At 49.0% G+C, this 60360-nt stretch overlaps 2 protein-coding genes and 1 long non-coding RNA gene across 4 annotated transcripts; 1 reads left to right on the top strand and 2 right to left on the bottom strand.

Moving 5' to 3' along the window:
* Positions 1–265: 265 nt before the first annotated feature.
* Positions 266–10639, bottom strand: TMEM11 (transmembrane protein 11). Its single transcript, XM_044981221.1, has 2 exons — positions 10328–10639; positions 266–1173 (listed from the first exon to the last, which is right to left on the bottom strand). Exons 1-2 carry the CDS (start codon positions 10393–10395, stop codon positions 657–659), a joined length of 585 nt encoding a protein of 194 aa, XP_044837156.1. The 5' UTR covers positions 10396–10639; the 3' UTR covers positions 266–656.
* Positions 10640–10755: 116 nt separating this feature from the next.
* LOC123344744 lies at positions 10756–13209 on the top strand. The gene is made up of 3 exons (XR_006572648.1): positions 10756–10967; positions 12347–12421; positions 12911–13209. It is a non-coding gene; the product is annotated as an uncharacterized LOC123344744 (long non-coding RNA).
* A 5048-nt stretch (positions 13210–18257) lies between these two features.
* On the bottom strand, positions 18258–51129 carry NATD1 (N-acetyltransferase domain containing 1). Of its 2 annotated transcripts, XM_044980826.1 has the most exons (3): positions 50780–51129; positions 27959–28077; positions 18258–20415 (listed from the first exon to the last, which is right to left on the bottom strand). In XM_044980826.1, the coding sequence occupies exons 1-3, from the start codon at positions 50874–50876 to the stop codon at positions 20299–20301; spliced, it is 333 nt and encodes a 110-aa protein (XP_044836761.1). In that variant the 5' UTR covers positions 50877–51129; the 3' UTR covers positions 18258–20298. The 2 variants fall into 2 exon arrangements, with proteins under 2 accessions (XP_044836761.1, XP_044836758.1); XM_044980823.1 differs by lacking the exons at positions 27959–28077; positions 50780–51129 and adding an exon at positions 20542–21686.
* Positions 51130–60360: the final 9231 nt, after the last annotated feature.

Here is a 60360-nt window from a genome sequence, read left to right as displayed (position 1 = left end):
GCATCAGTGCTCAAGATAGATCATCATAAACACCGTCACAACTGGCACCCTTCACCAAGAAGCAACTGGTGATGCACAGGAAGTCAAATACCCCATTGCTCACCAAAGCCATCCCTTCATCAGACTGCAAGGTCACATGGGCACTGCTGCTGTGTATATAAGTAGTGTGAATTGCCATGGCTTCCATGGCAAAATGTTAGGTCCCCTCCCCACTTGATCCAAACTCCTAAAAGGAGCCACTTTAGTAGGAAAGAGCGCAAAAGCATTTGAAATTCTCATCTTTTAATGGTCAATGATAACTTTGGGCTGGTTCTGTGTATACAATTAAACAATATACTTAAAGGTTTTCCCTCCCCAAAAAAACAAAACAAAAAACCTTTCACACCCCCTTTATATAGTTTTCTTCCATCAACGTTCCACTGCTGGATTTGGCTCCCACAGCCTAGCATACAGCTCTCAAGCCACTGCAGATCCACATCTTAAGAGTAATGAAGAACTGAAAAACTTTGGTGCACCAGTGATGTGTTATTTTAAAAATAACAACTCTATTAAACCAAATGCCTTCCCAGTCTCCACTGCTTCTCAGAGGGAAAAAAATGTTACTGTGGGAGTCTTAATACACTTGTCTTTGTGGGTTTCTCTTTTCCCTACTGAAGTCATACAACGTAGAGTTCATAGATCTTCTTTACACAGTACACCAGGGCAGCGAGTGCTATCGTGTTATGCAGTCTCTTTCTGTGCAGGTCATCCTTTCTCACCAGCACCACAGGAGTGGAGGAAGTGAGCGTATGCAGGGGCAGGCGGGAAAGTTTATAGGCATCATACTCCACTTGGTACTTGCAGCAGGGGTCAAACTGCCAGGAGATACCGTAGAGGGTGCAGCAGGCCATGCTCAGCACGCCAGCAGGCAGGGAGATGTAATGGGAATAATCTACTGGAAGTGCCAGAGGGGTGAAGAGACAAGCAGTGCCTGCTAGGACGGCGGTCTTGTGCAGGCAGTTCCCAACGGTGATCCAGCGAGCGGTCTCGTCACCGATGCGAGTGGGCTCTATCACTATATATTTGTACTGTGCTTCCAGGGCCTGCTCCAGCTCGTACTCAAACTGGTCCTGAGCATTCTCCCCATTGTAGATTTCATGCACAATGTAACACTCCGTGGAGGACAAGATGATCCTGTTAAGGAAACACAGAATTAAGCTACAGAGCACAGAGACAACCCTTCCTCTACATTAACCCAGTTAGCTTGGAGTATGAGAGATTGACAACTGAAACCAGGTCAGCACCTTATGGTCACCTGATCGCTGCTTTTCCCTCAACAAAGTAGTATTTTTTCTAATCAAAACTCTCTTGAACAATCCGCTGCTCTCAAATGAAACTTAGAAAAGCTCTTTCATTTTGGCTTAACTATGCATTTTACATACAAGTGAACTTTACTTTCCTCACGCTGGGGAATTAAGAACTTTTCAAGAAAACAAGATCTTGCAATTGGTTGAATCCTCCTGAAACAGATTCCCCACTTGACTTCTGCCATCAGTGACATCACAGTCAGCTGCTGCGGAGATGGTGTCAATCAGCATTTAATCTGTAATGAAAGAGGTGCTGGGGCTCAAGCAATTTTTTTTTATATTCATAACTGATGCAGCAAGCCCAGAGGTGCTGGGGCTATGAACTGCCAAGCCTAGATCTCGGGGATCAGCCCTGGCAAAAATTAAGCACTGGTGTCAATGTCACAAAGAGGAGACTGTGTCCGATGATGGAATGAGCCACCAACAGAACAAAAAACAAACAAACAAATGGATATGAATACAAGTTGTCCCCTCAACGAAGGTGTTGCAAATTTTCAATGAGACATGCGTTTTGGCCACCCTCTTTCCTGGCACAGATCAGAACCACCTATGCTAATCCCCACATTTCCAGATCCCACACCTCAACCATGTTAGTTCTACAACCAAGAGCTATGCAACCTATATTCCAGCTTGCTATAAGACTGGCTAATTTGTGGGATCCAGCCTGTGGCGATAAGAAACGACACAAACGTGTAGCTACAGCAAGAGGTGACAGCGGAGCAGCAATCAGAATTTGTTAGCACATTTGGTTCCTTCCTCTCACCACACTGGAAGGCAACAGGGGAAAGAGGCGGGTTTTACTGCAACATTGGTTAAATGCTAAGAAACCGCTGCTCGCATTACCCTGGAGCAGTCTCCCTACTCCTGCCACCGGACTGTACTAGGGAAGTTCTGTACACAGACTGCATGTATCATGCAAGATCTTTGCATGCCTTTGGTAAAACAGCTGTTGGTAGTTTCCAGCTTCCTGCCCATCAGCAGCATCTTGTCCTTTATCTTGTTACTCCAAAGTCCACAGATATGTTTGCTTATCTGTGCAGTAGCCTCACATCTCTTCTGCGCCCTCAATGAGAAAGGAGAACAAAGCAAATGGCGTTGTCTGTTACACTGGGTGGGCTTTGCTTCATTAAAAGAAACTGATTTTAATATGTTCTCTTAGAGCCCCCCCGTGTCCCGAGCACATGGGCTCCCAAGGATATAGTGATTTGGCAAATTCCTGTAGCACAGCAAGAGCAACCAGTACACAACTTTGCCCGACTCGCAGCAGACATCGTTCCTGATAGCACTTGGGCTCACTTGGTATTAGTGATTTGGCAATGGAGAATTCTGCAATGGAGACTGAAACTAACCCTTCTTTCTTGCTCCATTAGTATAAAGATACTAGTGTGTTGGCACTGGAAATGGCAAAGGAAGAGAAGATGCATGTTTGCAAGCTGCTGTAGTGCCAGACATTACCCTTTAAATTCAGTTTTAGTCACACTGTGAAGGGTATTGTGCAGCAGCCACCTGTAATCAAGAATATTGTTAAATTACAGGCTGTTGCCTGAAGTAGCTTGTTTACAGTGAATGGTGACAACAATACCAAGCAGCAGGAGCTAAGACTTACCAGCCTCCTTCTTCAGGACCGAAGAGCTGTTTCTATAAGAGTCTGGTTGGCAAGCAAGGTTTTCCTTGTAAGCCAGCCATTGGGCATTCTCTGGTTACATTACATTTGCCTTGAGTGTGTCTGCATGTAGAATAAGAGATTCTGCCAGTGCTGCCTAGGACAAGGACTGGTTTGCAACCTCCTATGAGATTCTATTTATTTGGTGAAGGAAACAAAACATTTCACTGTGAAGCTTAAGATTTCTTTTCCCCAAAAAAAGTACGTTCTCTAGCAGATTAACCCCTTCAGTTTGTCCACTGCTCAACCTTGGAGGTGCAAGCTTTTAAAGGAAAGCATTTTTGCTAATTTAAAGGGATCGTGTCTAGTAAAAGTACAATATTTGTTATAAAACATATTGAAATATGTATTTGTTTTACATTTCAGAGAGACGTATCTAAAGTTTAAACGCCAAACAGAATTGAGTTAGCATGACAGCACCAGGAAAAGAACTCGAGCAACCTAGTTTCACTGCGCAAATAGAGTCAAATGTAGTCATGGCATACAGGGTGAAGTTAAATCTTTTCACCAATGGTTTCCCCCTCGAGGAAGTACTGAAGATGTCTTAAGTGCTAGTGTAGGACAGTAGAATTTCAGATCCAGTTCAGATTGCATCAGGGATGGGATGGGGTATTTACCAGAGGTAGTTTTTACCTGGCAAAAATCATGTTTTTTATCACCCCAGAAAAAACGAGTTATTCACAGTTTAAGGCATTTTCTATTCTGAAAACTGTTTAGTTAATGCACACCAAATTACACTTAGTTTTAGTTACATATTCAAATTGTGGTTACACAAGGGAGTGGATTAATCAATTAGTTTAGGTTTGTACAAATGAAGTAAAACTACCGTGGGGGTAATACTAATATATTTAATTAGAATACTGAACAGTGGAACGCCTATGCATTTTGGTTTGGTATGTTCTCAAGCCAGTTATGCATGTCATGGCTCATTTCTGTTTTCAATACTCTATAAACAAAAGTCAAAACCATTTGATTATAGGAGAATGACAATGCAGTTGGTAGGCTTGAAGCGTTAAGCAGTCAGAGGCACACAGACTTGCAGACTACTAGGTCCTTCTGGCCATGCAGCATTCTGTAGCAGAAGACCGCCTTTGATGTAGTGGATAGATGCACCCATTCCCCAGTTCTGAATGGATGTATCCAAAGCTTGACAAGGATTCGTTCTATGCTTGCTGAACTAGCCGGACATGGATGCAATTATTTTTCCCGGTTTAAACCATATGTACACCTGTATTTACCAGCACCCTGTCCTAAACTAATTTTTTTCTGGGAAATTGCTAACCCTGGAAGGCACACTTGAGACCCAGGCTTTGTGAAACAACAGCAAGTGGTTTCACCCAGTTGGTGCTAATACTTAATTAGTTCAATCCAGCTTCAAGAGGAACTGATGCTGAAGCCATTTTCAGCAATGGTTCAGCTTCCTAGCTAAAAACAAGGCTCAAGTGTCTTACATCAGAAATGCCATGTCAACCAAGTGAAGTTATGGGAAACGTTTAGGTTGAGAGAAGAATCCTACCCACTGTTAAACTTCCTATAATTTTGTGGGTTGCTCAAATTAGGTCTGGCAATTTAAGAGGAACGGGCCCATTCTCAGATTGAAACACACCAACTCAGCTCAGACCCCAACACTCTCAGGCTTCAAGTGATTTCTTCCCTCTAGAATCCTTCTGGTCCTTGAAGGATCTTTGAATATCCCTCCTGTCCCCTGCCTTCCTTTCCCCACACTTTATATACTCTCATAGACCCACTTGGTCAATAGCCTTCCAGTCAAGGAAAATAGGACAGGAACACATTAAACATTAACCATGGACTGAAATTACTATCGGAAAATAAGTTTATACAAGCCTTCCTCTCTCTTCAGAAACTTTATCCATTCTTGGGCTCTAGGCTTTTAGGTGTGAAATCAAAACACGATGCATAGGAGCAAAAATAAGCTCAATAAAACTGTTCAATATAAAAGTCACGAAGCAAAACAGAATGGGACGTGCACCCTCGAAAGCATCTGGCTCTAGGCGGTATGCTCTTGTGGCTCCAAGCACAGCAGCTGCTGATCCCTTGACCAAATAATCCCTGTTAGAGCAATTTATTCTTCCATCAGACAGTGCCCAAGATGCAACTGTTCATCTTGGCAATGGATTAGATAATCCCCCCAAAAAAGGAGGGGGAGGAGATGAGCTACTCAAACAATAGCAGGTGTCAGGAGACAGTGAAGTGAGCAAAAATTACATATGAGGTAAATGCAAGATAAATATTATTCTAAAGTTCAGGCATGTGGGAAGTTAAATTGGGTGTGCGTCATTCCCACATGCGAGGCTGGCTGCAACAGGTGGAAAGCCTGGGGAAAACCATCGTACACAAAAGAAGAAAAATCCATAGTGTGTGTAGTGTCCCCCCATAGGAGAGAACTCTGGAGAACTCTGTCTACAAGACTTACCAGAACTTGTTGACATGCAAAACAAGAAAGGGGTTCTTGCCCTCAGAGACCTCAAGTACAAAGACTAACAAAACTAATTTTCCATGACATAGGGCCTTTCATTTGAACAATACAGCACATACTGGAGCCTGTGCAGTATGCTTTTTGGAACTCGCCACCAACCCTGGAAAAAAACACGGCCAGGGTTTAAGCATGGTCAGTGCTGTGCTTGTATGGACCTAGGTGGGAGCATTGATAACTCAGTTATTCTCGATTCTCCTTAAAAGTGCGATAAGTAACCAATGTCAGAGGAGATCCATGTTCAGAAAGCATGTAATGATGCCTCACAGCCAAAGGCTGGATGTGCTAGTTATGCTTAAAAGCAGGTGTTAAACTAGGCAACGTTAAATGATTTTCTAGTGGAAAGCATCTCCACTCCTGATAAGAAGTATCCACAAATCGTGCACAGTTAACGATTCCTTTGTTGCATTTATTGTTCAAGTTTCTGAACCCCTTTTATATGTGATGTGTAAGTCCCAGGTTAGCTTTTTGAAAGGTGATACAATTGTTCATGGACAACTGAATGGTGGAACCACAGGTATTCTAAGAAAGGTTTCTTGACTGTAGGTAAACAGTACTAGGCAGAAATTCATGAGAACTGCAAATGCAAAGAGACCTGTTTGAGTGGTGATTGAAAAAGATGGGCTTCCTCTCGTGTGATAATGCTTGTGATTTGCAAAACTTGCATCACATGCAACATGCACAAAAGAAATGAGTACGCCAGTGCAACTAAGGACTGAAGACTGGTGTGCGGATGAATTCCAATAGAGCCACATCACAGAAGGCCAAAAGCATACAGTGTCTGACATCCTTAGAGTCCCAACCAAACCTGAATAAGTCAGTACTGTGTGGACAGGCCAGACTCAAAATCATCAATGCACTAACCTTTTATTTCTAGATCTGGGTTCAAGTCTTGTTACTTTCAAGATGAAAAATGAGTTGTGGTCTCACTTTAATCCCTAGTGGAAAAATTCCACATCACAAAACCATCATACAATTTGACAAGCTTGTCCATTTCAGCTCAGGAAAGGTCCAGGACTGCAATGACAGGGGTACTCCACATGAGAATTGAGGTCCGATGACAAGCTTTCCCCACAGCACCGTCCCACATTCTAGCATTCTTGACCCATTACTATCAGTATCTTAGTACAGAGACAATGTGTTCAACCACAACCTTCGGAGAACAATAATCAATATGGTCAGAACAAAGAGGACAAGAAACAACAGCACACAGGCAAAGCAAATTTCCACTCAAGAGATGCAACTTAAATGCAATAAGATTATAGCCAAATAAGGAATTCTACATAGTTCTCTTTGGAAAGAGGATTGCGGGGAGAGAGGGGAGAACAGATCAGGGAAAATGAGCCTGAGACCCTGAGAGCTGCACCAGTGATAGAAGAAGACAGCACCCACCACCGAAAACATTGCAATACCATTAAAGAGACCACACTGAGCAGGAGAAGCGCCACTTTTAGTTTAACAAAAGAATTAGCTAGACTAATGGAAGCAGATCAATCACTGCTCCAAGCAAGCGGATTACTGGAAATCCAAGCGGTACAGGTAGTGAAAGGAAAGACCTTTAAGACAGCCCAGAAGCCAGTAAATACAGTTGGGATGAAATCAAAGCTGCATTATTGCATTGTTCTTTCTGAGCTGTATAAGTTTGTTAGACTGTTTCCCCAGGGAACAAGTGGCATTCTGTTTTGTGCTCTAGTGGTCATCGTGCAGAATTTTAGACAAGAACTCCAAGTGCACGCAGTAGCTGTTCTCCATTATAATTGCTCTGGGCTACAGATTAGCAATTCCCTTTAGATACTCTGCATAAAGAGTCCCTTTGGAATGAGGGAGGGAAAGCAGTATTCAGTGGGTTCTCTTTAGTTTGTTTTTCAGTATTTTGTTTAACCTTTAACCACCATCATAAAACCAGCCCAGAATCGACAGCTAATATACTGTTAGATCCTTAGCCATATGCCCCACGAATAAAGTATAATCTGGTAGTGACCAAAGAGACCTTCCAGGTATCAATCAGATCTTTTATGGAGGGATATGGTCTTTCTAGTTACAGCTGCCAGTCATTTTGTTACATTTGACTAACTTTCCTAACACTGGACAGTATTTTATTCACTAGCTATTCCCTTGAGATTACCCCTCAACAGACACTCCTTTTAGACTAGCTGGCTGACAGCTAAAAACTGAGCTAGAGAAATACCTTAAAACAGCTCTTTGATGAGAAAACTAGACCGGTGTGCTCAGTCAATAAGAATCTGTCTTATTCACGAACATAAGAAAACTATTTGCTAAATATAACATATACACGTTGTCATCTGATGATAACTGAGCCATCACCATTGCCCTGCACACAAGCCGTGTTCCCAACACCACACAAGATAGGTAGGTGTGACTTGGGAAAAGACACCAGCCAAGACTGCAGTGGATATCTCCAATTGCACAAGTGGGAGAATATCATCATTTGGCTAAGAAGATTTACACTAAAAGCAGGTCATCTTACCATACAAAGTTATTTGGAAGGGGAATTGTCTGACACATAACAAAAGTAGCCCGTTGCCAGGTTTGTGTTGGGAGGGAGTGTGTAGTAGTGGTTAGAGGTACTCTAGTCACAGATTGTCTTGCTGTGTCATCTCTGTGCCTATTTTCATGCCCAACCCCTCTCCCACTCATTTGTAAAAGTTAGGATCATATTTAAACCTCAGAACAGGTCAGTGAGGCAAGTAACTTGTTTGTGTTTGTGAAGCACAACACCACCACCACCCCACCTAGGGCCGTCAGAGTCTTTAAATTGGGCCATAGAACAGAGGACAATTTTGCTACTCCATAAAAAGAGCGCTGCTTTCAAAGGCTGTTGGTTACACTAGCTAGCAGCGGGGTGGGAAGAAGGAAGGAGATGCCAACGGAAGGGACAACAGGATTGAGCCAGAAGTTTTAAGAAAGTAAAGAATTATGCATACAATTTTTAAGGAAGTGCAACAAGATTTCTCTCTTTCCTTTCTTTAAAGTTAGGCTTCCAAAACTTCTACAGCTACTCCGCAGAGAGTTCCACCGTATCCCAGTTGCTCATCCATCCTGACAGAGGCTGAAACACAGCTGGTGACCAAACATGCATTTTAGAAAGCTCTTTGTGAGCGCAGACACTACAAAAAGCCAACAGCAGCAACTGCCACCAGAGCAGCCAGGCCAAGTATACACTCTTCCCTTCCCCTAAAATTACTCCACAGCCTCCAAATCCAGGGAGCAAAACAGCAAAATCCTAAGGACACAAGCCACTCAACCAGCATTAAGCACTCTCCAAAGGGAGGTCACTCTGAAGGTCTTCTGTTGCCTCCACCGCTTTTCAACACAGATTTTTAAGGAGCGTCCCAGTCTCCAGAATGCTCCTACCAATGAGCACGTCCATGAGGCATCGTTTGGCCTAAGGGTTAAAGCTGCCTTTGGTAACGTGCAGATTTGCAGTGACCTTCCCCCTGATGCTGCCTCTCTCTCCCTTTCCCTCCTCGCCCCCAGCCAAGGCACTCCAGCTGGAGCCAGCTGCAGACTGCAACGACGCTCTGCAGCTGGACTCTGCCCTGGATTTACCCACAGGCTTGGGACTATCACAGCTCTGTCCTTAGCTCACTCTGGTAGATGGTGGCTTTGATTCCTCCCATCACTGCCCTGTTCTCCTCTTTCCTCCCCCTCCCCCACAACAGGCCTCCCCATTTCCCCCCCTGGCCTGTTCTTCCCCTCTCCTCCCTCCCGAGCCCCCTGACCTGCACCCCCTCACTCCAGCGGCCTCCCTTCTCCCCTCCCCACCGGTCTCCCCCTTCCTCCATGACCTGCATCCCCTCACTGTCCCCTTCTCCCCATCCCCCACTGGTTTCTCCCTTCCTCCACGACCTGCACCCCCTCACTCCAGCGGCCTCCCTTCTCCCCTCCCCACCGGTCTCCCCCTTCCTCCATGACCTGCATCCCCTCACTGTCCCCTTCTCCCCATCCCCCACTGGTTTCTCCCTTCCTCCACGACCTGCACCCCCTCACTCCAGCAGCCTCCCTTCTCCCCTCCCCCCTTCCCACCCCCCCCACTGGTCTCCCCCTTCCTCCATGACCTGCATCCCCTCACTGTCCCCTTCTCCCCACCCCCCACTGGTCTCCCCCTTCCTCCATGACCTGCACCCCCTCACTGTCCCCTTCTCCCCCCCCCCCACTGGTCTCCCCCTTCCTCCATGACCTGCATCCCCTCACTGTCCCCTTCTCCCCACCCCCCACTGGTCTCCCCCGTCCTCCATGACCTGCACCCCCTCACTCCAGCTGCCTCCCTTCTCCCCTCCCCCCTTCCCACCACCCCCACTGGTCTCCCCCTTCCTCCATGACCTGCATCCCCTCACTGTCCCCTTCTCCCCATCCCCCACTGGTCTCCCCCTTCCTCCATGACCTGCACCCCCTCACTCCAGCGGCCTCCCTTCTCCCCTCCCCCCTTCCCACCCCCCCCACTGGTCTCCCCCTTCCTCCATGACCTGCATCCCCTCACTGTCCCCTTCTCCCCATCCCCCACTGGTCTCCCCCTTCCTCCATGACCCGCCCCCCCTCACTCCACCGGCCTCCCCCTCACTGTCCCCTTCTCCCCCCCAAACTGGTGGTCTCTCCCCCATGACCTGCACCCCCTCACTCCACCGCCCCCCCCATCAATGTCTCCCCCCCGTCCGTCCCGCTCACGGCGGGGAGGGGGCCCAGCCCAGCCCAAGCAGGACCCCGGGTCCACGCCCCATCGCCCCTGCTCAGGCCCCTTTGGGGCCCAGTCTGGCGGCGCCCCAGGGTCCCGCCCTGCCCGCTGCCCGCTCGGCCAGGCCTCACCTCTCCCTACCGCCGCTGCCACTGCTGCTGCTGCCGGGGCCAGCGCGCCTCCTTCCCCACGCCGCCATCTTGGAGACTCTCGGCTCGAGTCGCAAATGTCTCTCCGCCAAGAGGGCCCGGGCCCGCGCCCGAGCCTGCCGGGAAATGGAGTCCAGGTCGCGGGGCCGGAGACACTGAGGGAGCGCGGCCGCCGCCCGAGCGGCCTACAACCCCCACCATGCTCTGCGCCGCGCTGCGGCCCATGGGACATGTAGTCCTGCGCGCGGCAAGGCGGGGACGCTTCCCAGTTTGGGACGAGCCGGGTGGCGCTAGAGAGGCCCAGACCCTGCGCTCAACCCCATGCCCAGCTTGTCGTCTCAGGGAAACACCCAGGGGAGTGGTTGGGGAAACGGACTACAACTCCCACAAAGCACCGGGGCGGCCACGTGGGGCCGGATATGTGCTCTCAGAGCTGGGGGCAGGGGCAGGGAGCCCCTATAAAAGCCCCCTCCCCCGCTTCTATAGTCTCTGGGGGAGACTGTCCTGGCCTCAAATAGGCCTGACCCCGCCCAGCCCTAATGGCGGGGTTGAGCTTTGGGTGGACTAGTGGGGACAGGCTGACCTGGCAGAGGGGCTGAACAAAGACAGTCCTGGGGAAGAGGTGGGCTCCTGTGCTGCTAGCTATTTAAAAATAAATACTAACCCAAGCCCTATTGATCCCCGCTGACTGACTGAGAATGGGTAGGGATGCTCCTGACCACAGCTCTAGCATGGTACCCTCCATGTCCCGCTAGGAAGGAGCAGGAGCGGACAGCAGTGTGATGCATGCTGTAGATTACGAACCCCCAAGTAACCTGTAAATCGCGCAGGTGCTAGATTTCTTTAGCTCCAGCAAGCCTGGGCTTCTACTACTGAGCTAAAGAGCTATCTCCTTCAGCCATAGGACTGTGGTATTGGGTTTATGTCAGCTGTAGGCTGGTAACCAAGAAGGGGTGACACATCACTCTCAGTTGGGCAGGTCTGAGATTCCATACAGCACAGGCAGGTCTATCCTGGGAAGAGTGAGTTTAAACCCACCCAAAACTAAAGACCTGCCCCATCAAGTGAGGAGGAGTAGCCACAGAGCCGAGGAAACAACTAATTCTGGGGGACAATGAATGACAAAACAGTGAGAGGCATGAAGGCCAAAGGTTCAAAGCAAAGGCTGCAGAGAGGAACACTGAGCAGAGAACTCTGAACACCATTCACTGCCTCATGCAGGAGCACCAAGAGTCAGTGGATGCCATCCGAGGAACAGTGCAGTAGAGGCAGGATTGACACTACACTGCTGGGAACCAGGCTTTGCTGGAATTCTCAGGGCTCCAGTTCAGTGCTGCAGCTGTGAAAACGGCACTGAAAAGAGTAACAGAGCAACAGAGAGCTGTAGGCTGTAGAAAATACAGTTCCTCAGCTCAACACCCTCCATTGTGCCATCACTTAAACCCAGGGCATAAATTATTTTCCTGATTTTTTTAAAGAAATTCCTTTTTATGTCTATTTTTGTGGATCAAATAACAAGGAAAACTTTAGGGAGGGGAGAGGTGACAGCACCCAAGATGCGAGTCTTGGGGTTTTCACTTGCAGGCAGGCATGGTTGATACATGCAGATGGATTACAGTGTGAGGGAGAAGGATGGAGGGCAAGCAGGGAGCTGGGGCACTGGCAGGGAGGACAAGTGGGTGACGAGCTAGCTGTATTGTGTATGGATACCATTGAGATGATATTTGTGCCTGAACTAAAGATTCATCCCATCTTTTGGCATGAGCATGGAATCTCTGGGAATAAGCCTATCCTTACAAAAGGAAGTGGACTAGCACATTTCCATCTCCAGTTTCTTATGATCCCAAAGTATTTTTTCAGATTTAACAAGCTGACATATAAACTTGGCAAAAGGATGACCTCACCCACCCACTGAAATGCAGCCTCCCACAGGGTGAAACGGGAGAACCACCACCACATAACAGATTAGGAGACTACAGGGGTGATTTTTTTTTTGTTTAGGTTGCCAGCTGTAAATTACCTGAGATGGAATTTGGCCAGGACGCACCTACAGAAAAACTCACCTCAGACCTTCCAGTAAGTGCTTAGCGCAGATCACATGGACAGAAACAGAATAGAACAAGAGGCCAACTGTAATAGAAAGTAGGTGGAAGAAGTACCAGTGCTTGGCCATACCCTGCCTACTTTCCATCACGGGCCAGTACCATTCAGGAAGTGGGTAGTGCTGGTGTGGAAGGGGGTGGGGCCAGAGCAATTAGGGGATGGGTTAGATTCAGCACATCCTCTCAGCAGTGAGAGCTATCCATCCATCCCCTGGCGTAAGCACTAAGGAGAGGGCAGTATTAGGAACAGCACCCATCCTCCCTGGGGTATAGGCCCCCTGCCCTCTGAGAACAGCAGCCTTGTAGGTTTAGCAAGCTGCAGTTTGCAGGGGGTGAATCTAGTCCACTGTGCTAAAAAGAAGAGGATTTTTTCTGTCATTGATGCTTCCCAGTCTCACGTTACAGCAACACAAAAGTAACATTAAAGAAGATTTTCCAATAAAACAACGTCCTTTTCCCCCAGCTGCAGCTGAGTTCACATCATCTGCAGATAGGGCGGCCAATCCCAGCTAAAGACGTTCCGTGGGGCGATACCTGCCGTGCCCTGTCCTCGCACTCAGCCAGCAGCGGCCCCTTCCCCTCAGCAGCAGGAGCAGCAAAACTCTTCCTGGTCCCTGGGGTCCCTTCAGAGATGGCCCAGCATTTCTCCAGTCCATTTACAGATGGCTCAAATGGATTTGCTCTCTGCTTCTCGGATATTACACCTCCTCTTCTTGGATCAGACAGTGCTCCCCAGGACATGCGGCCTTGGAGGGGCCTGGGCCCATTAACTTTTAAAATTCCTTTCTCCTGCTGTTTCAGTCTATCTGCAGGAAGAATCCATCACCCAACTGCACCTAACTCCTACAAAACGTGCAGTGAGACCTTTAGAGACTACAAGAGGACAGGGCATTGGCTTTGGTACATGTGTGAAGTGATTGAAAGTGCATTTCAGAATATTGTAAAGATGTCTGTATATCTCCCTGCTAGAAAAATACCAGTGGTTATCAATAATGGCACTGATGAGCAACATAATGTAAATAAAGATAATGCAACAACTCCTTAGTCACCTACAACTTTAAAGGCGTTGGCACATAGGGCTTAGTTGTGACATACATAGGATAAGTTCTGATTCCTTCCAGCCGAGGGCAGTGGTGCATATACACTCTAGCCATGTCATTACAAACAACATATGTTTAGAACATGCCTATAGCACTGCAGAAGTCCATTCACTACAGACCAGGGGTTCTCAAACTGGGGGTCACAAGGTTATTACATGGAGGGGGGCACGAGCTGTCAGCCTCCACCCCAAACCCTGCTTTGCCTCTAGCGTTTATAATGGTGTTAAATATATTAAAAAGTGTTTAATTGATAAGGAGGGGTCGCACTCCGAGGCTTGCTCTGTGAAAGGGGTCACCAGTACAAACGTTTGAGAACCACTGCTATAGACTGTGCTGTCAAACAGCAACATTACCCTCTGTGTGATGTACAGTCAGTGGAAATAAGACTTTCTGGAATGTGGAATGTAAATAGAAAGAGTGTAACTAGCAACATTCCAGCTTTTGTGTTATAAACCAAAAACGACAAATACGCAGCTCAAGAGGTGCATCGACCAAAACCTCCAGTGCGGGCGTTTGAAATCCAAGCCTGGAACCAGACCTGAGTTTTGCAAATGACCACCGGTTTTACAATGGATATAATCAAAACCCTACAACCAAGCACAACCCCGCTCCCCCAGCCTGGGGCGGTGGAGATCTGGCTTCAGATTCTGTGGCTTGCACCCGGCTCTTTTTGAAGCAATATCATAAAAACAACTTCTGTTCAGGGGGCCGGGAGACCAAGTACTTGAGCTGTGCTCCCAGGGCTTGTGAAGGCATTAGGTCCCTTGATGGAATTTCCTTGTTTCAAGGTGGAGCCTGCTTGTTATCCTTGCTGTGTACAAAATCTGCAGGGAGTAAATCTTTTTCTCCAAGCTATTGAAATATTATTCGTGCATTCTAACCCCTGAACACAAGAACGCAGACCCCCAGGTCAAGGGACAGGCTTACGACTTACCAGGCCCTTGTAGGAAACCCAGATGGAGAAAATTGGTCTTGGTGTCCTTCTTTGTTATGGTCCTGCTGCTGGATGGCAGAGGGGTCAGGCTGTGACTCCGGAAGCACTCAGCTTGAAGCAGTCATTATGGCCCAGTTCCTCAAAGATATTTAGAAGCCTCTTTTCCATTGAAATCAATGGGAGTTGGGCTCCTAAATACCTTTCAGATTCTAGGCTTGGGTGCGTACAGCCAGCCTTACCTATGACCTCGAAATAATATTCCACAGCTTCAGTCCACAACTCCTTGAAACTGGATGGGTTCTTTGCAAAGGGGAGCCTCTCCCTCCCCATTAGTTGGGCTTGGGTCCCTGTCCGCAGGGAGGGTGGTTTGCCAAAGAGCTTGGGTAGCCCTTGTTAGGGGAAAGGAAAAGACAAGAGCAGTCACAGAGCATCTGGGAATATACCGCACCATGCTCAGGTCAGCAGCTCAGCACCGGGACCAAGCCTCACCTCGTATAAGGAAGTGTCTTTCTGAATAAGAATCCAGCTATGTACTTAGATGCCATACTTTCTGAGTACCCACCCCTTTGTGGATTTATCTTCCCAACCGCCCCTGTTGGATAGGGAACTAGCATCCCTATTTTGCAGATAGGGAAATGGAGGCACAAACAGTGACCAGCCCAAAGTCACACTAGGATTTGGTGGCAGTGTCAGGAATTGAACCCAGATTTTCCAAGTCCCAGTATCATGCCTTAATTGCAAAAATAGCCGACCCTTTCCCCAAAGCAGGAGCAGCCCCCATCAATGCAGATTGGTTAAGCCACACCTTTTATTGTATTGTATTCCATGCAATATGTTCACGTTTAATAGTATGACATATAGGGAGGGAGAATGTTAGACACAAATGAAAGCTGAAAGGTCATTTGTGTCAGGTCCTGAGTAGGAAAGGCACATAGTTACCACTGAATTCAACAGGAAAAAGAAAAAAAAAACCCTAGACAGAGGGAAACACAACACTGGAGGCCATACGAGAAAGAGGGAGATTCAAACTGGTTGACACGGAAGTCAGTTTGACAATGTCCTATATATTCCTTAGGCCTTTAGTTCAAGTGAGTTTTGATATCTCAACACACCCCTGAAATCTCTTTCCCATTCTTGTTCGAAGAGCGTCTAGGAGTCCGAGATCCCCCACGTTCAATCAGCACCGTTGAGTATCACAAGGTGTTGAGGGGACTCCTTCCCACAGGGATGAGCTAGGAAAGGATGGGTGATGGAAGCGGTGTAGGGAGAGTCTTCCATCACCAGGAACCTGCAGGTCACATCCAGCTGCCAGTGATGGGTTATTGTAGCATGGAGGACTGCAGCAGCACCAATGACTTGCCTTGGCTAGTAAGTATTGCTATTCCCAAACATCAAATAATACCGGAAATGAAAGGTGGTGGATGGATACAGCAGTAGAACTGTGAGCACAAACACTATCAAATGTCTCCATGGTATCAGGAACAGAAATGGTGACAGCACCTCAGAGTGAAGCAGCAGCAAGTCCCTGTACTGCGCTTGTTTTAAGGCAGGGGTGGCCAATCTTGATCTGATCTAGGAGGGCCAAGGTTCCCATGGAAATAGCACAATAGCGTAACATGTGAAATGATAACACCATAGTCCTCCAGTGGGCATTCCAGTACGAGGCATAACTTTGCATGTCTGGAAGCTGTACACCCAAGAGAAGTTAATACCAAAAGTGGGATGAGGTTCTCAGTAATGGGCTTGGCCCAGCACTTTGCTTCTACAAGGCAGCCATGCGGGCAATTCTCAAGCAACTCTGCTGGACCACTGTTACAATAGTGTCTTCTCATCTCGAGCAACAGGAGAAGGAGATGGTGATGAGCAGGGCAATTCTACCATTCTTCAGTTTTGGTGCAGCCAGATCTGTCCCTGTGCCCATCTTCACTAGGCCTTATCTGTTCTTTGCCAAACATAACTCTAGTGTGTAGCACCTTAGTTTCCTCTTGAGCACTGGGCCTTTAACTCTATACCCATGCTGCTTTTCAGATTCCCCCTACGATTTCCTAGAAGCAACAGTCAAGCCCCAGTGCATCCGAAGCATGGAGAAGTTCAGGGCAGTCTCTCTAACAATATACTACCACAAACAGCATGAATCTGAGGCATTTCTGTCACTTTCATTGGCCTTGTTAGACAGGACAAAGGTCCATTCACTTGGGAAGCTTGTGTTGTGACAGGTTTGACGATGTTGCAGGTGGGAGAAGGGGTATGAAGCTTAGAGCGACAAGGAAGGATTATATCGGAGCTTTGTCAGCTAAACCATGCCAGTTAGATTTCAGCCTGTCATTTTAAGATGAGTGAAGGAACTGCTGGTGACAGCCCAGATGTCTGAAGTCCTAGGTCTATAGAACAGATACAGTCTAGTTTGTAGCAAGGCAGACTAACTGCAAAGTAGCCCACGCTGAGCTTTAACCTTGGCCTGGAGTCTAAGGAGGTTAGTTCAGTCTTCATGCTGATTCAGTCACTGGATGCTCTGCTGAGACTGCCACCGAAGAGACCAGCTGAGCAGCAAGCGATGAGGACACCTGTTCTGTACCGCTGAGCCAAAGTCTAGTGAAGTCAACAAGTGTCTATCCATTGACTGCAGTGGGCTCGAGCTTAGGTTCCAGGAACAGAACTGGAATCCTCTCTACACCCAACTCGTTCCACTTAGACCCCTGAGCAGTGATCAGATCGTAACTTTCAGACACTACCAAAGGAGGGTGGATTTGAATATGGCCCAGCAGTGAAAGACTTACTATCTTACTATCAATTGCCTGAGACACCCACCCCCTGGGCGTTCTGTCACGCAGAGAACAGCATCGAGACCCCTCCTGAGTGCCGTTCTCTGGAGTCTATCTAGTGTTCTGAAAGACATTTAATGAGCCCTGGCTATATTTTGGGCCTCTCAGTGCCATGATGCTGAGTGACAATGGGACAACGCCTTGTCACTAGGGGAGGATATGACAACGCTGAGCCATGGCACACAGATGCACAGTCACCAACCACTGATACAGCAGCAGGCTGTGAGGATCCAAGCCGTGCATAGCCATAGTTCAGTATCTGAACTGGGTTATTTCTTCCCCACATGCCAAATAGAAACAGGTGGGGCCCCGGCTGTGGCAGAACAGCCTGGGAGCAGCAGTGAGGGGCTGGTTAGCAGGAACTCTTGATCTGCTTCCTCACTGCCTCGCATGCCTGTGCACGGGACAAAACAGACCTCCCTTGCTTCCAAGGTACGGCATTTCATAACTTGTGAGGGAGGGAATAATAGCATTTCAGAGACGCTCTGCTGACTGGTCTGTCGTTGCAGCAGAAGCCAGCATCAGAAGGGTTAATTTAAAAATATATCAGCGGGGTAGCCGTGTTAGTCTGGATCTGTAAAAGCAGCAAAGAGTCTTGTGGCACCTTATAGACTAACAGACGTTTGGGAGCATGAGCTTTCGTGGGTGAATACCCACTTCGTCGGATGCATGTAGTGGAAATTTCCAGGGGCAGGTATATATAAGCAAGCAAGAAGCAGGCTAGAGATAACGAGGTTAGTTCTAGTTCTACAAAACCAGTTTCTCCTCTCTTGGTTTTCACACCTCTACTGGTAGAACAGGGCCTCATCCTCCCTGACTGAACTAACCTCGTTATCTCTAGCCTGCTTCTTGCTTGCTTATATATACCTGCCCCTGGAAATTTCCACTACATGCATCCGACGAAGTGGGTATTCACCCACGAAAACTCATGCTCCCAAACATCTGTTAGTCTATAAGGTGCCACAAGACTCTTTGCTGCTTTTAAAAATATAGTAACTGAAAAAAATAGCAACTCGAATGAATGCCGGAAGACATATATAATGTCCAACAAAAGCAAATCAGATCACATAGGCCAGGCTCCCATTAGGAGGTTAGGACTACGGCCTTCAAGATCTGGCCCAGAGATAATAATAGGGTCAACTCCAAAGTGGTGTTGCAATTTCTGTTGGAGTCAACGGGTGTTGGCAATACTCAGCACCTCTCAGGATTTAGCCTAATATAAATACAGGAGCTCCTTGCAGTTCCCGTTAGTTCACTGCAGCCCTTCTAAATCAGCAGGATGAGCTAACTGAGGGTGCTGGGGGAGAGTCAGCTACAAGTTTCACCCATGCAAACCCCGTGACTTTCCTGACGTTGCTCCGAGTGACCTGGAGCAGAGCACGGCCCTCCACATCCCGAGCACCGAGAGGTTCCTGAAGGATAACCCCCCACCCCCAAAGTCTAAATGATCAGTGTGAGAGACTGGGATGGAGCAGAACACGTCCCTCGCTCCCCGCCTGGCATGTCAGCCCTCCGCTGCTGCACGAAAAGGAGAGGACAAAAGTCTGACACCTCCCCCTTGGGCGGGCAGCTCTTGGATGCAGCCGCCAGGGTGCCTGGGTTCCTAGCAGTAGGGGCTAGCGGACAATGCTGGGCAGGGGAGCGGCAAGGGAAGTGACCAGTGAGTGATCCCTGTGCAAACCCCAGGCCTATGCTATTGACTGAGCGGTGGTGGCAGCAACATCTCTCGACTCACGCGCTGCATCTGCATCCCTGACCCCCACCCTGAAGGGACATTCTGCTCCTGGCCCCAGCCTCCCGCAGGGATTGGACGCATCCCCTTCTCCCTCCCCTGGGCTTGGCCTGAACACCTCAAGGATCATATCCTGCTTGGCTCAGCGTGTACGTTTGTGCGCTTGGCTGGGATGGTGGCGCCTGCTTAGCTCATCCACGGGACCCCTGCGTTCCCCTTGCTGACGGCGCCTCTGTCCCTCCCTTGTCACTCACCGCCCCTTGGAATCCGAAAGAGGCAGCGAAGCAAAGCCCGCGGTGGTGGCAGGCATTCCTAGGGCTGTCTGTTACTGCTCCAACCCCGGCAGGGAAACGGCGGTTCACGGCGGAGTTGAGTCAGCAAAATGAGAGACCGGCTCAAAACGCTCCTGTCCCTGACGGGGTAGCAAAGTTTATAACCTCCCTTCCCTTGCCCACCCCTCAAGCCACTGGGCTACTGAAAGGAGGTCTGGGCTGAGCCACTGCTCTTGAGCACCCCTCCGCGCTGCTGCCCGTCCCTGACAGGGGCTGACGACAGACCATCTCACATAGGTGCCCTTTCTGGGACAGAAGGCATCCAGGCCCCAACGTCTCTGGAACATGCAGAGACAGTCCCCTAAGACCCAGTCGTCCACCCTCTGGGACTTGATGCTAATGCTCCTTGCTTTGCCCGAAGGGAGCTGACCGGCCGGACCTCGATCCTCTCCAGCTCCAGCCCACACAGCAAATGGCACCGACTTGTCAGGCTTTATCATCGGACTCTTCCATCCCCTTCGTGACGAAAGGTGGGTAAGACCCTGCCCCTCTCCACAATCCCCCTTCAGCTCAGGACGGGTTGATCTGCAGCAGCCCCGCATGTTGCCGGAGAAGAGGTGGAGCCCAATGGCTACCCCAAGCTGACATCCGCCCGCCAGCTTCTTGCTTTCGACGAGCCGCAGGGGTGAGGACGTTGCTGAAGGAGGCCGACAGAAGCCATCGCCTTCCACCCCGTGGCGCAGTGACAGGGGAGGCTGCTGTCAACAGAACCCTGAGCCAGCCCAGCTGTGGAAGGGCCCAGCTGCTGTGCATTACCAGGGCCCCGGTGCTATTTGGGAGGGTCACATCCCCCACGTCCGCACTTACAAAAAATCAGGATTTTGAGAGCGCGTGGGACTTCCTGAGACCGCGCAGAAGTGAAGGCCGCATCGGACAGTCAGGGGCAGGGCGTGCTGCTGCCAGAGCAGTCCGGGCTCCGCAGCCTCCTGCGTTAAGGCTGCAAGTGTTCCAGGTACTGCGGCAGGGGGTTCTCCTTGACGTATTTCTGAATGTACCAGCACGTCAGGTGAGCTCGCAGGTCCTCTTCGACCACAAAGTCCAGGGCTGCCTAGAAGGACAAGAGAGGACAGATGAGTTTACAAACGCCACACTCCCCTGGGCGTAAGCTACGACAGGATCCCGGCTTACACCCGACTGGCTGTGGGGGGAGCGGCCCGAGCACCAGGGAAGTTACCTCAGGACTCCTTGAGAGCTGGGGCCCTTCGGGCTGGTGCCATGAATGGAAACCCGCCTTGATCTGGCCATCTCTCAATCCTGGGCCCACCGAGCCCTTCCAGTGACAGCCCCCAGTGCCAGGCAGTAGGCCACATGCTCCCCTCTGGGGTGAGGGGCAGGGGGAGCAACCTGGGGCAGAAAAGATGAACTCTGACCCCAGGAACCGCCCCTCGGGGCAAGGGGTGGGGTGCAGCAGAGATGGGGCTTTGGAGGTGGAGCAGCCATAATATACGCTGCCTTGGGACTGTGTGGAAATCAGCCGAACCAGCAGCCACTCCCTCCTGCGCCGGCCACTCCTTGCATAGGGGGGCCCAGGAAGCCGCTGCCCGGAACGCACGGCCATTGGCGGACAGCCTGGCACTTGCGTGATGCTGCAAATGCCCCTTACGAGGGACGTTTCGCGGGTAACTCACAGAGTTCCCCCCCCCTACACACACGTTTGGGGTCGGGGGCGCCCGTGGCGGGAACAAACAGCCCATTGACTCTCACTGAGCCTGCTGCCTCAGCAGCTGTGCTGCTAGGTGCCTGTACGAAGTTGGCCTGTGTTTCTCACTGCCCCAGCCTTCTCCCCCTTTCCCACACATGAAGCGCCGCTGGTGGGGAAAGACGGGGCGGTGCTGGAGCCCCTCAGCATTCGAGTCCCCTCCAGGGTAGCAGTGAAGTTGCTCTTGCAGCAGATGCTGCGGCGGCAGATAGACCCTCCGCTGCACGTACGGGAGAAACAAAACGAATGTGGTTTTAGCCGAGAATGGGTCAGGAATGGGCAAAACTCCTTCACAGAGCTAGGAACCCGCCTGCTGCTGCTTCCCATCAGGCGGGGAAAGTCCCTGCCCGTTTCAAAGGTAGCAGCATCCCTTTCCCTCTTCCATGGCCTCCTGCAGACAAAGGAAGCTGCTAGTTGTCCTCATCTCCCCTCTGTGTGATGCAGAGGGGCGGGAGGCAGCGGGATTACTGCTCTCGAAAGGAAAGCAGCAGCTCGGGAACAGCTCGGTGGCTGTGCCTGCAGTCACAGGAGGGGACCAGCAGAAAAGCAGTAGGGACCTAAGCTCACTGGTATAAACTGGTGCTGCTTGCCACAGCGTGTGCGGACAGGGGAGAGCTTTTCCCCCTGCTTCCCCTTCGAATGAGAAATAGAAGACTAAGCACTTTAAAAATGTGTCAGCCTGTTCCCTGCTCATTAACTAATTAATGGCCGAGCACCTGAGCGAAAGGGGCAGGAGATGCTAATCTGCAGCCACTGGACTGATTCTAGGATGGGAGGAAACGCATTGAATGCTGCATCTCAGCCCCGTGCAGGAGGGTCTCCAAGGACCTGTCAAGGAAATTCCCCAGAAGCAGCAAGCTAGCTGTCAACTCTGTGCCTGGACATGCAGTTTAACAGAGCTGGTCCCACGTGCTGGGTTCAAAGCTACCCACCCCCCATGCTCCCTCCATCGAAGAGAGAAATCCCCATCCACTGCCCCGTTGCCCCTGCCATGAAGCGGTGCTGGAGTGAGCGAGCGAAATCCCACAGGGCCAGGGCAGCCGACAGCCCCTCAGGTGTTCCCCTAATCCTCTCTGTACTGAGTTGTGGGCATGTGGGGGGAGGGGAGAGAAAGTTGGCAGTTGCTCCGCCCCCCATTTTATTTTTGGACATAGATTCCCAGATGCTGTGATTAAACGTGTCCAGCTGGAGTAGAAAGGGCACAAGTTCCGAGGTAGAGAGGAAAAAGGGCTTCATCTGACCCAGGCAGCGGGATCACCCCCCCATACACCCAGAGCCGAGCACTGGCAGCTGTAAGAGACATGTGTGAACTGCAGCATAAAGAAGGATTTACCCTCCCTAACGAGCAACCTCTGCAGGAGTGGCGTGGATACTGCAGGGGGCCGGATTCTGTTCTTGTGCCTCTATAACTCTATTGGCTCCAAGGGCACGACTCCTGCTTTACGGGAGATCAGGATCAGGCCCTTTGCAAGGATATTGGGCTTTCATCTGCAACACACTTTACAGGCATTTACGTAATTCACCCCGACATCGTCCTGTGTATCATTAGGCCTGTTTTACGAGGGGAAACCGAGGCACAGAAGTAAAGGGCCTCGCTCAAGGCCACTCACCCAATCAGGTCAAAGCCAGAATTAGGGCTCAGGATAGGAGTTATGGCTCCTGAAGGTCAAAGGGAGTAATTTGTATGCCGCAGCGGGAGAATGGAGCCCTCCGTTCCTGGCTGCTAGTCCCATACTCATACCATCCCTCCCTGGTCCGCTCTCCGGGGCCGATCTGAGCTGCTGGGATAGAAACAGGGTATTTTTATTTTCAGATGGAAAGAGGAGGCGGTTGGATTAGTAGCTGGCTGTGATGGTAGTTGCCCAGCAAGCCAGAAATAGGAACCTCTGAGTGCAGATTTCCATACCTACAGCCAGTGCCCGAGAAGGGGAGAGGATGAGAATTCTGCTGGCTGGTCACAGCGTTATCAGTCACTCATCACAGAAACCAGCTGCCCAGAGCACCCTGTGCCTGAAATGGAGCATGTGGAGTGAACTGTCTCCTAGCCAACAGGACAAGAGCTAAGTCCCTGCTTCCATTACATGGCTGTGATTCTACAGGGACCCTCTTCCCGGCCTGGCTAGGGGACAGTCAGGCCAAGCTGTCAGATGCCAGGAACAAAACAGGGCTTCCAACAGTGCCAAGGAGGATAAAATTCCCAACGGGGCATATCTCTCTGCTGATGGAGCAGTGGTGCAGTGTCACTTAAGAAGCTCGTGTGGGGGTGTTTCTGGGGCAGCCTGCTTATCTCTGAAGATACACCTCACCTCGTTCCCTGAGCTTGGAAAACCCGCTGGGGAGCCACGTGAACATAAAACCGGCCATACTGGCCATCTAGCCCAGTAATCTGGCTTCTGACAGTGTCCAATGCCAGGGGCTTCTGAGGGAATCAACAGAACAGGCAGTCGTCAAGTGATCCATCCCCTGTCGCCCATTCCCAGCTTCTGGCAAACAGAGGCCAGGGACAAGTGCCTCGGTAAAACACTTCCTGGGTACTAGACACATCATGGACGTGCTGCTCAGAGACGCCAAACTAGAGCTCCTCGGCCTTTGCAATTTGAGAGGCCTCCCAAAAGCCAAAGAGACACTCACTTGCTTGGCGCCAGCTCCACCTCCATCCAAGGTGGGGAGCCACACGCTCCAGGAGCCATGCAGCAGGTGGGAGCGGTACAGCTTTGCGGGAGAAACAACAGTAAATCGCTCAGGACAATCACGAGCTGGCTGAGCATCCCAGTCATTCAGCAGCAGGCAGGGGACGAGCCAGGGGCACGTACAGAAGGGAGTACGGGGAATGCAGCAGGGTGGGTGTGAACGGCCAAGCACGGCAGGAAGGGAAAGTGGGCACAGCAGGAATTAGGAAGATACGCAGCAGGCCACCTTCCCCGCCACACAGAGCCAGAGCCTTGCAAACAGGTTTGCCTCATGGAGGAGGAGTGGATGGGTCAGGGGAAGCAGGGAGCAGGCCCCGGAATCAGGCTAACGCGCCCTGCTCGCAGAGGGGAGTATGCTCTAGGACTTGGAAGAGCAGGTGGAAGCAGTGAGGGACCCACCCCAAAGGGAAGGTTGGTGGTAACACAGTCTGTAGCCAGGATGATCCTGGGTTTGTAACGGGGCTGGTTGGTACCCACCAGGGACAGAGCCCAGCAGTGAAATCTAGAAGGGCCCAATGTTTCTTGCTCACTCTGGAGCTAACAGAGAACGTACCCCCACCCTGCTTCCATCGAACGCTGGTGGCCACGCTGCGGGAGACGTGCCATTTGTCTGTAGTTGTGCCTTTAAACACCAAGTGCTAGTTGGGGCAGGGACAGACTTTTACGTCAGTGCTTCATCATATAGATTACGGCAGTACCGAAAGCAACTCGTTATTAGGGCCAATGCGATAAAAAGGAACCACTTAACCCTGCCCTGCACTGCAGGCTGAAAGGCCTGGTAGGAAAGGCCAGGCGCAGAACCTCTAGGGATTATGTTCCTAACTGGGATGCTGCAGTATTGGTGCCTGGCCTGGAAGAAAGGGGGTTCAACGCCTGGAGGCCTGGTTGGAGCAGAGCTAGTGGGACTCCTTGAGCAATGCTGGTGACGTGGATCGTTACTCCTGCAGCAGGCAATCCAGATAAAAGACAAGTCACCGGTGGCCTTGGCAGGAGAATCGATGTAGCAATAAGGAGTGGGAAAGCAGCAGCTGCTGGGTGGGGGAGAACGTAGGGAGTGATTGAGTAAGGCCTCAAGAAACCAGCACAGAAGAAGGCAGGCTGGGGTGCAGGGAATTTAATATCCAGGGAATTTAGGTTGAGGGCAGAGCATTCCTGAAATAGCTGAAGATGAGGAGTTTAGCAGAGAATGTCCATCAAGCTGCTTGAAGCCGTCAAAGGAGAAAGTAAATCATGAGCATAAATCCAGAATGGGTGGAGGCAGGAGTGTGTAACACCAACAGACCCCGGGCGTCGATGGTCGGGATTGAACCTGGGATCTCAGTGCATGAGCCTCTACTGCACGAGCTAAAAAGCCAGTTGGCTGTTAGCTAAGGCTGTAGAGCAGACACATTAATCTCTTTCTCTCTAAGTGGTCTCGGTCCCACTAGCTGGGACAGAACACCACACCCAGAAGGTGTGTGGGTTACAAGAGGATGGGGGTGAGAGGATTTCTAATAGAGAGGCAGGGCCGTGCTACTGAATTTGCAGCCCTGCTTGTAACAGAGGAGCTGGTAACCCCTTGACAGCAGGAGGAGGAAAAAAATAGGAGAAAATGGTAAGAGATCATTCCCAAGGTCACTGTTGTGAGAGAACATGCTCTGGGTTCCCCAGCCTAGAACACGGAGCATGAACCGACTGGGCAAATGCACACAGACAGTCTGGAGGAAGAGGGAGGAGAATGTGACATGGGGGAGTAGGCTTGGAGGTGCACTTGCAGATCACACACAAATCAAATCGGCTTGGGCATCAGCCAAGGAGGAAGCGAGGAACACCAGCTGGGATTTGTGCCGGGGGAACCCAGGGCGTGGAGGCAGCCGGGCAGAATGTCCCTGGCATTGCAGCCTGGAGAGAATGGGGCAGACAGGAGGACGCTCTGCAGAGCAGCAATCACAGTCCCATTCAAATCAGACATTGAGGGGGAAGAGCCACCGTCACAAAGCTTTTCTTCTGATAAGGACGGGGTGACAGGCTCTGGGCTCCTCCAACCCCCAGCAATTCTGGAAAGCCCCCCCCTCCAAATCCCACAAGAACACCAGATCCCCTCAAAGCTATCATCTCCTCAGCTTGCTGCCGACACAAAGCTCCCCGTCCTTCTTCCCACGACACACACAGGCAAGAGGCAAAACGCTTGCCAGCCACTGTTGAAGAGTCTGTGATGACACGGGAAGGACACCAATGAGAACGGAACATGCCCTCTGCTACATTATTGCATCAGGCAGCAGGAGGAGCAGCTGACCCACTAGCACGGCTTCTAGAACCTCCATCCCTCAGCAGGCCCACAAGAAAGGAGTTTATCATCGAAAATCCATTCATTCCCCAGCGCGTCCCATCCTCCATGGGACCCTTCGAGTGCAAGCTTGTTGGGGCAGCGGCTGACTGATTTGATTGTGTTTTTTCCTTCTTGGTACCATGAAGGAGAATCAGTGAACTGAACGAAAGCCAAGCTGCGGGGCAAGGAGGAGAGGTTAACGTGAGGGTCACAGCACCTGTAATTTGGGGTGGTTTGGTTCTGCTCCCACAAAAAGGTCACTTGGACAAACGGTGTCGTTCCAAAGCTTTGCTGACATGCTATAAAACAAGGCGCGTGGGGAAGATCCAGCGATCAGACACAGAACGCTTTGGATCCGTCGCGCTGCCGAGTGGCTCATGAGCATGACAGAACAATGAAGCAAAGAGACTCAAGGAAGGAAGAGCCTGAACCAACGCTGCAAAGAGAAGGGGGGGATAAAAGCTTGCGTGTGAGAGAGAGACCCCCATCCCCGCAGCAGATTCGCCAAAACGCTGCAGCGTGCAAACAAAGAAGGTCTTGAGGAGTCTACACTAAGGGAAGGAACATAAATCAAGGGAAGTTATTCTCTCACCAGAGAAGGCAGGAGCCAGAGCACGTTTGCACTGCGGAACACAGCTCTGGTCTCCATACTACCGGAAAGAGATGGAAAGATCACAGCAGGGAGCAATCAAAGCGATGCATGCATCACGGCACGTGGGTTATGAAGCAATGAGGCCGATTCAGCCTACGGAGCAGGAAAAGGAAAAGGAACATTTCCTGCCGAGAAAGAGGATCCAGCGAGAGGACGAGGGACGGAGCAACGCGAAGAAGCCATTTCAGAGAGTGACGCATTCGGGAACAGCAGAAACGCACTAGCCCAGAAGCAGAAATTCCTTCATAGCATGGGGTGGTTGAAATTGCAAACGGCCAAAAGTCAGCAGCCGCGTTAAGCGCGGAGGCAGCTGGGCAACCTGCCGGGAAAGGAGAGCGGAAGGAACATGGCCGTTCATCAGGATTTATTAGAGCAGGCCCTAATTGGCCATATGGTCTCCCCTGGCTCTGAGTATTGCTGCATCTCTCCACACCTCCCCTTGCTCCTTCTGCAGCTTCCTTTCAGTGAGTGTTTCTGGACATTGGTGCAAATCACCCCCAATCGAGATGGTCTCTCCCCTTTCTCTGGTGTTCCTGCGTGCCACCCTTCTGGAAGGCACATGGGGCCAATCCCTGGAGTCACAGGCCTGTGCTGGAACAGACCCTGGCAAAAAGCCTTTTTTTTTTTCTTTTGCAAAATTTCATTAAAATGCATGTTCACAGATTCATTTTGTGCCTCAGGAATGTCAATTTTCGCAACTTTTTTTTGCAAAAGGTTCTGTTTTGCATCCAAACCTCCAAGATGGAGGGGATTTTTGGGGAGGGAGGGGTAGAGAGCTGAGAGGGGGCATGTTCCTCCCCGCCCCAAGATTTGGAAAAATGCCAAGGTTTTTGCTCTAAACTGGTCATGTTTCACAGTTTGTGTCAAATGGGTCACTTGCGTGAGTTCTAAACACTCTGCTGAAGCATCCCGCTGCTCTTAGCCATTTTAGAGAGGCAGCGTGGTGCAGGGGTTAGGACACTGGATCTGGCTTCTTGTCCTGGCTCTGCCACCGACCTGCTGCCTGACCTTTGGTAGCTCACTTCACATCTCTATGCCTCTGCTTCTTCTCCCACCCTTTGTCCATTGTGTCCCTTTAGCCTGTAAAGCCTCTGGGGCAGGGTCTGCTGCTCACTCTGCGTACATACAGCACCTAGCGCAACAGGGCCTCGATCTCAGTTGGGGCGTCAATGCTATTGTGAGATAAGTAATATTAGTCCATAAAGGAAGGCAAAATGTTGCTAGAGGCTGGTCGAGTCGTACCTTAGCCAGGTGCTTGGCTATTCCTCTTCCTCGGTAGGCGTCTGGTACCTCCGTGTGCTGCAAGTCCACTATCTTCTTCCCCACGTACTCGTAGAGCAGCACTGCCCTGTCGTGGCAACCTACGGAACGCAAGGCAGGAGTTTAGCTACGGAAATGCCTTGGGGGGAGAGAACCCTGTGCTTGGGGTGAATGCAGCTCACAATGATGCTAAGCTAGCACAGGTATCTATCATAACTCCTGGCATCTAAGGATCAACTCTGCTGAAGGAGCTTGCAACATCTCTTTATTGGAACAGAAGGAGGCCACCACAGTCTAGCGCACTGGAACGCATTGGCTCAGATTTTCCTCCTACTTATACTCCGATTCCCCATGTCATGTAAATGAGGTGTAACGGAGGGCAGGATCTGGCCTATTGGGATAGCTGTGAGGTTTCCCCACCACACACCCCCCAGGCCTTGAATTACTATATTATGATGAAATGATTTGTAATATGTACAAATCTTGTGCCGACTAGAGGTTGTGGGGGAGGGGGAAAAAGGAAACAAACAGATCTTTCCTCTCTAATATATTATTTTTTTCCCCCGTGGCATATAAAGTCTGCTAGCATTTTCTGACATGGCAGCCAGAACTGGCATTTCAAACACTTTAGATGTAGTAGAGAAGATAAAAATTCTTCTGTGAATGAAAACACACACACACACACACACACACACAAAAATTAGGATAAATTATGTTTCCATCTCTAATCATCATCAAATGTGGCACACAAACATGCATAACATATTACAACACTGTTAGTTTCTCTTCGTAATTCAAATACAGGGGAAAAGGTCTCAGTACGTGGAAAGTGGTGTGTGATACGTTTCAAAGATCCTGAAATTTGACCATTATTAGAAGAGAAATCATTTGAATTCTGCATTTCCACAGGGCTGGTTATGCTTAAAGTTTCTCAAAGGGATTTGTGCCAAGGATTTAGATCAGCCTTGCCGAATGGTTGTGAATGTTCACCAGTCCAGACACAGAGGGCTCTGCACCTGGGACAGTCATTGCACTGGCCTAAGAAATCCGTATAACACACTACGAGATCAGAATGGTAAAAGTTCACACCCATGTTGTGTGAGCGTGATTACAAGCTGGGCTGGACAATGCAGGATCTGGCCCAGGTACTCACTCATTCTTACTACGATAAAGAAAGGTTAGTGATTGATATTTTGTGCAACTGTCCAAAAAAAACCAACAACAACCCACCACACTCACAAAAAAACCCACCACATCAAATGTGTAGAATTTTGCACACCCAACTTAGATACTGGGGTGTGCAGGGGGCATGTAAAAGCAGCTACCATTATTTTCTCAGCAACAGCTCACGCTCAGCAATTTGATAGTAATTTAGACAGAACTGATAGATTTTGACATCGGCGCGTAAGAAAGTTTCTGAAACCCACAAACAGAGCTGATGGATCACAAAATACTGTCTCCCTCACCAGCCAGTTGCAGTTGGCTGTTCTGCATGAAGTCACACTTGTGAGTACGTGGCCAGCCACCGGTTACTGGTGAAAGCGTTTACCATACCCCAAGCTTTGCATGTTTTTGTACAAATGAAAATTCAGTCACAAAAAATCACACCAGAGCGACTGTTGTTTACCCCATGTCATTTGCAAGTTTAGAAAGTTTTAACCATGCCATTAGAGAGTCACAATACCATGTGAGCCGAGTGACCAATCACACGCCATAAATAGCTGAAGCAAAGAGCTTGCAAACAACAGATAGATGGAAAATTCCTGGCTATTTAGGAAGACAGGACTGGAGTCACTGAGTCCAGTCTCCTGCTATCACAGGCAATCCAGTCTTATCAACCCATTCATAAACTTATCAAGCTCCATCTTAAAACTCGTTAGGTTCCTGGCCCCCACCACTCCTGCTGCCAGGCTGTTCTAGGACCTCACTCTGATGGTTAGAAAATTTCTTCTAATTTCCAGCCTAAATTTATTCATAGCCAGTTTAACCCCAATTGTTCTTGTACCAACTTTGTCCTTTAACTCAAATAGCTCTAATCCCTCCCTGGTGTTTACCCACTGGTATTTTCACAGAGAGCAATCGTATCCCTGCTCAGCTGGCATTTTGCTAGGCTAAATAAGCCAACCTTTTCCAGTTTCTTGCCAAACCTTTACACTTGAGGAAATCGGGCTTGGGAAGTGGACTGAAAGGCAACTAAGTTTAAAGAGAATCCTGCACCTGGTCCTCCACTGCCCTGCATCTTCTGAGGTGCAAAGTGGGAAACAAAAGCCTACGAAATCAGAGTATATATGTATCTCATAGAACTGGAAGGGACCCTGAAGGGTCATTGAGTCCAGCCCCCTGCCTTCATTCACTAGCAGGACCAAGTACTGATTTTGCCCCAGATCCCTAAGTGGCCCCCCTCAAGGACTGAACTCACAACAAGTGGTTTAGCAGGCCAATGCTCAAACCACTCACACTCGTTCTGCACTGGTGGAATGACCCACATGGAGAATCAGGCCCATTGTTCACAGTAAATAATTCAACCAGCTCTATCTGCAAAACAGGGATGGGAATTATACCCAGTTCTCCCACATTGGAGGAAATAAACTGTCATGCATTTGGAGCTGCCCTGTGATCATTTATGGACACTGGGATGTTTACGGTATGATGAGATTGGTTTAGTTTAATACGGGGGCTGTCAGGAAAAACAAACAGGAAAGAATGTCTGGAGAAATGCTGCTTGTCTGCACTCAGTTGAGTAAGAGATAACGTCAGGACAGAATAAGGTCCATGAACCCAAGCAAGCAAAGGAGCTACAGCAGGGTTAGAAGAGGGACCCTCTCTCAGGAGAAGACTGTAGCTGTTTTAGGGGAAGCAGCTGGAGACAGAAGGACCCCGCGCTGGCAGTGTCTGGAGAAACTGCGCCTGCCTGGGTAAGCCTTTAGGTAAGATAGACATACACATAGATTGTTCGCTGTTTGAAAATTCTTTTCCTCTAAAATGCTTTGTTTCTACTGTTAAGATAAACAATATTTTGGTGCCATCTGATCACTGTGTTCACTGCCGGTCATAGACTCCCGAAGGGAAGAACAGCAGGCGTCCAAACGCAGTCGGACCTACTGGGTAAGAACGGTACCATAGCCAAGGGCCAGTCTAGGAGTGGAGAACTGCAGAAACTCACCCAGGAGAGCAGAGCTGAGAAGCCTAGAAAGGGGAGAGAGGTGAGCTAGCCCTGTAACAGTGACACAAACCCATCCTCCGAAGCAGGAACTATTACAACTATAAGCACCTAGAGAAACCTATCTTCCCCCAGGAGATCGACAGCCTTAATCTCAGGGAATTAGAGCAAGTTCCACCACCCTCTTGTGGTTTCCACATTGCTCTGAGCACAGGAAGCAAAGAGTTCAGTGGAAGCGGGATCTATTACAGATAGTGCCCTACCAAATTCATGGTCCATTTTGGTCAATTTCATGGTCAGAGGATTTAAAAATTCATAAATTTCATGATTTCAGCTATTTAAATCTGAAATTTCACAGTGTTGTAATTGTAGGGGTCCTGACCCAAAATGGAGTTGTGTATGGGGGGGGGGGGTTCGCGAGGTTATTGTAGGGGGGGTTATGGTACTGCTGCCCTTACTTCTGTGCTGGCTGGCGGCGGCGCTGCCTTCAGAGCTGGGCAGCTAGAAAGCGGCGGTGGCTGCTGGCTGGGAGCCCAGCTCTGAAGGCAGAGCCGCCGCCAGCAGCAGCACAGAAGTAAGGATGACAAGGGATGGGATGGCCACCCTTACTTCTGCGCTGCTACCTTCAGAGCTGGGCGTCTGGCCAACAGCCGCCGCTCTCCAGCCACGCAGCTCTGAAGGCAGCGCAGAAGTAAAGGTGGCAATATTACGACCCCCTAAAATAACCTTGTGACCCCCCTCCAACTCCCTTTTGGGTCAGGACCCCCAATTTGAGAATGTTGGTCTCCCCTGTGAAATCTGTATAGTATACGGTTAAAGCACACAAAACGCCAGGTTTCACCGGCGGAGACCAGATTTCACAGTCCATGACGTGTTTTTCGTGGCCGTGAATTTGGTAGGGCCCTAATTATAGCAGTCACCAGTAGCGCCAGCTATAATTAAAGGCTTTAAACAGTTTGTTATAACTGCTCTTTTCACACGCTCCTAATTTTCCACCACACTCGTCGTTGGGGTTGAAAATGTCCATGGTCTCCGGCTGATTTTTTGGAAAAAGTTTAAGCAAATCCTTTCAGCTGTTTTTACTGAGCTATGGCAGAGTGGGGGAAAAAAGTTACTTTTCTCATTCTATAAAAACATATTACGTATATGTGCATGCATGCGCGCATACACACACAGAATACTGCAGCAAAAGATGTCTTAAAATATGAAACCATGCCCTGCACAGCATCTTGATTGAATATTTTTACTTGTTATCACAGTAGCAACTAGACACTCCAGCCGAGATTGGTGCCCCATTTTGCTAGGGGCTGTACACACACCTAACAAGGGACAGTCCTACCCTTGAAGGATTTCTAATCTGAATACACAGAGAAAGAACCTATTATCCCCATTTTAGAGATGAGGAACTGAGGCTCAGATTAGCAAACCATCCTTATTCAGCTAAGTATGCGAACACATGTTTAACTTTAAGCACATGGGCGAATCAGACCATAAGGGGTTTGCAGAGCCAGCAATCGAACCAAGATGCCCAAGTTTCAGTCCAGCTCCTTAAATGCAAGGCCATCTTTCTTCTCAGGAAGTGTTAGGGCTTTTACTCGCACTTTTTAAGTGAACGTTTCATCAGTTGTCTGACTTGTTGAAAATTATGCCCCAAGTATGTAGTAGAAAATAAAGTTGTTTCCTGGCGTGCAGGTAGACATAGGTGTACTCTGCATGGGTACATGGCCAGTTCAGTGTGCAAAGGGCCTGGTCCTGCTTGGAAGGTCCATGAAGAGCCCCACTGAAGTGCATAGGCGGTGCAGGCGTCCACCTGTGCATGCAGTTGCTTTATTGTTTAAAGCAATTTACAAATTGGGGAAAGTCACGGGAACTTGGTCCCTCCAACAGCAGAACAGCTTTGGAGCAAGGGCTGTACAAGCTTCCCTGGCAGTGGCAGGATTCAGAAGCTTTGGTACCTGAATAGCTGGATTGTTCACATTTTTCCTTTTCTTGCTTTCTCATCCTTTTTAGAGAGGGAGAAAATTAAATGCAAAGGACTGTGTGAGGGATGCACAGTTAATTGTTACATAAAATCAGGAAATTAAGAAATTAAGGTTCCAAGAGCAAGGTCACAAGTGGCCCACAGAGGAAATAGTTAATCTTGTGTTTTGTTTTGAATTGGTGGATAAAGATGCCTGGATGTTTGGGGTTTTTTTGGTCAGAGTAAAAGCTTTTGTCATGCTTTTTCCTCCCCTTCATGTGATCGATTTAGAATCTTCCAAAGTAGATATAATTTTATGGTGATTGAAGAGCTAACAAAATTACTGTGGAAAAAATAGTACATGATCATGTAATTAAAGACTGTGTCATAATGCACTTGCAGAACAGGAGGGGGCTGAGTTACGGTTGCACAGAATTATTCTGGCTTTGCCCAACTTCTGAGTGCATGACTTTGCAACCTTAACATTCTTTTACCTGTTTCTCTGTGTGTGTAATTTCCTAGGGAAAAACGCAAACTGAAAATACACATTGCTTCATGCGGCATCATATTGACAGCCACATGGATCATCAGCAGGTTTGCAAGCTTTAGCTCCACTGCACAGACCTCTACCACTTGAGCTAATGGAGTCACTTATAGCAGTAGTAGGTTGTCATCCTCTATGTGGACCAGCACTAGAAGAGAATGAGACACACACTTTACCCCAGTGGGTTTCACAGGTGTTTGCTGACAGCAGAGGAATGGCGAGACTCTACAGTCTTGAGCTCCATTCCAAGCTCTGGAAGTGGACACAGACCCTTTTTTCTCCCACTTCTTCCAAAGCTTCATCCTTTCTCTCCATCCTGTACCTGGCTCAATCATGTCTCTTCATCCCAGTCCTGGCTTCCTTGCCCAGATATTTTTAGTCTCCCCCTCAAAGTCCCATTCTCTCCCCTACTTCCAGTCTTCTTGCCCATCCAGTCCCAATTCCTCCCTCCTGGCTCTCTGTGAGAGCCATCTCTCCCCTTCTAGTCACGGTTATATTCCCCTGCCTTCCCAGTTTCCTCCTCTCCACTTCCAATCTCAGTCTCCTCAAACCCCACCCCAGTCCAGGGCTTTTATCCCCCATGAATTCGAATCAGGCAGCTTCGTCCTCCATGCTGGCTGGGTGCCAGCTGCGGGGGGTGTAGGGAGGACTGGAGGTGTCATTGAGAACACAGTATGATGTCCTGGGTCTCGAACCAGGTTTGGGAGTCCCCAGACAGCTGCCATCACCACATCCTGGCCTCCACCCAAGGTCTACTGAAACCTGGTGGGCTGAGAAGCTGCTAGGACTATAGCCCCAGCCAAGGCACCACCCCTGGGAGCTCTGATTGGAGGACTGCTCGGCTCCACCGATTGGTCTAACTACACTATTTAAGCCAGGAGGAAGTTCGTCAGAGCAACAAAGTGGTTTCCGGTTGTGGCTGTGTTGGACCCTGCTCGTGTCTGCCTCCTGCACGCACCCAACCCTGTTCCTGATTCCTGCTCTGCTCCTGCCTTGCCCCCGTTCCCGCCATGCTCCTGCTCCATGCTGGGTCCTTGCCTCTCCTCCTGCCCTTACACCTCGTCTCCAAGCCTCAGTGACCAGTCCTGGCTCCAACTCTGACTTCTGACCTTGACTTCGGCTTAGCCCTCGGCTCTGGCATTTGGCATCTGACCTCGGCTCTGCCCCTCAGCGTTGATTTGTGGTTCCGACTCTGGCTTGACCCCTGGCTCTGGTGACTGGCAGTTGATTCTGGTGCTGACCCGTGGCTTCGTTCCCCAACCTGGACACTTGCTTCGCCCACTAGACCTGACTCCAGCTCTGACCACTAGGCCAGACCCCCTCCATCCTAGTCCATAACACACAGGAGAGAGAGAGAGAGAGAGAGAGAGACTCTCTACTCTTAATTATGGTTGCCAGCCCCATCCGTGCCCGCTGCAGCCCTGCGGAGAAGCATGTTCAGTCGCTCCGATGGGAGGGCACATGCACAGTTCTGTCAGCACTAGGAACTATAAGAGGCTCGAGCACACTCACTGAGGACGGAATCTTCGTGAACGTAGGCATTAAACTCTAACAAGGCTCTACCGGGCATGTGTAAATCAAAGTTTTCCAAAGGCTGATATCTTGGCCAGATTTGAGCAGATTTTCTTGGGGATGGCACGAGGCACATCCTTGACCACCCTGCTACCAAATTTCAAGGCACTTCTCAATGGCTTGGAGGCATTAGAGCTTTTCAAAGCAAAGACTGCCAGGAATTTTTTTGGATGGCAAAGCAATATATTTCCCCCGAGCCTCGTTCTTGGAAAAGGCAAAGCCATTTTGGCTGGTTTATTTTTTTAAAATTCTTCCAGAGGCAGAAACCCAACATGGAAAGTTTCAGCCCAAATGGTTAAAATTTGGCAAAGTTATAAGCAACTGACAACAGTCTTATAATGAGAAGAGTCAAGCAACCTTAACAATAGGCATTACTACCAGCCCAGCTTGTAATGTCATATTTTCTTGAGTCAGCAGAACATCTCAAGCTCCATTAAAGTCAATGGAATTTAAGCACATGCTTCAGTGCTTTGTTTAATCAAGGTCCAAACGCTTATAGTAGATTAATATGGTACTGCATAAGACCCTGATCCAGCACTGGGTATCCCCAGCAGCTGTATGGTTTGTCCTTCGCAGTGTCCCGTTGAAATCAGCGGGCTTATGACCCTTTGCAGCATCACCACCCGTGTCATTAAACATATAACATAAAGATACTGAATAGGAACGTACAATACAATCCCATTCATGTGGCTTTGGGGGCCTTCTCTTTTATCGGTCTTGGCTTTTTGTGTGTGCGCGCGATTTCCGCTTTGCAACCTAACATTGCACCAACCCCGCTTCTTGCACGTAGCACAGGGATGTGGGTAGATGCATGAATTGGTTATTATTATTGCCATGTGTTCACTGTGTGACTGAATCTGACGCAGCCACAGGCCAGAACATGAACTGCATTTTTCAGATGGAAAGAAACATAGAAGAGATGATTTTTCCATGTTCATTCCACCCACAGCAATAAGCACTTGCATCTTGCCAGTCTGCCATTACCTATCCCCTCCCCCCCCCAGTCTCTTGGGAGAGAGACTTACAGAGAGGTCTTAGTTGTTCAAATGAAAGCTTTGCATAGCATGGAAGTGCCACTGATGATGCTGGGAAATGAGACGGGATTTTTCTTCAGTTCATCTCCGATGCAGCATCTGGTTTTCAGTGGAGTTCCTGCCTTTTCTTCCCCCTTTTTTCTCCTCTCTCTTTCTCCCCCCTGTTTTTTTAAACATACATGATTTTTCAGCTCCATGGATGAGGCAGAGGGAGGTCAGGTGACTTTCCTGAGGTCACACAGCGACTCAGGGGCTCAGCCAGTATTAGAATCCAGGCGCCTCCTTTGTTCCAGTCACGACACTCCCCATCCGATGCTACCCGTGCTGGTTGCAGCCCGGCGGCGATAGAGATCCAGAGGCAGGAGAGGAAGGGACAATCTCGTTTGTAAGAATTCAGAGGACAGGGTGGTAACAAGACACCCGCACCTGGTCTTCACAGCGCTCCTACCACTGCCAGAAGAAATGGCACTGTACCCATGCCAAGAGCAGTGGGAGGGGAGCTGCTGAAAAAGCCCCCGGCCCGGACACTACAGAATGAAATGAAAAACGATTCTGAGAGGTTATGACAGAAGCCCCTTCCCCACTCCACAATGGCAAGAAAGGAGGCTTCATGAGGCATCAGCTGAAGCAAGACACCAGGAAGTTCAGCCAGCCTGAATAAGTGGCCATCTGCAAGGGGCTCTCTCACCAGTGGTCCCACGCGTTAGCGACCCCGAGAGTCTGTCTGTCTTGGGGAGGATTTAACGCCGCACTAATGGTGTTTGATCAGAGTGCGCCGGGAGGTCTCTTCTTCACAAAGGAGCTTTGGACAGAGGATGGACTATCTCATGGGCTGATTGCAACCAGAAGAGCGCATGCAATGCAGATTATATAGCTGATGGCGTAGAGCATAAACACTTCTACCCCAGTTTAGGGAAGGCACAAAGCAACGTGAACAGCATATGTCCCTGGTTTCTGTTCTCTTCAGGAAGCGTGGAGATTAACTTGCATAAAACCCATGACAACTCAGGCTTCAGAGAACCAATCTCCAGCCCCCTAGACCATGCGGACCTACAGCACAAGCCCCCCAACCCCTGTTGCTCACCACCCACCACACCCGACAGCTTATGATCAGAACAGGCCCTTATGCAGCGGTGGAAGCAAGGTGGCAAACTTGGGCTTTAAGCCAGCTCCCACAGACACTCCTAGAAAACTGCCAAGGTCTTCAGGGGCAGCACCTAATGGGGCAGATCCCCAGCAGACGCAGAGGAAAGTGGCTCCAGTTTGCACACGGACTGGGTGTTGCCAGGGTGCAAACGTAGCTCTTGTTCATTCAGTCTGGTGGGGCTGACAGGGGTATCAGAAGCGGAGGGGAAGGCTGGCACCAGCTGCCAAAAGGTGGCAGCAACTTAGCTTCACCGCTGCTCAAAGTGCCAAGTCCACTGGACCCAATTCACCCCCAGGACCATTGGATGTAGCAGGTTCAGCAGGACACTGCAGCAGGATTTCAATGGACGGACTGCAGCAGGCAGCACCAGGGAAGACGTAAACTGCCTCCCCCCCCCGCCACATCTGGGCATGGAAAAGAGCTCCCCCTATGGAATAATGGGTCAGCTCATCAGGGGCCAGAGAATGCCTCAGCAGCAATCGGGAGCCATCCTGGGGTGGGTGAGCGTAAAGCCTTGCGGGGTAGGCGGACGTTAGGCTGGAAGAGGTTAGGGGTCCCTAGTGAGAAGCGGGTTCCAGACACTAGAAAGCAGTAGACACCCCTTGCCAACCATCCCCAGAGACATGCCCACCAACAGGACGCCAGCAGCATGTGACTGGCACGAGTGGGCTAACCTGGACTCAGCTTTGCCAGCCCTTTAGCCGGCAGGGCAATGCCTCTGAACAATGAGGGCTGTTCTGGGCAGTAGCAATACTAGGAAGCCTCCAAGCAGGGAAAACAATAGAACAGGCAGCACCAGGGTGGGGGATGGAGCAAACGGCTGCTGTGTTCCAGGGATCGCCAGCCGGGCAGCCCTGGAAGTCTCACACGGGCTTTCCCTTCGAGCCCAGGATTTTGCTTAACACTTTTGTACATTCAGGTGCTAGAACCTGGAAGAGATCAAATCGGGAACGCTGCCTGACGAGGCACATGGCGAGGGGGGCGGGAGAAGGAGGGGAAGGGGAGAGAGACACACACAGAGACAGACGGCAGCAGACCAGTAACTCTGCACCTTACTTTGCATTTATTCAAACACTCTGGATTCACAGTCCCTTTCTGAACACCACCTTCCTCCACCCTTTCAGCTTTCATGTCCCAGCAGCAGAGATTCCCTGACAGTGTTCCCAACCTCTTCCCCACCTCCTGCCATCCAGGAATATGGGAAGGGCAAAGTGCTTACGAACCCTCCCCGCCCCCGCAAGTCACACCTGGCAGGCTGAGAAGCTGGGCCTTAGACAAACACACATCACAGGCTGAGCTGGTGTAACTGACACAGTGCGCAGCCACAAGGAAGGTGTGTAACAAGATCAGCAGCTACGGGCAGGTGTGAGAAGGTGCAGGTCATGTTATCCACACCCTGAGGGGATCAGCCTGCCAGGGACACCATGAAGGTCTTTGTAACCCACCGCTTGGAATCTATCTGCCCACCCAGTACCTGAGCACCTCAGAGTCTTCAGTGTATTTAGCCTCACAACACCAGAGCAGAGCCATTATCCCCGTTGTACTGATAGGGAAACTGAGGCACAGGGAGATGATGTGACTGTCCCAAGATTCACACAGGAAGCCTTTGGTGGAGCAGGAAATTCCGAGTCCCAGGTTAGTACCCTAATTAGCAGGCCTCCCTACTCCCAGTGGCGTTTCTGCCAGCTCCTCTACATTCTGCGCAGAAACATCACTCTAATAATGATTTATCACCGTGGGAATCTGTTCTTCATCCAGCCCCAGGGACTCTACTTAAGGGCTTCTGTGCCCCTGCACAGGACTAGCCAGAAAGTTGTCCAGCTGAGGTGTGTTTTATAAGCTGCCTGACTGAAAAAAAAAATAAATAGGAACTTCACTAATGCCACAACACCCCATGCAGAGCCTCCTGGTGTCAAGGTGGGTGGGTGGGAGGTGGGAGAGAGAAATCAGAAAAAGGCCAAGATCCCCCGAGACGGCAAAGAACATGGAATGGCAGCTGGGGAAGTTACAATTCTGCTGTAACAGGGAATTCACAAACCAATTAGGGAGACAGAGCCATTGCCGGGTTCCAGGATCCATCCCCTCCTCTAGCCCAGGAAAGCAGCTCCAGCTGTCACAGCTTTACTGCAGGGGAACTTGGCTGTCTGCAAACCAAGGAGGGGAGTCCAGCTGGAATGCACAGGATGCCTCCGAGCTTGCCCCACAGCCTGGGGTATTGAGATACTTTGGCACAAGAGGCCTGTTGAACTCAGTCAGGAATGGAAGGCTGCCACCGTGCACGCACTATCAAGTAGTCACCACAGTGCTATATATCCTACAATGTATATAATACCCTACAGCTCGCGTTCCTGCAGAGAACCGGACCTGGGAGAGGAGCTAATTTAGGAGGACGACCAGAGATGAAATGTTAGATTTAAAGGTTACTGGGAGCAACCCCTCGACCCCATAGGTAGGTTTGGGAGGCTTAGATTTTTCATTGGTAAAGGTCAATTACACACACACACACAAACACACACACCCTGACCATCAAATATTTCCACCGATAATAACTGAAATCTACAGATTGGCAAAGGAAGAAAAATGGTGCTTGAGAACTTAAGAGTCAAAATCCAGCGAGTCAGACTTTTGAATTAGGCTTGTTACAAAAAGGACTAGCAAATGAATGGCAAAAACAGGTCTGATCCATGCCACCCCCACCAAACGTGTGCTCGCCTCTTCTCTCTCTCATCCAGTGGTGGCTCCTAACCCAGCAAGCCTTGGGAGCGGCTCATATATACAGGTCTGCAGCCTCCTGCTGCCCCAGCCTTCTCCTCTGCTCCCATGGCTCTTAGCCACAGCATGTGCAGCCCAACCTGATGGGGCCCAAATCGAGCATCCCCAGCCTCCGTCCTGAGCAGATGAGGAGCAAAAGGAGGAAGAGATCTAAACACTAGAGAACAGAAGAGAGAAACATTCCTCCTCCCTCACTCTGTTGCGTGTGCAATGAGGAGAGGGAAGGGTGAACGTACAGGGCAGGGCGGTTGAGGGGCACAGGAAAGATGCATCAATTCATAGCAACATGGGCTGCAAGAACAACTTGAGAACAACTGTCTTAATAGCTTCTGCATTAGCTTACAGGGTCACTGGGTGCCCACTACCTAACTCACCCCTTTGGGACACGCCAGGAGTATGGAAGATACAAACCATCTCTATGAAGACCACAACCAGCACGTGGTGCTCCCATCAAGGGCCCTTTCTGAGCTAATGGGGCAAAGCACAGACATTTCTAGCCAGAGTCTGGATTCTCTTCCTTGATTCTTTCTTGTTTTCCCATCTCCCAGGGCTCCAATTTTCCCTCCCCATCCAGCCCAAACAGGCACATCCTGGAGAGATGAAGTTATATGGCCAAAAGCATCCTGGAGCGCTCTCACCTCCAGTCAGACTCCTGCGATTCACAGCCCAGGATTCCCCTGCAGCAGTGACCGTGGCTGAGTAAGAGACTGAGTGACATCAGATGACTTTTCATGCCATGTTGTAAAGCTTTGCCTATGAGAAACAGAATGGATTGAAACCCGTTGACTTTGGGAATGGGGGGAAAGGAAGCCATTCAATTAACTGACCCGAGATCAGCTTTGGAAGTCGTGGCAGAAAAGCGAGTAGCCGTAGTGGGCTTTTTAGGACGCAGACGTGGTGGTTGACTGAGTTTGCCATGTGTAATGAAGTATCTCTACGTGTCACATGTAAGACATGGCCTCAGCGTCTGGGTCCCTCCCGGTTGCTATTGCTTGACAGAGGCGCAGTCTATCGGGGGAAATTTACAAAGGATTCCACCAGTGCTAATGCTGTGTTAACGTTAATGGTGAATCAGTGCATTCCTGGCACTGGCAGGAATTATTTGTCTAAGACCAAGACCTTAGACTCCCCAGTGAAACTTATCAGGCAAGTTTCCCGAGCACACATTCCAGCTAGTTCCGGATGGTTCCAGAAACTTGCCCATGGCAAAGAGATGATAAATTTGAAATTAACCAAGCAGGGCGGCAGGGAGAGGTGCAACATCGGCAGGTACGTTAGGCGCAGGATGACCGTGTCAGGGATATAAACCCTCTTGCATCAGGGCACAAACAAACCGCTAGCTGACGGGGTGAGGAGTCAGTTCCCCCACTGAGGATCCTGGCTCCTTCATCTGAAGCATGTCTCATTTTAAGACAAGCTAGGAGCACAGGGGCACAATCTCAGGCCTCGGGATCACTAGGAAAAGAGATGTGTTCTCACCACGTTAGTGAACACCTGGTAACTAAGGAGGGAAACACCTAGGGTGACCAGATGTCCTGATTTTATAGGTACAGTCCAGATTTTGGGGGCTTTTGCTTATATAAGCACCTATTACCCCCCATCCCCTGTCCTGATTTTTTACACTTGCTATCTGGTCACCCTAGAAACACCTAGTGCAGGCAAGGTCAAAATGTGCTACTGAGATTCCGGCTGCATTACCTAAGTGAGCTCTGAATGGCTTCGTAGCTCCTAGGAGCGGAATTGGTGACATCATGGAGCTGGGATTGTACTTAGGAGCCGATCTCAGGGCTACAACTGAGCCTTGCAGAACAGATGAAGGAGTAGATCTTCTTGTCCCCAAAGAAGTCGCCCCTGTCAAAGCAGTCCCTGCAGGACGGAAGAAAGTGGAGAGACTGGGCCACCTTCTCCTCTCCGACACGCTCCTGGCCTTGCTGCAGTGCCGAGGGAGGGTGGAGTCAAAGGCGGAGAAGCAATCTCCACAGCTAATGAATCCAGAACTTGAGTCAGGCAAGCTGAGCAGCGCCTCACCTTTGCAATCAGTCATCAGCAAGATTCAGTTACAGCCAGGTAAACCAACACTTTCCACACAAGGCAGTCAAGGGCTTTGGCCTCCCACCACAAAACCCAGATTCTAGCAACACATCAGCTCAGCCATCCCCACAAGCTGTGGTCAGGCACTTAGTGAGCTGAGAGATCAGCTTCTTCCATGAGCTAAACCGTTACAGAAGGGACGAGAGGCAGGGTGAAGAGAGGGAGAACGTGCATCTCAGAAATCTGATGAGCAGATACGTGACAAACTGCCGTTCACTGACTAGCTATCAGATCAAAGGGCTCTGCTCCTTTATGAACTCTGGTGGCTCGGTCTGAAGAAAGCGTATTTAGCAGATCTAGTCTTTGCATCAGGACAGTTTCCTCTTGCATCGCTGTCTTGTGCTAGTACCTGGGAGTTTATTGCTTTGTCAGGTACCTCCAAAAAGAATTTCACTGCGTGAAAAGAAATACATGCATATATTTCTCTGAATGAGAGGTTTTCCCCTCCAGACACAAACAACAACCCTTCCATTCAGAATAACCTTTATTGTATATGGAGAATACCCACACAAGAAAGAACACAAGTAAGATCCCTCGGAGATAACACAGTGTGTTTGTGCCCTCTGCAGCAGTTTGCACCTGAACACAGAATGGCTGCTGAATTCTGCATGTGGGTAGAGTGATAAGAAAGGGACAGGTTCAGGATACAGAAAACAAAGAGCCATCATGATTTCATAGGTAAAGAAACCCACCGGGATTTCAAAAGCTCTGTTCCTTTCAGGGTACTGGTTTAAGTGAATCACACTGTGCAGTGGGGTGAATGATTCAGATAAGAGAGGATAAGAACTTAGTATCAGAACTCTTGAACTTTCACCTAGAAATGAAATGGAACCTGAATCTTTGGTTAAATGAACTAACTCTGCCGAATCACCACAAAGTCATTTTCACATACCTCTCCTGCCCCTACATGGGCTTTGCTGATGCTGTAGGAGACTGGGGATCAGTTACAAACTCTTGGGTTGTGAGTGCTGCAAACCAATGTGACTGAAAAATGAAGCATGATTCTATTTGGTGCCATCCCAGCTCACTGGTAAGTTTAGGGTGACCAGATGTCCCGATTTTATAGGGACAGTCCCGATTTTTGGGTCTTTTTCTTATATAGGCTCCTATTACCCCCCACCCCCTGTCCCGATTTTTCACGTTTGCTGTCTGGTCACCCTAGGTAAGTTTCCCCCTTGGCCAGCTGAGAGGTTGAATCCCTGACTTCCCTACCTGTGCAAGGTCCACTTTGATCCTCTCTTACACAGATATTCCAAAGCAGGAATCGCTCCCTCTCCACAGGACGGAAAAGGAATGGTCGCCCGGGATGGGTGAGATCAGAACAAGGTGCCTAAGCTCGCTACCAAGGCAATTCAAGCATTTATTTTCATCGCCTGAAATGGTGGCAGATGCACAGGGGGGAGTTCAGAGGGGACTCGAAGGCCATGCTTACGCTATGGGTTCTTTGCCAGGACAGCTATATGGGATGGGGTGTATGCCCCACATCGGCTCCGAGGGAGCGGAATCAGGCCAGGCAGGCCCAATCACTCAAGTATGCGGAAAACGAGGAAGATTTCGGCTGTGTGGAGAGCTTTGCTCAGAAAGAAGCACACCTGTGAGGGAACAGGCAGGGGATTCTATAAAGCCAGGAGGCCAGAAATAGTGTAAGGGGGCAGCAAGGAGGAAGCCTGTTGTCTCTCTCGCTGGAGTCAGGGAGACTATACTAAGTACACTAGACACGATAAATCGACCCCCGCTGGATCGATCGCTGCCCGGCAATTCGGTGGGTAGTGTAGACAAGCCCTAAGCCAGTGGCTCACTGGTCACCCTTTTCACACAGCAAGCCTCTGAGTGCGACCCCCCCTTATACATTTAAATCACTTTTTTATATATTTAACACCATTATAAATGCTGGAGGCAAAGCAGGATTTGGGGTGGAGGTTGACAGCTCACACGACCCCCCATGTAAGAAGCTCGTGACCCTCTGAGGGGTCCCGACCCCCAGTTTGAGAACCCCGTCCCTAAGCTCTCCGGGGCAGGGATGGTATTACTCTGCTTGTACAGCACTCGCCGCAGTGGTGCCCCCACCGTGGCTGGTCCCAAGGTAGTACTGCAATAAACGTGTTCATGTGCAACTTGCAGACACGCCTTTCCTTTGCACATTACCTCCTGAATTTGGCCCTCTGAACGTAAGGGAGTCTGAGTCAGGGCAACTAAGCAGCTGAGGGGTCAGAAGAGAGGAGTGAAGCAAGAAACACAACTAAGAGGATGATGTAACGAGGTGTAAAGCAGCCCTCCCACCCCCAGCTTTTTCTGGCTCACAGATGCCTCAGTAGGTCTAAGGGAGTCTGACCAAATAAAATGGAATCTAAAGCTTTGTCTACACTGCGGGGGTTGCACCATTACACTCCTTTACACACCTCCTCTGAATTTAGTTCCTAGTCTTACAAAATGAAACAAATCGAGCCCAGCCCGTCAGGAAACGCTCGGTGTTTTCAGTACATGCTAAGCACACTAGCGAGCTGATTGCAGAGGTGCTCAAAGGCTGCAGCCCTCATCGAGTTGTGGGTGCTCCTCTCAAAATCAGGCTGTAAGTGCATTCAGCATGTGACTTTTTTTTTTTTATTATTATTATAATACAAGTGTTTCATTGAGTCAAACATTATGTGGTCACTTAGCAGCTAAGCCTTCCCCACAAAGAGGAGAACACATGGCATCTGTTCTGGGTCTTAAGATCACAAGCCCACCCAGCTCCACCTTCTCTTAGAGATAAGGGCTTGTGTAAATCACGGGTTATTAAAATAAAGTCATCACGGCAGCACCAAGGGTAAGTGCTGGCATTTCACAGGGGATGGACAGCCGCCGAGTCCCCCCTCCTCACAAACTGCTGTGACTTTTCCAACAGTGGATAGATGGAAGCAGACGTTCCAGCCTCCTTCTCCTGGCTGAGGCCCCAGCTGCTCCGGGGGGTAGTGGGCTGGTCCTGTCCCAGAGAGGGGTGGATAGGTGGCAGGCCGGTCCCATCCCGAGGGGCAGAGCGTACGTGGTATAATGGGTAGAGAGTGTCTTACCACACGGCACTGTCCGTCTGGCCCAGCTCCAGCCCAGGCTGCTGGTGCAGCTTCCTGCCTGGCCAGCATGGGATGGGGGGCAGCACCGACACCACACAGAATTTAGGAGCCCCGGACCACCCTGCAGCAGCCTCCAGCCGGCCTAGGGGAGACATCGCAGGAGCTGAGACTGGCACCTGCCACTTGGAGCACGAGCAAGTGTGTGAGGAGCACCTCCCTGGCAGGAGGGATCCGGGCAAGACCAGGATCCAACCCCCTCCCCCCAACCCTGCTGGAGAGGGTCCCTTTCACATACACAGCCTGATCCACCCACCCGGGAATCACACACCTGCACATGCTCCAAGCGGCTGCTGTGGGGGGGGGCCAGGCTGAGGCTCCCAATTGCCTCACCTTGTCAGTGCCGGCCCCGTCCCCCTGCTGGCTAGCCAGACAGGAAGCCGCTGCTGCCTGGTGCTTAGAGCCCCCTTCCCCTCCACCCCGGCCTGCCCCGAGCAGCCATGTTATCCCAGGGCTGTGATTTTCCCAACAGCAGGGAGGGGGAAGTGGACATTCCCACTTCTGCCTTCCCGCTGTAGGAAAAATAAATCACGATTCTGGGCTAACTTCACCGTTTCCGGGCAGTCCGTGAAACTGGGATTTACTCAGCGCTGCCAGACGGCCGGCCAAAACGGAGTTTGTGTGCAACAAAAGAGCGCTGTCTCGCCAGCTCCTCACCCTCTCCACTTTCAAACGGCTCTCAGGCTTTAGGATGTTAGTCACAACTACTGCTTGAGACTTTCGTGAGGAGCATGAGGCCACGAAGGAAGGAAGGTCCAGGGGGTAGGTCCAGAAGACCTGGGGTCATTTCCCTGCTCTGCTACAGGCTTCCTGCGTGACCTCAGGCAAGTCATTTAGCCTCACTGTGTCAGTTCCCTGTCTGTGCAATGAGGACACTAGTACTTCCTTCCCTCACAGGGGTGCTAGGGGATACGTTAAAGATGTGGGAGATGTTCAGATACTAGATAGATGAGACTGAAGGCAGGTGGTCTCTGACGCTTCCCTGCCATTTGCTTCTGCATGTTCCCATCCACAACAGAGCATTGTGTGCACCCAATGCACTGAAGGGTAGGGCTGACACGAGCTGCTGCCTCTGGGCCAAATTCTGATCTCAGTTACACTGGCGTAAATCCAGAGTAACACCTCCAGACTTTGTCAGTGAATCTGACTCCAACTTTGGTAAACTGGCACAGTTCCTTAAAAAGAGGTAGAAGCCACTCCCAGGGAATGGTTTTATTTTCTCCTCACTAGATCATTCCCCAGCTCTCAGCCCAGAGAGGAAATGCAGCTCGGACACTATTCCTAAACTTTGACGGCTGGGGAGTTCAAAGAGGATCATTAAAGCTGTTAGAGGAAGTGACTGCAGAAGAGAAAGGCAGAATTAAGAGGAACAAGTTGTTCTAAGAAGCTACTGCATCCGTCTGATCCAGGGAGCACTCTACCAAGAGCAAGACCAGATTTCTTAGCAATGACACCAAGCAACTGGCATGTTACTACGGAGAAAACAAACAGACCACAGCATAGAGTATTAAGCAGAGACAATGCAACTGCCACTGAAAGGGACTTACTTAGAAAACAGAGAGGCTCACTTTAAAAAAAAACAAAACAGTTTCCTGTTGAGAATTTACCTCAAGATGAAGTAGTTGGAGAGGACAGCTGTGGTATGTTAAAGGAGCTCTGTCAGCTTAAAAAGAAAATCATATTGTGAACCGTTTTCTTTGCCCGTGTTACTAACAACATCTTAGCTGATTAAAAACCCAGTCTTCTTACTTTCTGCATTCCCTTCAGGTGGGACAATGAAACTCAGCAAAGTCTGTTTATAATCAGTTTCACTTTCAGGTCCTGATATTTCAGCATTTGGGAGGCAAAGAAGGAATGGGAATCCGTTAAATGAAACAGCTGCTTTTATTCAGAATTTTAGAAGCCATATATGGCAAAGAATTTTTTGGGGGAGAAATGGGGGGAAGCTAAGAGTTCCCCCTAAGATGATTAATATCCCTCATGTGCGAGACAAGAATTTCATCATCAGGTTACGCACAGGGAGCAAATGGAAACAATGATGAACCATGAACAGCTATAGATACTGACACGTTCTTAACCTATATACAATTACGTCTGTGTTTCAGGCACACCAGTACCATTAGGTGCTTTTGAACTAGCAATGACTCCTGAAGCCCATAGATGGTATGCAAGGGAATCAGAGAATTGTTGATATGCCTGCATCACGTTGCATATGACAAGAGCATTGTCATCTGGGTACCCCTTCAAACTCACAGGAGATCGACCTATGCTTGCAGGTTTTACTGTATTCGAGAGAATTCAGACAAGGGCATTAAAGTGCCACTGAGAGTAAGCACAGCAGAAATGGGACAGATGGAAGGTCTCTCACTGCTAGAGATTTATTGTGGCTTGATGCTTGTTTCCAGTCTCCTAATGAGAGATGTTTATCTTGTGACTGGTTCTAGGTTCTGATTTTATAAACGAATGGCTAATAATAATATGAAAATAAAAATAGATTGATTGACACTGGCGCAATAAACATGGAGCACATTCGAATGGTTAGGACAAGTTTGTGGTTTTATTCCCAGCTCAGCCACTGATTCATTATGTGACCTTGAGTGAGTCACTTAATTTCTCTGCACCTCCATTTCCCCATCTGTAGAATGGATACACTACTACTAAATTTCTATACAGTGTTTTGCGCTGTGCAGATGAACAGTGGCATAGAAGTACTTAACAGTAATATGAGTCGCTCATCATACCATTGCTGAGATGTTGCATTTGGAATCATGGAGGACCAAGTTTTCAAGAGAACTCCGAGCCAGATTCTCACATGCCCCATAGCCAGCAGCAACCACTGAGGCACTGACAGCCAACGCACCGAGCTCTTGAAAATCTGACCATTGGGACCCAATCCAGCTCCCACTGGAGTGACTCTCATTGACCTCACAAGAGTTAAATCAGTCCGATACTGAAGTGACTCATTTTGTGCCAGGCTGAAATTAGCTTATCCACATTACATTTCTGAATAGGTGGTTTTCTGTTTGTTTGAAGTGTATTTTCCACCAGCCCCTTTTCCAGCTGCTGAGGATCACTTGCCAACAATCTGACTGCCAGAGATTTTAATCTGGAGTACTCTGATGAGAAATTAAATCCCTAATAATCTTCTGCCCATAGTCTTCCCCTCACTTTTTGCACGTGCAACCATTTTAAACAATGGCACCAATTTATGACTCTACATACAGGTTTCAAGTGGGAACCCATCACAATGGATTTATTTTGATCTCTTGCAATTCAAAGAGACGGCCTGGCTTGATCAGTTTCTCGGTCTCCCCATACTCAGCTTGCAATGTTTAATGTCCTGTCCCTCTCGCCCATTGCTCAGCCTGAAGATTGCACTTGTAATTAGTGGTTTAAAAAACAAACAAACAGACAAACTGGAATAAAATGTAGGACTATTCTTGTTGTTTTATTGAGAATGCCTCCTACTGCACATATAATTTCTGAACTATCCACTGACATTTTTAAGCAATCTACCCTGCAATTTCTGTAGAGCTGGAAGACAGACTATTTTGCTCAACTAAACAAAAAACAAAACAGAACCAAAACAGCCTTTGAGATCCTTGTATGTTTGGAACTAACCATTAAAACTGGCTGAGAAAAATTTTGCCTGACAACAAGAGACATTGTTGGGTGCCTATTTCTCATTCTTACAGCTAATCAAATGCAGCAAAAGGGATGGTTTATAGGGTCCACATTAGAACCAGCTTGTTGTGGTATTACTAACTATAATAGGCCCTGATCCTGCAAACACGCCCATCAGTTGAACAGGGCCGACGAGACGGGACGGGGGGAAGCCAGTACAAATTACTGGGGCCCGGCGGTCCAGAAGGGGGCCCAGGGCCTGGCTTTGTCGGCCCTGTTTAGCCGGTCCACCCTTGCTGGGGGGCCCAAAAATTTTTTTTTCACCGGGACCCGAACCCGCTCTTGGCGGCCCTGCTGATTTCAGTAGGATTTCTCCTGTGCTAAGCGGTCACAGGGTTGGGCCTATAACAGATCAGATCCAGGACCTCCCCAGCCTGTGCAAAGAGCTCTCTGCACATGGGCCATGCACTTTTAGGATTGGGGTCATGGAGAGGACTTCAGATTTATTTAGCTACATCAAGCTTTAATTTCTATTTTCTAAATATTACAGACCAGTTTGTAGACTGAGGTTCTAATCCTACAAATACTTACACGTGTGCTTAACTTGACTACTGCAAGTAGCCCCACTCAATCAGTGAGACTGCTCACAGTAGTCAAGTTAAGTATATGCATAATGTTTACAGACTAAGGCCTAACGGTTTTCTTCCTCCTCCTCCAACTCTACACTCCAAGGTAGAAATTACTTCTTTTTTTTAAATCTGCAACCTGGCTTCCTAACACTTTCATTATGTGCAATTTACTGAGAGCACCAAAGCCAGAGAAGTCACACTCCAAGAAGTTCCCATCTGCATTTAAAATGTTATTTTGTAAGCACCTATCAAAATTATCTCCCTGTCCTGAAAACTGCATGCTATGGATAATCTTTCACATCTCAGGGTAATTTATAGAACGTCTGCTATTTCCACTCTCTGCCTTTCCACCCCCAGTCTGAAAAAACAAAGGGTATTTAACCAACAACCTGCTAGATCTGCTCCTGATACTTTTGAGCACCAGATCCAGGGCTAGTTAGTTATGTCAGTGAGGGGAGTTTAAATTTTTGTAAAAAATGGGGATTAGTCAGTATATAGGGAGGGCTTGGCGATCAAGGCAGTTAACAGAAAAGGGAAGAAGTGGGTAGTATCAATCTTAGTGGCCAGTTTATAAATAGAAACAAAGTGGTGAGATAATATCTTTTATTGGACCAACTTCTGTCAGTGGAAGAGACAAGCTTTAGAGATTCACAGACCTCCTGTTCAGGTCAGAAAAGGTAACCAGCTGTGCACAGCTAAAAATGTTTATAAATAGATCTTACAGAGACAGGTGTTCCTCTACCAACCTGAGCAGAACAGATACAGCAGCAGCAGCAGTTTACCAGAAAGTAACAAAGACAGGATAGAGGAATGGGAGAGAAGAGCTTGCAGGGGAACAGATTTAGGCACGTTCCTTAGACCTTTACCTCCTCTATAGCTCTTTGGTATTCAGTGGCTCTTTGTTGACACCCAAACTAATCTGTTGCATAACCACCCTCGATGTTGCTGTGAAATAATTTAGGAAAAGGAAGCGAGAGAATTCCCTAGCTGGGAGAGGAAAGCCAGTCCCTGGTTTAGCTAGAGGGCACTCTTCTCGTTACCAGCCTCTTTGCTTTACTTGCAAACAAAAGATAGAAAACCGGTGGGGTGGGGGGTGAGGGTGGAGGACGGCGAGAGAAAGGGAAGAAAGAAAAGTGAGATCCCAGGGTCAGCCGGGACCTTACCATTCAGCCGCACTGTGAATTGCCTCCTCCTGCGATCGTGCTCCACCTGGATGGGGCAGTTCTGCTCCAGGATATTGAGCTGAGCTGCATGTGCCATGTTGCTGGGTGGGCTGTTGCTTGGAATTTGGGGTTTTTTTTTAACGTCTGTGCAGGGACAGAGAGATTTAGTTATTTCTAGGGCTGGACCAGCTCCTTCTCTCCCTGGTCAGCAGGGGGAAGGTACAGAACGATGACCGGCGGGGAGAGACATGATGAGCTCCTGCTGAAACTGACACACACACACACAAAAAGCCAGGAAATCAGCTGTGAACTCACGTGCTGACCTCACAGCCAATGCCCAAGCAGCCTTTTTGTTTTGATACATTCCATTCGACTCTTAAAGGAACACTGCACCTTGAAACCCACCCCCATTCCCGCACCTTCTCCTCCTCTCCCCCTGCTCATATATCTAGAAGTGAACTTCTGTGCCGAAGGGAAAAGAATCATGCTGTCTTAAGAAAGGGGGTAGTTTTATGATTCATTTCTCCCCACCCCCAAGTGATTCATTCCCTCCTTAGAAATGATAGAGCCTGCTGATTGTCCTCAAGAGGCATCTGGACTCACCTGACATCACAGGCTTCCCTGCTCTGTGACACAATGGAAATCCGAAATCATTTCCTTTCTTTCTGTACCTACACGGGGAAATGTTCTGGCAAAGCTATGCCAGTACAGTCACACCACTCTAGTTATAGCAGTGTAAAGCCCCGTGTGGACGTTCTTACTACAGAATGAAAGTGCCTTTTTCTGGTTTAACCCAAGTTTGAAAGCAGTTGAGGGAATACACCTGTTTCCAAGGAACATATTTTTCTCTGTGGGTTGCGAAATCATGATGAGCGATACCACAGAGCTCACTTTAATTAACAAGTTACACTATTTTGCAAAAACAGAGCTAGAAACAAACTTATACATTGCAAAAACAAAGCTGCTGCAGAGGACAAAAGTTCCTGTGCAATCTGTCTTGTGAATTGAACAGGCTCACAAGTATTAAAAGAAAACATGTTCTTTGGCTTCGCCACCTTACAGGATACAATCAGTGTTTAAAATTAAAAAATAATTAAACTGCATAGTCAGCGATTTTTACTGTGGTTTCAAATCATGCGCTATATGAAAGAGAGAGGGCCCGATTTTCCACTCACAGCCAGTTGCTGCTCCCTTACCCTGAGCACCCTGGCCCTGGAACAAGAGCCACTGCCACCCTTCCCTTCCCTACTATGCAGAGGTGGCTGTCACAAGAGGCATCTCCACCAGCTTTTTGCCAGCAGTGAATTCCCCAGCAGGAGGGGAATTCTCCACTGCTTCTCTCCAGACTCCAGCTGCTTTCAGTCCACTTTGTGCTGTGTTCATAGTGAAAAGTGAATTTAGCAGACCAGAAAATCCAGGTCCTTTATTTAGGCCATGCTCCTACAGTGAACTCCACGTTGGAAACCTCTGTGTCCATGCAGCGCCCTATTGGCGCAGGGATTTGTCAGTGCAGACCTCATTACAGTATCCCAGTCTTGAGTGACTCTCAGACAGATGTTCCTTCTCTATGCCCTGGTCTCCATTGGACACTGGATTATACTCCATTTGATGCTGTATAAATCTACTCTAAGTACCTAGGTAGAGACCTAATACAAGTTCCCAGTATACATTTGTCTGACAGTTTTCAGTGCATTGTTAGACTGTGGAACTCATTGACAAGGAAGTTGTGCAAGCCAAGAATTTAGCAAGATTCAAACAGGAACTTGACTATTATATGGCTATCAAGAATACCCAGAGTTATCCTCAGACTTCAGGTCTTAGTCCAAGCTTTAGCTGCTAGAAATCAAGATGAGACCTAATGTGTGTGTGGGGGGGGGAAGGGCAGATTATCCCACAGCTGCCCACAGTGGGGTTCTTGCTTCCTCCTCTAAAGCATCTACTGCTGGCCACTATCAGACTGAATACTGGACCAGATGTCCACAGATCTGATCCTGTATATATGGGCATTCCCATATTCCCATTTTTTTCTCTCTACGAACGAGTGTGATACATTTGAGTGAAACTGCTTTGGACAAACTTAATAAAATACAGTTTAAAAGATTATTGGAGAAGACTACATTATTGTTATTCTGTATCAAATGGTAGGGAACTGGGAATAATAATATTTAATAATTAGTAATACTTTGTCCATCTATAGTGCCTTTAAACCAAAGATCTCAAGGAGATTAACAAACTTGAATTAATTAACGTCATCAAGTCTTTGTCCAAGGTCACACCTCATATAAGAGAGGCAGGATGGTCCAGTGGTTTGCATGTTAACTTCAGGCTCGGTAGACCGGGGTTCAGTTACTTTCTCTGACACAGACCTTTTGTGTCACCTTAGGCATGATCCTTATTCCCTGTGTATCTTTTCTCTCTCAGAGGTGTTGCGAGGATATATACAGTAAAGATTATGAGGAGTTCAGACACTAGTAATGGATGCTATATATGTACCTTAATAGAGGGAGCTAAGCTTAATAGTCCTGACTAGTAGCCCACTGCTGTAACTAATAGACAATGCTGTCATCTGTGTAGCTCCACATAGTCCTGTGAAAGATTTACCAAGAAACATGTGAATTAAATGAAAGGGAGAATTTGATTTAATGTGGACAAAAGCCAGTTCCACACACCTGGATTCTTTCAGCAGCCCCCTGAAAATATGTTGCAATATTAGATGCTATGGATTTATCTTCATGTTGCATGAGGATTATACCCTTGCTAGGACTTCAAAACAGGTACTCAAATGCCAAAGCAGCATCTCTCCCAGCTGAACTAAGGAGAATTCTCAAGTGCTTTTGGTAATTGAAATCTTCTATCAGGTTTCCAGCCACTGAGAGGCAAGACTGTTGCATGTCATTGTCTGAGATCATGGAGTGTTTAGCTGGATGATCCACCACCTATTCACACACTGATCTCTCCATTCCAGAGCCTACAAATCCACACACTGACCCACAGCATGTAATAAAACTTTAGAAATGTGTGGTGGCCTTTTAGGAATGTTAAAAATCCATCCCCATATGGAAAATGATAAGAACATTTGAGCTCTGTTGGGAATTTTATCTGTATCTCTGCCTGGTTGCCTCTGCCTCAGGCCAGCAAAGCAATAGCTGCAGCCTAGGACAATCTGCTCAGACAGACAGAAGGAGTCGCAGGCCGCAGAGAAGGTAAAGGTGCTCAGAATAGGACCTCATCTTGGGAAGACAATGGGAGTTCTGCCATTGACTTCAAGGATCACCAGCATCAATCCCAGAACTGCCTGTTATTCTGTGTCATCAGGATTCAGGCCATGAAATTCCTGCTGGATATTTTTCTTTATTACACTCAAGGATGTTTTGTATATTTTTACTCTACCTAACAATGATGTCATGTTACCATATCGAATTTTGATGATAAAATATTGTATCGATACTTCTGCAGCTCCTTTCTCATCTGAGGATCTCAAAGCACTTTAGAAACATTAGTTTAACTAAACTACACAGCAATGTGGGCCTTAGATGAGAAATACAGAGGGATTGTTTCATTTAGCCCTTTCAGGGCAACCACCGCTGGTGAGGAAACCAGCACCTGTTTAACAATGCAGAGTAACGCTGCACAGTGGTTTGGGAGAGGAAATGAAGAACAACACTTAATTTGATTTAAACTAAAAGGGAAATTCAGTGAGGCTAAATATAATTACTGGTGATGGAATTTGCCAAGGTATGAAGGTTAACACCTCTGCACTTGCAAAAAGTCCCAGAGGCTCCTTAAAACCACAAATGGTCAAGACCTCACAGAATTGACTTTTACCTGGAAAAGCAGCACCTCCAGTAGCAGAATTACTGGTTCAATACTGACACAGAGGGAAAAGCGCCACCTACTATGTCACCAGCGCCACTTCCTGCAGTGGTACCTAGGAGGTTTTTTCCCCACTCAAATGCTGATCAAGCCCAGTTCAGATCTGGGATCACAGGAGAAGGTGGTGTGGCTGCCAGTATAGAGTTCAGACTCTTACTGATTCATAGACTCATATGTTTTAAAGCAGAAGGAACTATTATGATCAGCTAGTTGATCTCCTGCAAACACAGGCCAGAGAACTGCATCTAGTAGTTCATGTGTTAAGCCTGATGACTTGTAGTTGAACAAGAGCAGATATCTAGTCCTGATTTAAAGATTTTAAAGATGCAGAATCCACCATCTGCCTTAGGAAGTTGTTCCGAGGATTAATCACCCTCACTATTAATAATATGTGTCTTATTTCCAATCTGAGTATTTTTTGCTTCAGCTTCCAACCACTGGATCTTGTTTTGTCTTCTCTGCAAGATTAAAGAGCCCTCTAGTACCAGATTGTTATGTCCTAGGGGCAGCCGGTGTAGGAAGCAATCACTTGAGGCCAGAGAGCAGGCAGCTAACCAAAACCTCCATTTTATTTACAGATATACAGAGAGCTCACTCAGCCGGTTGAAACCGGTTGAGCTAACCCATAATAATCTAACTCAGTTGCCATAGCAACAAAAACCATGACAACCAAATACATAACACAGATATTGTCTCCCTCTGTAGGTACTTGTAGACCACCATCAAATCGTCTTTTAACCTTCTTTTTGATAAGCTGAATAGATCCAGCTCCTTAAATGTCTCACTATAAATCAAGTTTTCCAGTCCTTTCAACATGCTTGTAGTTGCACTCTGAACCATCTCCCATTTTTCAAAATCCTTTTACAAGTGTGGACACCAGAACTGGACATAGTATTCCAGTGATGATCTCACTAATGCCAAATACAGAGGTCATATCATCTCCCTACTCCTATTCAGAGTCCCCCCTGTTTATACATCCAAAGATCGTGTGAGCCCTTTTGGCCACAACGTCGTGTTGAGAACTCAGAAATTTGGTAACAGAGGGCTTTTCAATCGAGCAGACAAAGGTGTAACAAGAGCTAATGGCTGGAAATTGAAGCTGGATAAATTCAGACTAGAAATAAGGTGCAATTTTTTTACAGTGAGAATAATTCATCACTGGAACAATTTACCAAGGGCAGTGATGCATTCTCCATCACTGGAAATTTTAAAATTAAGATTGTCAGTTTTCCTAAAAAATACGCTTTAGCTCAAACAGAAATTCAGGAAAAACCCATGACTTGTGTCACACAGGCAGTCAGACTGGATGTTTTCAACGGTCCCCCCTGTCTTTATAATCTATTCATCTACGTTCAGATGGTTTCCAGCCTGCTTCCTTTTCCAGAGTCACTATTTTCCAGGATGCAGACCCCCATCCCGTAACTATGACCACAATTCTTTGTTCCAACAGTTAGGCCCCTGAATTTAGCTGTATTAAAACTGTACCATTATGAGCTCGGTGGAGGGTGACCACCCATCCCAAATTGGGCGGGACAGTCCCGAAATGCAGAGTTCAAGTCCTAGTCCTGGGCTCAGGGCCGGCGCTTCCATTAGGCAACCCTAGGCAGTCGCCTAGGGCGCCAGGATTTGGGGGGCGGCATTTTGTGCGCTCCCCACGGGGCGCACGGGAGCTTCCGGTTTCACTCCCGTCGCACCGCCAAAGAAGGACCTTCTGCCGATGTGCCGCGGAAAACAGCGGCAGGCAATTGAGTAGCTCAATGACTGCCGCTGTCGCCTGCGGCATTTCAGCGGAGGGTCCTTCTTCGGTGGCGCAACGGGAGTGGAACTGGAAGCTCCCGCGTGCCCCATGGGGAGCGCACAAAATGCCGCCCCCCGAATTCTGCCTAGGGCGCCAGAAACTCTGGCGCCGCTCCTGCCTGGGCTGAATGACTCTGGGACAGCATTTGTCCTGAATTCCCTGCAGCACTGCTCTGCACCTGCCTGAGGCTCCAGGGTGGTGCCAGCTTCTTCCTGCTGGTGGTGGTGGAGGGGAGGGCTGAGGTGGGCCTTAGCCCCCCTCACCATGAGGCCCCGCCCCCTGCTTCTCCTCTCCCCTGAGGCCCCGCCCCTGGCCAGGCCAAAAACCAGAGCGGGGCAGTAGTAACAGCTGCCCTGTATGGTGCATCTCTGGGGGTGGGCACACAGGCCTGGGGCTGCTCTTGGGCATCCCGGCCCCCTGTCCAGGGCAGGTGGAGGGTCTGAGGCTCCCCACAGTGGCCCGGGCTCCCTGGGTGGCTCTTACCATGGCCTGGCTGTGGCTTCTGGCCTGGCTAGGGAGTGGGACCTTGAAGGGAAGAAGAGGAGCAGGGTTTGGGGCCTGAGGAGGAGCTGGAGGTGGGGTCATGGGGGGGGTGTCCCTCCATGTGTCCCTCTTTTGCCTTTTGAAAAGGTGGTCACACTAGCTGGTGAAACCTTGTTATGGGTTCCTCACGGAGACTGATAAGCTTGAATACACTCTTCAGTTAACATCATTGTAAGGACAAGCCCCATCTAGGATAAAGGGAATATGTGAACACACCCAGGAATGTTCCTTGATTATTGCTTTGTGTACGGCTCTGTGTGTGTTGTGTGTGTGAAGGTGGAACACAGTGGACAGAAAGCAACACAGCCAGCCAGAAGGAGCAGCTGAAAATGCAGTGTCTGACCCTGAAAGAAACTTGGCGGGGAGGAGGGAGGGGGGAGGTTTCTGGCTCAGGGTGCAGGCTGAAAAGAGTTTTCTTGCTGTTGTGAGCAAAAGAAGCTGTTTTCTGCTAGTTGCTTCCTTGTGTGTACATTCATTGTCAATGAACAAAACTGCATCAAAGAAATACCTGACTACCACAATTTCTGCTCCCAACTGGAACATCCCCAGGGTCCCAAACTAGCCACTCAGGCCAAAAATGGACCACAGCATAAAAAGGAACTGATTTCATTTCCGACAGCAAATTACACTCCTGCCTACTTTAGGCCAGTCCTGTGCTCCACTGGACTTACTTAGCTATTGTGAAAACCATAGTGCATCTTGGGGTGTCAGAGCAGAGTGTGGGGACAGGGGATCAGGATGGGGTTGGCCCTAAAAACCAAACAGTCTATTTTAGACTGTCAGCTGACAATGGTAAGCTCATTGTAAATGCAAAGTGTTTGGTAAGTTGTTCCAATGGTTAATTACTCTCACTGTTAAAAAATTATGCCTTATTTCTAGTCTGAACTTGGCTACTTTCATTTTCCAGCCATTACATTTCCTATAAGTGCTAAGCATTACAATGCTGATTATTAATGTGCTGAATACCCTTCTCACAGGCCTGGCTATTGAGGACATTCAACAATATATGGCTGCCAATTCCAATTCAGATGCGGAAGTCTCCTCTGAACATAAGGTTTAGTGAAGCTGATGTGACACCCTAGACTTCTCTTCCCATTGGCTTTCCCTTGGTAGGGATTCACTCAGCAGGACTGTCCCCTCCCACCCTGTGTGCATTCTTCATAGAGACCCGGACAATAAAAGAATTTGTGGAATGAAGGTGGGTGGAGAATATAAAATCCTTATGTGGGAGATCTGCCTGTGAGTGTGTTACTCAGGAGGCTTACTCAGCTTGTCCTTTAAGGCAGAGTTTCCTAGTCTATGTTGCCATTAAAATATATGGAGGAAAGGTACAGTTGATTAAAGCTCAGGGCAGAGGAGAAGGTTGGTTGGCTGGTTGGCTAAATCACTAACTTTTCTCCACTGGATTTCTAATGAATTTGAGTTCTCTGTGGGTCACATTAAAAAATGTGTTCGGTGGCTGAAGCCTACAGATCCATTTTCAAAAGTGGCCACTAATCATGAATACTTCCATTCTTGGGTGCCCTAACTGCCGTACTTAGGGGCTGATTGCCAGAACTGCTGTGCATCCGAAACCCCCACTCTCTTGATTTGGAGCTATGGGTGCTCAGCAGCTCTGAAAAGCAGATATGAGATGCCTTAAGTTGGGCTCCTTAAACATGAAAGTTTTGACCTTAGCACTTGTTTGATGTTTGTCCATAACACAAAATCCGCCACACAGGGCTGAGCCAGGGAGCAAAGCATGGGGGAGATGGGAAAGGAGAGGCACTCATTTAATGCTGCAGACCAGGACAGAAATAGGAAACAGCAGCATGCCAGACGGTGATGGGAAAGCAGAGGATCTCCTGAGGGCTTGTGTGAGCCAAGGACAATGGCAGGGATGATGAGGGAGCAAGAAGGAGCACCGGGAAGTGTCTGATTTCAGTCTTTCATTTTCCCTTGGAAGAAATGCTGGCATCAGCTCCTGCAAGCCCTTCCTCACTATGGTCGATAAACCCTGGCCATTAAAATGCAAAGCCAACATTTGTGCTAAAGAAACCTGGAAGGGCCAGCTGTAGAGAGGTTCTCCAGAGTCTCATTAGTTTCTGGCCTCTCTGCTGAGTCTGCCGATGCCCACAAGGGGGCCAGCTGATGCAGTGATTTTTACCAGGTAGACACTTATCTCTTGGCAACTGGCCAGAGGCCACCAGTCTGTTATCAGACAGTGACAATGTTTGGTTATTCCCATGCTGGATCTGAACCAGTGACTAGAGGTAAAAGCAACAAAGAATCCTGTGGCACCTTATAGACTAACAGACGTTTTGCAGCATGAGCTTTCGTGGGTGAATACCCACTTCTTCAGATGCAAGAAGAAGATGCATCTGAAGAAGTGGGTATTCACCCACGAAAGCTCATGCTGCAAAACGTCTGTTAGTCTATAAGGTGCCACAGGATTCTTTGTTGCTTTTACAGATCCAGACTAACACGGCTACCCCTCTGATACTTGACTAGAGGTAGGAGACTTGGTATCTCATTATCAATCTCTGAGCCATTCAGTGACCCTTAAGATATGTCCTTTAGCATGTGACACCTGTCAAATCAGATCCATTTCTTGGCCTAACCACTGTGATTGCCTTAATATTCCTCCCACTAGGTGGCACAATCAGCACAACTGAAATGTCAGTATTCCCGAAACAAGTCTTACAAACAGCCTTCCTGTCAATTCGATTCTGCGGAGGTCCTGGGGGCAAGCCAGGGGGCTCTTCCTGGTACCTGGGGTGACAGTGTGGTGAGGCTGAGGATGGGGAGTTATGGATGACCTGCTTCTCCTTTCAATGTGCATACCTTAAAACAGGGATGGGCAAACCTTTTGGCCCGAGGGCCACATCGGGGTTCCAAAACTGTATGGAGGGCTGGGTAGGGAAGGCTGTGCCTCCCCAAACAGCCTAGCCCCCGCCCTCTATCCGCCCCCTCCCACTTCCTGTCCCCTGACTGACCCCCTCAGATCTCCTGACCCATTCTACCTCCCCTGCTCCTTGTCCCCTGACTGCCCCCTCCTGGGACCCCGACCCCAACCGCTCCCCTGGGACCCCATCCCCAATCCAATGCCCGCCACTCTCTGTCCCTGACTGCCCCAAACCCTACCCACACCCCTGCCCCCTGACTGCCCCCTGGGACCCCCTGCCCCTTATCCAACCCCCCCACTTCCCACCACCTTACCATGCTGCTCAGAGCACCAGGACTGGCAGCCGTGCCACCCGGCCGGAGCCAGCCACGCCGCCACACAGTCTAGAGCACCGGGGCAGGCCGGCGGCTCTCGTGGCCGCGCTGCCCAGCAGGAGCTTGCAGCCCCACTGCCAGGAGTGCTGGCGGCACAGCGAGCTGAGGC

Source organism: Mauremys mutica, chromosome 11 (genome assembly GCF_020497125.1).
Source record: "Mauremys mutica isolate MM-2020 ecotype Southern chromosome 11, ASM2049712v1, whole genome shotgun sequence".
In the NCBI taxonomy this organism is placed as follows: Eukaryota; Metazoa; Chordata; order Testudines; family Geoemydidae; genus Mauremys; species Mauremys mutica.
The sequence above is the reverse complement of the archived record's forward strand: the minus strand, read 5'-3'. Positions and strand labels throughout refer to the sequence as shown.

What these genes read in the sequence shown, in the direction of transcription:
- TMEM11 (XM_044981221.1), bottom strand. Translation starts at nt 10,395, where the DNA reads ATGGCGGCGTGGGGAAGGAGGCGCGCTGGCCCCGGCAGCAGCAGCAGT. An exon ending in GGCAGCGGCGGTAGGGAGAG is followed by an intron (nt 1,174 to 10,327) that starts GTGAGGCCTGGC and finishes TTTCCTTAACAG; the next exon opens with GATCATCTTGTCCTCCACGG.
- NATD1 (XM_044980823.1), bottom strand. Translation starts at nt 20,925, where the DNA reads ATGGCCGTGCGTTCCGGGCAGCGGCTTCCTGGGCCCCCCTATGCAAGG. An exon ending in AGCTCTCAAGGAGTCCTGAG is followed by an intron (nt 20,416 to 20,541) that starts GTAACTTCCCTG and finishes TTGTCCTTCTAG; the next exon opens with GCAGCCCTGGACTTTGTGGT.